The following is a 60,948-nucleotide window of genomic DNA, read 5'->3' on the forward strand; positions in this document are numbered from 1 at the left end:
ACTGTGGGATGGCATTCACCTGGCAAACAAATACTTCAGGTTTTCATTTTAGGTTTTTTAATGTCTGTCCAAGAAAATTGGGTGAAGAGGAATGGCCAGATTCAACACACACACACACAGAGAGAGAGAGAGAGAGAGAGAGAGAGAGAGAGAGAGAGAGAGAGAGAGAGAGAGAGAGAGAGAGAGAGAGAGAGAGAGAGAGAGAGAGAGAAAGAGAGAGAGAGAGAGAGAGAGAGAGAGAGAGAGAGAACTGGTTTGCAGTATTTTAAAAATCAATTTTATTAAAAACACAATTACAGTGGTACCTCGGGTTACATATGCTTCAGGTTACATACGCTTCAGGTTACAGACTCTGCTAACCCAGAAATAGTGCTTCAGGTTAAGAACTTTGCTTCAGGATGAGAACAGAATTTGTGCTCCAGCGGCATGGCAGCAGCAGGACGCCCATTAGCTAAAGTGGTGCTTCGGGTTAAGAACAGTTTCAGGTTAAGTACGGACCTCTGGAACGAATTAAGTACTTAACTCGAGGTACCACTGTATCCAAAAGTTACACTTGTTTTCTTGACTGCCATAATACCACAGAACAATGACTCCTATCCTCAATTCATCATCACTGTCATGTGGACTCACCAAATACTCTCAGTAGGAACCCAGCTATGGATCTGGGTTTACTAGACATTTTCAATCAATATATCCCCTCCACAGACACCTCTGTGATGATGATGGCGTAAAATTATCCTGTTCTTCTTCAATAAAAAAGGAGACTAAATTGTGTCAAAGACTTCTTTTTGCCTCTCACTATTTGACGATGACATGAAAGGCAGTGTTCCAGATATTATTAACTCAAGCCTCTATTGGTATATAAGAGTTTTCTAATCATTGGGCAATAACTAGTCTAGCTGCTGTTAACAGGAAGAAAATTAATTCTTTTGATTTAAGGGTAGAATTTGTGGTCAAATCTAATGATAGTAAGGCAAGCGCCTGATAGTGATTTTGGAGGTCAGATAAAAGTATTTTCCCTAAAAGGCACGGACCAGGGTATACTCCCACCAAACATGAAAATAGTAACCTCATTCTCCACAGCTTTTCCAACATAATGGTGAGCTTGAAGAATTTATTTTTGGTTTGCAGTATTAAATCAAAGAAGTTCATCCATTTATTTAGCACAGCACTATTGGACCCACTATTGGACTGTTTATAGTGCCCTAGCTGTTGAATTCACAATTGAGAGGCCATCAGATTAGCAATGGAAATCTGCAGCTTTCACAGCATCACAACCTGGCTTCTATGTTTCTGATCTCCTGCTCAGATTACATGAAAAGGGAGGATGTGGTCAAGGGCTTCTTGAACAGCCAGTAGGCTGCAGAGGAAAGGCATAAATGAGTAGATCTCCTTTCAAATCATGACTGAGTCAAGAGCCCAAACCAAACAATTTGCAGAAGGGAGACATTTTGCCACTTTCTATCCTGTTGGATAGGGACGCGGGTGGCGCTGTGGGTTAAACCACAGAGCCTAGGACTTGCCGATCAGAAGGTCAGCAGTTTGAATCTCCCCAAGGGGGTGAGCTCCCATTACTTGGTCCCAGCTCCTTACAACCTAGCAGTTTGAAAGCACATCAAAGTGCAAGTAGATAAATAGGTACTACTCCGGTGGGAAGGTAAACGGCGTTTCCGTGCGCTGCTCTGGTTTGCCAGAAGCGGCTTAGTTATGCTTGCCACATGACCTGGAAGCTGTACACCGGCTCCCTTGGCCAATCAAGCGAGATGAGCGCCGCAACCCCAGAGTCGGTCACGATTGGACCTAATGATCAGGGGTCCCTTTACCTTTTTTATCCTGTTGGAGTGGGATGTGAGTGGCACTATGGTCTAAACAACTGAGCCTGAACTAGAGAACATTTCCTGGATAAGCTTGCCAAGACATGCTGCTACCACTATCTAAAGGTCATGACTCAAGAGACTCCTAGAATATGTGTGTGTGAAACATGTGTGTCAGGGGCTCAGGAGCAGAGGCACAGGAGAGGGAGGAAATGGAGAGCGAAGGGGAGGAATCCGAAGGGAACGTAAGCGATGACAGTGGTCCGAGGTCTCTGAGTCTTTCCAGCGAATCGGAAGACTCACAGAAAGGGGCTCCCATGGTCAGAGCAAGGGGGTTGCCTAGGGGAACACCCCAGGAAGAAGGGACCAGAGGGGACTCAGAGAGCAGCAGTTGGAAATCAGGACCACCAGAGAGCAGTAGGGGGGAGGAGTCCCAGGTATCGGGATCAGGCTGCTCACCGCCAGCGGGAGGAGATGAGTCAGGATTGGCCACGCCTTCATCCAAGAGAGAGGAAACGGTTGAGAGGAAGGTTGGAAACTGGGCGCGCGCGCCAAGTTCAAATGTACAGGCGAGCGGCACAGTGGGTAGCCCGGGTAGGGAGCCAGGTCCTAAAGCCCGCCGAAAGGAGGGACAGGAGTCCGGGGGATCAGCGTCAGAAGAGTCCAGGAAGGATGAGACACAGGTGGGCAGAAGGACCCAGAGGAGAAAGGAGAGACGGAAAAGGTGGAGTAAAGCGAGAGTCTTAAACTGGTGTACAGGGGGTGGAGACTCAGACGGGGCTTCGCCGATCTAGCGTCTAGACGTAGGGCTGCACGCTGCGGCTTGTAAATGGAAACTGAACCTCAATAAAGACTTTTGTACATTACTACCGGCTAGCGTTGGTCCTCTGTGAGCTGGGACCTGGAGGCAGCTCTGACAATGTGTCTACCAAAAAGTATCGCCAACAGGGGAATGACAGCATGGATGGACTATTGTGCTCATGCCCTGTTTGTGGGCTTCTCACAGGCATCTGATTGGCCATGGGAAGAACAGGATGTTGGGTTAGGTAGGCATTTACTTAGGATGTTGAGTTAGGTAGGCATCCAACCAAGATGCATCTAGACTCTTCATAAAGTACAGAAAGTAGGTCCTACATGTTCAGACTGTTAATGGATAAATCTGAGAGCTCCCTTGGACAAAAAACAAGGACACCAGCCAGGAATACCAGAGCAAAACAGCAGCCAGTAGTCTTGGTCTTTATTGAAGACTGTCGCGACAGGACTCCCACCTGCCACCAGGGGGAACAAGATGGAAGCCCCAAACAAAAGAGCACCCAAACTTTTATTAGCTGTTACATCCCCCCCCAAAAAACTGCATCACTAATACATCATGGTTACATCATGAAAGGGGAGGTCTGGTGGCACTAATCTGAGCATCCTGGACCCTGCTCCATAGTTCCCCTTGCCCTCCACCAAACACCCATCAAGTGTAACAAAAGGGATATTTACATTTCCCTGTTTCCCAGCCAAGTTAATCACACCCTTTTGTCTTCATCTGGGTTTGTTATTTCTGGAATGGCTACCTGTCCGGCGCTCGGGTATCAGGATGCCAGGAATTATCACTCAGGCAGAGGGGCTGCTGAGTAGCTGAGCTCCCATGTCTATATGGATTTCTGAAGTTTTCCCAGTGAGCCAGTACACAGATACATTTATCAGTGAATTGTTGCATTTGGTATTGTGCAGCAGAAGCCCTTTGAATAGATAGGAAGAAACTGTGATGAAGTGTTTTGTGGGGACAAATCACAAAAGTCACAAAAGTGATTGTGCTGATTTTGGTAGTGGGATGCATGTGCATGATATCTGCTGGAGGGGCAACCCCCCACCTGTCAATAAATTCCTGCAACAAGGCAACTCCACGTCTGGGGGAAAAAACAAGTTAGAAGAAAGGAGATTCTAAGTAAACATCAGGGAGAACTTTCTGACAGTAGTTTGACAGTGGAACAGACTCCCTTGGGAAGTGGTGGACTCTCCTTCACTGGAGGTTTTGAAGCAGAGGTTAGATGGTAACTGTCAGTTGAGACCCCTGCATTGCAGCGGGTTGGACTAGATGACACTGGGTTCTTTCCAAATCTACTATTCTATTATTCTATACAGTGATACCTCGGTTTAAGTACTTAATTCATTCCGGAGGTCCGTTCTTAACCCGAAACTGTTCTTAACCTGAAGCACCACTTTAGCTAATGGGGCCTCCTGCTGCCGCCGCCAGAGCATGATTTCTGTTCTCATCCTGAAGCAAAGTTCTTAACCTGAAGCACTATTTCTGGGTTAGTGGAGTCTGTAACCTGAAGCTTATGTAACCTGAAGCGTATGTAACCCGAGGTACCACTGTATCCTCCACCAGCTGGAAGAAACAGAAAATCCTCTTTTCGTTTGCAAGCTCTGGGTTCACAAAGAGTTAAATCTTCCGCCATGCAAAGTTTCCTGTGCGCAGGAGATCTAAATCTTCACCAGAAAGACTGCTGGATCACTTTGCAAAGTCTCCGTGGCCTGTCTCTGGCACATCAGCACCACAGATAACCAGCTCCTTCTGCAAATTGTACTTTCCTCTTTAACTGAGAGTAGCATTCCAGCCTCTTTTAAAAAATGCAGTCTGTGTAGTTCCCTCCCAGGCTCACCATGCACACTCTGTACATGTGCTCTCAGATCAGTCAGCAGCGAGAGCCAGGGGGAAAGCAGTTCGTGCTCTCTCTTCTTCAGAAACAGCAGTACTTGCTCTGGACTGGGGATTTCCTAGGCCGAATGAACACCCGAAGATTCTCAGGAATCTGTGAAGTCTGGGAGGGGGTGGGGTGCGTGGGAAGAAGGCGGATCTGGCTAGAAGGGGTGGAGGAGGAGGGAAAGAGCTGCTGGAGAGACTCCAGTCGAGAAAAAGCAGCGAAGAAGAGCAAGAGAGCGAGAATCAGAAGGGCGTGTGAATAACAGGAAAGCAAGCACGGAGAAAACATTCTCCCGCTGAAGGAGGAAGGAAGGACTGTTACCAGCCAGCCAGATCGCGCGTTTTGCTGGAAGCTTTAGGTCCCCCAGGAGGGACTGGACAAAGAAAGGATCTGTAAGTTATGTCTGTAACTTTTATATCTGTAAATTTTGATTCTTCTGTTTGTTTGTTTTTTTAAAGAGTTTTGTGTTCCCATCTCCTCACTTTGTCCTCCTTTGAAAGTTCCAGGTTTTGGTGGGGATCTGTGATGTTCCTGGGGACCTCTTCTCTGGTTTCTCAATCTCTCCATACCCAGGCACTCCAGAGGGCACCGGCAACCATGGGTGTGGCCAGGGGGGTAGTTAACTGCGCCCCCTCACATAAAGCCTGCCCCCCAACATAAATCCAGGCTATGCCTTGCATTTAGGTGGGGGTCAAGTCACTCCCGCTTGCATCCTGCATTGCCCTCTGTGAACACGGAATTGTGAAATGAGAAGGAGCCTGGAAACTCATCCAGCCCTCTGTTGAGGCTGGGGTCCCACCAGGACATCACCGCTGATAGGTGGCCATCCAGCCTCTTCTTTCAACCTCTAATTCAGGAAGGTGTCTCTTTGAAGAGACAGGAATAAATAAAGTCTGATCCGAAGGAGGCTCCTACTGTTGAGAGCATGGAGAAGTTTCTTTAGTACTGTTCTCAATATTTTTCATGGCCAGGTCAAGATATTTCTCTCCCCCACACTCACTCCTTTTCATTTTTTAAGTAGTATTCAAAATTGCAAAAGTTTTTAGTGGTTTCTAGCTGACCACAATGAGGCTCCAAGATTTGTTAAATGTCGGAGTGTGATGTAAAAGCAGTTTCTCTCCCACCACTTCCTCTGTGGGCTGATTCAGCTTCTGCTTCCATTCATTTTTGTCATCCTTCTGCCTTAACCTCCCAACCCCCATATTTTAGTAACGTAAGTGTTACTCTTACGTATCAGTTGCCTGGATGCATAATAACAGTAGTATTAATAACAGTAATCTTTAAAACAATTTTACGGAAGGTTTTTAACATTTTGAGCATTAAAACCCAAATGCATTTATAAAAAGGAGTGTATAAAAAAAGAATAACAACAACAACAAAAATACCCATGATCCTTACAAAACACAATTAAATAAAAAAGAGGAAGAGAAGGAACAAATTAAAAATAACTAAAAGAATAGAAAAGACTAGGAAAAAATGATTAAAAAAAAGAACTCCTGCCTCCCTATTTGACAATTATCTGTTACAACAGTTATTCAAAGTATTTATCATATGTACTCCATAATAGTTTTGTCCCCTCTGTAGGCTGTAACTCTGCCCAAATTTCTCTCTAGAGTCCAGCCTTTAATGTTCAGTTACTCAGACAGCACAAAACGACTCTTCTAACAGTAATCCAAATTGATATCTCTCCTGTTTCTATATAAAATCTCTTATAAAGTCATTTTAAACAGTTACAATAATAGTAATGGTAATGCTGGAATTCAGCTGGAAAATCTACTATTTTGGATTATTGTTAACTCTGTGTTTGGGCACCTACTGAGATATTGCATTCTTATTTTGCATGATGGTTCCTGAGATCAAGGGACAGGGTTTGTCTATGTTTTAATACAGCTGGATGTCATTGTGAATCAAGATGGCAGACTGAAACTTGCAAAACTTCACTGCTTTTAATCACTGATTTCAAAACTTCGCTGATTTTAATCACTGATTTCAAAACTTTGCTGATTGTTTAGGTTTTTTTGGAATTCTCATGCAAAGCCATAACTGAAACTTCTAATGTCACCCGTTCATGCCAGCTTTCGGTTGCCTCGCCTTATAAAACAGCAAAAGTGTTGATATGAAATGTTCAGATACTTCTGTAGTCCAGCTCAACCAGAGTGACTAATTCCCTTCTGTTTCCACCCTCCAACAGAACAGAAAACGGTGTGGAGTATTATGAACAGCAGTGAGTGGGGCAGCAACATTTTCACCATGGACACTGAAAACACATATGAAATGTACGGAGAGCAACTTCGCACAACATGTTTCGAAGAAGAAATCTACAGATATGCATTTTCTGAATTGGGTTATTATACTAAACCCATTGCCATCCTTATCTGCATATTTGGGTTGCTGGGGAATGGATATGTTTTGTGGCTCCTTGATTCCTATATTAAGAGAAATCCTTTCACCACCTACATCCTGAATTTGACTGCAGCTGACTTTGGCCTGCTCATGTTTTTGTCTCTGTCCCTTATCTTTTTGTTCGCTGATGACCTCTGTGGATTACCACTCCCTGTCCGCATTTCTACAATACCCCTGTTGCACTTATGCCAATTTTGCTATACTGCCAGTCTCTGTTTCCATACAATCATCAGTATAGAAAGATGCCTCTTTGTCTCTTTTCTGAGCTGCTACCAACATCGGCGGCCACAATCCCTTTCGTCTGGGCTATCTGTGCTAGTCTGGATCCTGTGTGTCATGTTCTGCGGAATGGAAATTTCATTTTACCTGGTCTATAATATGATATTATACCCAGTTGTCGAGAACATGTTCATTGTGGTCATATGGGTTTTGCCTCCAATTTTAGCTGTCTTCACTTTGCTCCTGCTGGTCAAAATGTGTTGCAACTCTCAGCGCCGACTGCCAGGAAGCCTAACTACTGCCATTCTTCTCTCCCTCCTGTTTCTCCTCCTCTGCCATGGCCCATGGAGCATCACATTTCTGCTACCCTCCCCTAAGCATTCACGAACTCTTATTGCACTTTCACAGCTCCTCTACTCTGTCAATGGCAGCATTAAGCCAGTGCTTTATTACTTGGTGGGGAAAGGGGGCAAATGTTCCTCTACAGAACCCCTGAAGGTCATTTTCAGGAGGGTCTTCCAGGATGAACACTATCCTCTGCAAGAGAACATGTTGACTGATGCAGAGAAACTTAGTGCCGTAACTTGTTCAACCCAAGCCATCAACTGACTAAGCCAGCATTGTTCTTGAATAGAAATGCTTTGATCCTGGAACATGTAAGAATAATTGCTCATAGTGGACTATACCATGAAGCTCAATCTCCTTACCCAGGAATGAAGATGCAAGATGTAATCAATAGGCACAGCAAAAAGCCACAGCTTCGTTAACTCAAAGGAATGCTTTTCTCTTGCCATACTGATTTAACTGCCACTTCTCTCTAGCTCAGTATTGATAAAGTTGCTGCAGCATAGTCCATTGCCGTCAGGAACCTCAGGGTACCTCCCTGTGTGGAGTAAAGTCAGCCATGTTGATGACTATCACTTCCTCTTGTGGGAGCATAGTCCCATAGTAAACTGCTCAAGACCTCAAGGATGACCTCTCTCCGTGTGAACCTACCTGGACCCTGAGATCCTCATCTGAGGTCCTCCTTCATGTGCCTCCTCCACAAAGAGGTCTCAAGGGTGGCAACACAAGAACGGACCTTTTCTGCAGTGGTCCCCCATTTGTGGAATGCTCTCCCCAGGGAGGTTTGCCTGGCACAATCCTTATACACCTTTAGGCACCAGGCAAATACTTTCCTGTTTAACCAGGCCTTTGGCTGATTCACATCCAATACCCTTTTAAAATGTGTTTGGGGGCGTTGTCAACTGTTATTGAATTGCTTTTGTTTGTATTCTGTATTTTGTGCTTTTATATTGTGATTGTATCTTGTGAACCACCCTGAGACCTGCGGGTATAGGGAAGTGTACAAATTTAATATATAATAATAATAGTTTAACTATGCATTGTGTGGATTGATTTGTCTGTGTGAAGAAATACTTTCTTTGGCCCCAGATGCTGTAACCTTTCCTCAGGGGGTAGTTTGCTGTGAGATTGCTGGGTTTTTACTGCCTATGTGTTTGTCAGGAGTCAGGGAATCTGCTCCCTCCCAGGGTGGCAGCCAATAAGCAGATAAAAAAGAAGAGTTCTTACCAAGTCTTTTATTCAAGATTCACAGTAGAAGACATAGCAATGCCACCTCTTTTAGATAATGGCATTGCTCTGTGTAAAGTTCCACCGCCTCCGTCTCTCCTATCATACATCATCCCTGCTCCGGCTGATCTGGGCTTTCTGGGTTTAATCCTTCTGTTCTACTACTCTCAATGCTCTCCTGGGATAAGGGGAGGGATAAGGGGAGGGGTCTGGCATGCTTTCCAAAGACGCTGAGTCTGTCAGCTGTCTCTACCCTGGTGCTTCTTCTTCCTCCTGCTCCTCTCCCAATATTTCCCAGCTTCTGCCCTCTGCAGCCCCTGAACCTTGACCTTCTGCAAACCACTGTTCTAAATCTATACTGTCTCCCTCTTCTCTGGGAAGTGCAGCAGGAGGAGTGGGGTGGTGGTCTTCACCATTCCTCCTCAGACCAGTCCCTGACAGTGTTTCATATATAGTCCTTTTAGGCAATGCCATGGGTTCTTTGAAACGTTTGATTAGGAGGAATTCAGTGATGTACTAAAGCAGGGGTCAGAAACCTAAGGCCCATGGGCTGGAAGCGGCCCATGGAGGCCACTTAACCGGCCCCCGGGCCGCCCCCGAACTGAGATGCCCGCTCATCAAGTCCCTGAGTGCTGCACTAAACCGGCGCAGCGCAGCATGGGGACTCTCTTCCGTGGCTCCGGAAATCACTTCTGTGCATGGCCAGACGCCAGAAATCGTGTCTGCGCATGTCCGCGGTGCCGGAAATTGCTTCTTCTCAAGCATAATTTCCAGGGTCTGGGCATGCGCAGAAGCAACTTCCGGCACCGCGGACATGCGCAGACGTAATTTTCGGCGTTGTGCTGCACCGGCCTGGCCCACGAAGGGTCTCTGCAGGAGTGATCTGGCCCATGCCCAGTAAGCCTTGCCGACCCCTGTACTAAGGCATCCATTCTGTCTAATTAAGCATCTTTGCTTGCTAGTCAGAATGATCACCCTCTTCTGCCGCACTTCATATTGCAAGGTTTATCCCAATCCCTGCAAGCCAATTTTGGTGAGCACATAGGGGTGGAATATTTGCTCAGGGCTTCTGCTGGTGTGGTTTGCTAGCTGAATTAGCAATGGAAATCTACAGCTTTCACAGCATCACAACCTGGCTTCTATGTGGCTGGTCAAAAAACCATCTTGTGGAGGCTGCAGAGGAAAGGCATAAATGAGTAGATCTCCTTTCAAATCATGACTGAGTCAAGAGCCAAAACCAAACCATTTGCAGAATCCCTCCTGCTTTATTTGCAATTCTCTATAGTCACCTTGGGGCCTTGAATAAGACAATGAATGAATAAGGTTATTCAGAAGAATAACAATAGCATATGCAGCTGCTGTCCCTTGCTATGAACTTGCATGTTGCCTTCTAAAGTGGGAAGCAGGTGGCCAAGGAGGTTGGAGGAGGTGGATTTAGAGCAGTGTGGCCTTGGTTCAGTATACCTGAAGGAGCGTCTCCACCTCCATTGTTCTGCCCAGACACTGAGGTCCAGCTCCAAGGGCCTTCTGGCAGTTCCCTCACTGCAAGAAACCAAGTTACAGGGAACCAGATAGAGGGCCTTCTCTGTAGTGGCACCCACTCTGTGGAACGCCCTCCCACCAGATGTCAAAGAGAAAAACAACTACCAGACCTTTAGAAGACATCTGAAGGCAGCCCTGTTTAGGGAAGCTTTTAATGCTTAATAGATTATTGTATTTTAATATTCTGTTGGAAGCCGCCCAGAGTGCCTGAGGAAACCCAGCCAGATGGGCGGGGTATATATAATATATTATTATTATTATTATTATTATTATTATTATTATTATTATTATTATTCCACTGCACTGGGGTCAATGGAAGGCATCACCACTCTGACATAGTGCATGTACCGAATGGAAGGCAAGAGGTGCAGTGCGCCAAATTTTTGCCTTGCAGAGGGTGCCAGTGAAATTTGAAAGGCCAAAGACTAGGAGGAGGACTGACCTGATGATGTATCATATCCAGATCCACAGTTTCTTCTGCTCCTGTCCAGGTGAGCCAACAACCATTAGCTCCCTTGCCACTGATTTGCCTGTCATAGCATCAGTTTATTATTGGATGTGAAAGGTTTGCCTTTTATATTCTTTGGTGTACTACTGAATATCATGTTGCTTTTTATGATCCCAGAGCTGCCCCACCCCATTCATGGTTAGCAGCTTTTAAGCCTTTTGACAGTGTCAATAAATAGGTAATGAAATGAAAGACTAAATCTAGTCAATATTGATTGCTTTCTCTGTTCCCACTGTTTCTTTCTCTTTGAAAATGTCCCCATGTGTACAGGAAGCAGTGATGCTTAGTTCTCATGTTCAGTGTGTGTGCCTTTGACAGTGCAAGTAGCCATGTTGGTCTGACGCACTGAAAATATATAATAAAAATAATAAAAATGTCCAGTGGCACCTTAGAGACCAACTACATTTGTTCTTGGTATAAGCTTTTGTGTCTATGCATGCAAGAACAAACTTAGTTGGTCTCTAAGGTGCTACTGGACAGTTTTTTTAAAATATATATATATTTTAAAAGATTGTTTAGGTAGAGGTTTAACAACAACCACAATCACCACCACAACAGTAATAATTTTATTTATATCCTGCTTTTGCCCTGACAGGGACTCAAGATAGCATACAGATAAAAACAAGAATGGCTAAAAACATAAAAAGAAACAATAATTAAAAACAAACAAACAAGTAAACATTGATGGAACAACTTCACTCTTAAACTGTAAGATTTGATGCAATATATTAGTTAACTTGAGAAGAAATGAGATATTCCAGCATATTGTGTGCACCATAATATTTAACCTTGAGTTGCATCACATTGGCCAATGACCCAAAGCAAGGTCGTGACTCATGTTTTCCCCAGTCAGGATAGCTCTCTGAAGAAAGTTAATAGCCTCCATTCTGCCCTTTTTCCACTGCCCACAAAGCACATCACTCTATATATCTAGCAAGGTAAACAGTGGCCTACTTTAGGAGAACAAGAGGAAGGAAAATGAAAGACAGGATACATGACAACAGAGAGGAAACCAAGGCAATTCTCCAAGTGGCTACCAAGGTGCTTACTTTATGTTGTCCACAATGATTGCCAATCTGAGCCTACAATTCAGCAATTTCCATTATTGCTATTATTCATTTCATCGCTATGCCTCTGTATATTTTAAAGAAAAAACCTCAGTGTGGTTTAAAACACATGAGAGCATCAAATCCAGGATAAAACAATACTGGAGAAAGTTAAATATACATTCAAAGCAAAATAGTTACCAAGAAACTAAAATATTGTCTTAAACATTTCGAAAGAAAACATTACTAGAAGAAGCCAAATTAAAAAAAATGCACATTTAAAACAGCACAATTGACAAGGTAATAAAATGTTATTGTAAGCATAGAACATGTCTGCTCCTGTTGTTGCCAATCCTGTGGAGTCTGCAGTGTCATTAAGAAGTATGGCTTATTTACACATATTTAAACCTGAGTTTTGATTGAGGGAGTGCAGAACCTCCCTCCCCAAGAGTGTCTCTTGCTGCTTCTCTCATAGCTTCAGTCAGCTTGAGTCCAGAGCAGTCAGCTATGCCCACCAGTCTCTAGGTTGCAGCCTGCACTCATGGAGGTCTCACTTTTGTTCTCTTTCCTCTTCCTAGAACACATCCAGGAATATATAGGGGGGGATCTGACAGACAGGGATCTGGGGATACCTTGTAACAATATTATTTGTGGTGGAACCAGGTTGGACTGGAGATGCAGGAGGTTCTGCCAGGGGACCAGGTGGCTTTTACAGCAGCTGAAGCTTCACACATAATGACCAGGTGTGTTTTATTCACACTTTCACACCAGGGGTGTGCAGAGCTTCCAAAGGAATGGAATTGGGAAGAATCCTGCTTATGCCTTTGAAGTCTTGGAGTCCTTGGTATTTGAACACATCCCACTTCGTGAATGATTAATTTTTCTTTATTAATTTGTATGCTACCTCATGTTCATGTTAGCTACTAAGCAAATAACAAGTATAAAAACTAAAGGAGCAAACATAACAAGATAAACACCCATGATTATAAGTTGTAGAAAAGAAGCAGAAAAACACGAATCTACAGACTTTTTTTTTTAGAATAAACCTATGCTGTTGGTCATCTCTAATGCCATTCCAACAGCTTAGCTTACAAGGAGAGACTTAAGGAGTCATCAAAATTGAATCTGTTGCAGCTGGAAGACTCCGATCTTCTCTGCAATCATCTTTGTCTCTAAAAACTCTTTCCAGCACCACCTTCAAGGGTTCTCTGGATTGATGTGTCGTTTTCCTTCCAATTAAGAAGTAAATGAATGGATTAACACTGCTGTTGATAACAGCAGATACTACTCCAAATAATGCCGTTATTATATTAATATCACCAAGAAGATATTGAACAGTTATTATGACACTGAGTGGAACACCAAAAATGAGGAAGAAAAGAAGAGCAAGCAAGAGCGCTGTGTAGAACTTTCCTCGTTGGCGTTGATGTAAACTGCAGCAGACCTTGATGAAAAGGATCACAGTACAGATAACCACAACAAGTGTGCAAAATACAGAGGTGATCATATGAATGACACAAATCATTATTTCAAAGTCTGCATATTGGGTTAAAATGAAAAAGTGATAGATTCCAAAGACCAGAATGGACATTGCCCATATTAATGCGCAAACAATTTCAGACAGGTGTTCTAGACGGTGGCATCGATACCAGATTGGGAAGACAACAGAGAGACATTTCTCGACACTGATGGCTGTCAGTAGATATAAGCTTATGGCATGTGCGGAAATAAACAGTTCAAAACTCAGCCGAGAGGAAATTCCTCCTACATCCCAAAATCTAGCTGAAATTGAAAATGCTAAAAATACAAGGACACAAGAATCAGCTACAGCCAAGTTCAAGATGTAGGTGGTGATGGGATTCTTCTTCACGATGAAGCAGAGAAACCAGATGACAATTGCATTCCCCACCAGGCCACCTATAAATATTGTAAGGATGAAAAGAAAGAAAAAGAGCAGCAGGTAATATGTGAAGGAAGAAAGTTCAGATTCAGAATCTTCCTCTGGGAATGCTGAAGGGCTGTAGTCTCCAGAAAACCCACTAATGGTTAAACCAAGTGATGCTGCTGTGCTCTGGTCAGCCATAATGAAATCTTTTCTTTTGGATTCTTCCTTCTTCCCTGTTCTCTGCACTATGTCTGCAAGCAGAAGGGATGAGGATCAAAAGGGATAATCACTAAAAGTAAGTGCCTACACAATTCCAATATGGAAAGCTTCTAACTCATTTGTTATAGGTAGCCCAGGAAAGAGATTAACACTACTCACCTGCTACAGCTTCAAGAAGAAGAATAGAAATATAAAATTGTTGAGTTTGAAGGGACCTTAAGGATCATTCACTCCAACCCCCTGCAATGCAGGAAAACATTTTGGGCAAAATAAAGAAGAGCTTCATATAAGAAGCACAAGACTCCCAGTGCATCTAAGAAATAACTCTGGTTACACAGTCTTCTCTGCCCCTTCCTCTGTGATGGTATCTCAGCCAACTGTTGTAATTGTTTATCAGGCTAAAATTATCAGGGTCGAGAGAGGAAGATAAATTGTACAAAAGTTCTGAGATCGCATGACTTTAAACAAGCCTCCTCCAGTCTGATGTCATCCAGATTTTTTGGACTACAACTCCCACCATGTTGTGCTGGATGGGAGTGGGAGATGTAGTTCCAAACATCTGGAGGGCACCAGGTTGGGGAAAGTTGCCTTAAACAAAGGAATGGAGTTGATCCTAAAGCAAGGGTGCAATGTTCTTAGATGCCAACTCAGATATGTCTGGGGATAGCCTCTAGCAGCAAAATGTCTCAGGACCAGTCTTGAAAAGGCCTTAAGGTATCATTGTAACAATGTTTTTTTTTTCTTGACTACCCTTGTATTTAAGGTTGCCAGCAAATTTGGAAAAGATAAGAAGAGATGGCCCTGTAGTTTTTTGAGCACAAGTTGTTCAGTGTGGACACATCAGCTAGTGAAAGTTTTCATAGCACAAAGATAATGGATTACAGCCAAAGGATACAGTGGAACTTCTTCTTCTCCTGCAGTGGAGTCTGCAGAGTCTTTAAGAAATGTGGTTTCTTTACTCATATTTACACCTGAGCTTAGTTGGAGGGACTGCAGAACCTCCCTCCCCAAGAGTGTCTCTTGCTGCTTCTCTCATAGCTTCAGTCAGCTTGAGTCCAGAGCAGTCAGCTATGCCCACCAGTCTCTAGGTTGCAGCCTGCACTCATGAAGTTCTCACCTTTGTTCTCTTTCCTCTTCCCAGAACATATCCAAGAATATATAGGAGGGAATCTGATACACAGGGATCCGGGGATACCTTGTTCCCCCACAAACCTGTAACAATATTATTTGTGGTGGAACCAGGTTGGATTGGAGATGCAGGAGGTTCTGCCAGGGGACCAGATGGCTTTTACAGCAGCTCAAGCTTCACACGTAATGACCAGGTGTGTTAAATTCACACTTTCACACCAGGGGTGTGCAGAGCTTCCAAAGGGATGGAATTGGGAAGAATCCTGCTTATGCCTTTGAAGTCTTGGAGTCCTTGGTATTTGAACACATCCCACTTTGTGAATGATTAATTTTTCTTTATTAATTTGTATGCTACCTCATGTTCATGTTAGCTACTAAGCAAATAACAAGTATAAAAACTAAAGGAGCAAACATAACAAGATAAACACCCATGATTATAAGTTGTAGAAAAGAAGCAGAAAAACACGAATCTACAGACTATTTTTTTTTAGAATAAACCTATGTTGTTGGTCATCTCTAATGCCATCCCCACAGCTTAGCTTACAAGGAGAGACTTAAGGAGTTATCAACATTGAATCTGTTGCGGCTGGAAGACTCCGATCTTCTCTGCAATCATCTTTGTCAGTAAAAACTCTTTCCAGCACCACCTTCAAGGGTTCTCTGGATCGATGTGTCTTTTTCCTTCCAATTAAGAAGTAAATGAATGGATTAACACTGCTGTTGATAACAGCAGATACTACTCCAAATAATGCCATTATTATATTAATATCACCAAGAAGATATTGAACAGTTATTATGACACTGAGTGGAACACCCAAAATGAGGAAGAAAAGAAGAGCAAGCAAGAGTGCTGTGTAGAACTTTCCTCGTTGGCATCGATGTAAACTGCAGCAGACCTTGATGAAAAGGGTCACAGTACAGATGACCACAACAAGTGTGCAAAATACAGAGTTGATCATATGAATGACACAAATCATTATGTCAAAGTCTGCATTTTCGGTTGGAATGACAAAGTGATAGGTTCCAAACACCAGAATGGACATTGCCCATATTAATGCACAAACAATTTCAGACAGGTGTTCTAGACGGTGGCATCGATACCAGATTGGGAAGACAACAGAGAGACATTTCTCGACACTGATGGCTGTCAGTAGATATAAGCTTATGGCATGTGTGGAAATAAACAGTTCAATACAAAGCCCAGAGGAAATTCCTCCTACATCCCAAAAGTAAGCTGAAATTGCAAGTGCTAAAGTAACAAGGACACAAGAATCAGCTACAGCCAAGGTCAAGATGTAGGTGGTGATGGGATTCTTCTTCACGATGAAGCAGAGAAACCAGATGACAATTGCATTCCCCACCAGGCCACATATGAATATTGCAAGGGTAATAATGAAAAGACAGGCAAAGAGAAACAGGTAATGTGTGAAGGAAGCAAGTTCAGATTCATCATCTTCCTCTGGGAAAGCTGAAGGGCTGTAGTCTCCAGAAAACCCATCAATGGTTAAACCAAGTGATGCAGCTGTGTTCTGCTCAGCCATAATGAAATCTTTTCCTTTGGATTCTTCCTTCTTCCCTGCTCTCTGCACTATGTCTGCAAGCAGAAGGGATGAGGAACAGAAGGGATAATCACTAAAAGTAAGTGCCTACACCATTCCAATATGGAAAGCTTCTAACTCATTTGTTATAGGTAGCCCAGGAAAGAGATTAACACTACTCACCTGCTACAGCTTCAAGAAGAAGAATAGAAATATAAAATTGTCGAGTCTGAAGGGACCCTAAGGATCATTCACTCCAACCCCCTGCAATGCAGGAAAACATTTTGGGCAAAAGAAAGAAGAGCTTCATATAAGAGGCACAAGACTCCCAGTGCATCTAAGAAATAACTCTGGTTACACAGTCTTCTCTGCCCCTTCCTCTGTGATGGTATCTCAGCCAACTGTTGTAATTGTTTATCAGGCTAAAATTATCAGGGTCGAGAGAGGAAGATAAATTGTACAAAAGTTCTGAGATCGCATGACTTTAAACAAGCCTCCTCCAGTCTGATGTCATCCAGATTTTTTGGACTACAACTCCCACCATGTTGTGCTGGATGGGAGTGGGAGATGTAGTTCCAAACATCTGGAGGGCACCAGGTTGGGGAAAGTTGCCTTAAACAAAGGAATGGAGTTGATCCTAAAGCAAGGGTGCAATGTTCTTAGATGCCAACTCAGATATGTCTGGGGATAGCCTCTAGCAGCAAAATGTCTCAGGACCAGTCTTGAAAAGGCCTTAAGGTATCATTGTAACAATGTTCTTTTTTTCTTGACAACCCTTGTATTTAAGGTTGCCAGCAAATTTGGAAAAGATAAGAAAAGATGGCCCTGTAGTTGTGTGAGCACAAGTTGTTCAATGTGGACACATCAGCTAGTGAAAGTTTTCATAGCACAAAGATAATGGATTGCAGCCAAAGGATACAGTGGAACTTCTTCTCCTGCAGTGGAGTCTGCAAAATCTTTAAGAAATGTGGTTTCTTTACTCATATTTACACCTGACCTTAGTTGGAGGGACTGCAGAACCTCCCTCCCCAAGAGTGTCTCTTGCTGCTTCTCTCATAGCTTCAGTCAGCTTGAGTCCAGAGCAGTCAGGTATGCCCACCAGTCTCTAGGTTGCAACCTGCACTCATGAAGTTCTCACCTTTGTTCTCTTTCCTCTTCCCAGAACATATCCAGGAATATATAGGAGGGAATCTGATACACAGGGATCTGGGGATACCTTGTTCCCCCACAAACCTGGAACAATATCATTTGTGGTGGAACCAGGTTGGACTGGAGATGCAGGAGGTTCTGCCAGGGGACCAGGTGGCTTTTACAGCAGCTCAAACTTCACACGTAATGACCAGGTGTGTTAAATTCACACTTTCACACCAAGGGTGTGCAGAGCTTCCAAAGGGATGGAGTTGAAAAGAATCCTGCTTATGCCTTTGAAATCTTCGAGCCCTTGGTATTTGAACAAATTCCACTTTGTGAATGATTACTTTTTCTTTATTAATTTGTATGCCACCTGACGTTCATGTTAGCTACTAAGCAAATAACAAGTATAAAAACTAAAGGAGCAAACATTACAAGATAAATACCCATGATTATAAGTTGTAGAAAAGAAGAAGAAAAACACGAATCTACAGACTTTTTTAAAAGAATAAATCTATGTTGTTGGTCATCTCTAACCCCATCCCCACAGCTTAGCTTACAAGGAGAGACTTAAGGAGTCATCAACATTGATTCTGTTGCGGCTGGAAGACTCCGATCTTCTCTGCAATAATCTTTGTCACTAAAAACTCTTTCCAGCACCACCTTCAAGGGTTCTCTGGATTGATGTGTCTTTTTCCTTCCAATTAAGAAGTAAATGAATGGATTAACACTGCTGTTGATAACAGCAGATACTGCTCCAAATAATGCAGTTATTATATTAAAATGAGGAAAAAGATATTGAACAGTTATTATGACACTGAGTGGAACACCCAAAATGAGGAAGAAAAGAAGAGCAAGCAAGAGCACTGTGTAGAACTTTCCTCGTTGGCGTCGATGTAAACTGCAGCAGACCTTGATGAAAAGGGTCACAGTACAGATGACCACAACAAGTGTGCAAAATACAGAGTTGATCATATGAATGACACAAATCATTATGTCAAAGTCTGCATTTTCGGTTGGAATGACAAAGTGATAGATTCCAAAAACCAGAATGGACATTGCCCATATTAATGCACAAACAATTTCAGACAGGTGTTCTAGACGGTGGCATCGATACCAGATTGGGAAGACAACAGAGAGACATTTCTCGACACTGATGGCTGTCAGTAGATATAAGCTTATGGCATGTGCAGAAATAAACAGTTCAATACAAAGCCCAGAGGAAATTCCTCCTACATCCCAAAAGCTAGCTGAAATTGCAAGTGCTAAAGTAACAAGGACACAAGAATCAGCTACAGCCAAGTTCAAGATGTAGGTGGTGATGGGATTCTTCTTCACGATGAAGCAGAGAAACCAGATGACAATTGCATTCCCCACCAGGCCACATATGAATATTGCAAGGGTAATAATGAAAAGACAGGCAAAGAGAAACAGGTAATGTGTGAAGGAAGCAAGTTCAGATTCATAATCTTCCTCTGGGAATGCTGAAGGGCTGTAGTCTCCAGAAAACCCATCAATGGTTAAACCAAGTGATGCTGCTGTGCTCTGTTCAGCCATAATGAAATCTTTTCCTTTGGATTCTTCCTTCTTCCCTGCTCTGTGCACTATGTCTGCAAGCAGAAGGGATGAGGATCAAAAGGGATAATCACTAAAAGTAAATGCCTACACAATTCCAATATGGAAAGCTTCTAACTCATTTGTTATAGGAGCCCAGGAAAGAGATTAGCACTACTCACCTGCTACAGCTTCAAGAAGAATAGAAATATAAAATTGTTGAGTTTGCAGGGACCCTAAGGATCATTCACTCCAACCCCCTGCAATGCAGGAAAACATTTTGGGCAAAATAAAGAAGAGCTTCATATAAGAGGCACAAGACTCCCAATGCATATAAGAAATAACTCTGGTTACACAGTCTTCTCTGCCCCTTCCTCTATGATGGTATCTCAGCCAACTGTTGTAATTGTTTATCAGGCTAAAATTATCAGGGTCGAGAGAGGAAGATAAATTGTACAAATGTTCTGAGATCGCATGACTTTAAACAAGCCTCCTCCAGTCTGATGTCATCCAGATTTTTTGGACTACAACTCCCACCATGTTGTGCTGGATGGGAGTGGGAGATGTAGTTCCAAACATCTGGAGGGCACCAGGTTGGGGAAAGTTGCCTTAAACAAAAGAATGGAGTTGATCCTAAAGCAAGGGTGCAATGTTCTTAGATGCCAACTCAGATGTTTCTGGGGATAGCCTCTAGCAGCAAAATGTCAAGACCAGTCCTGAAAAGGCCTTCAGGTATCATTGTAATGAATTACAAACAGTAATGAAATACCAGCAATTTCGTGAAGACCATAATGTAGAGAAGCCACTTTCCCTTTATGTGCAAGGGAGGAGGATGTTGGTTTCTGCTTTCTTCACTGTGCAGCGAAGTGCTTGTCACGGGACAATGTTTACATTCCACAGTCAGAGTTGCTGTTGGGTTTCCCACAGGAAGAGGAGACTGGATGTAACGTACACTGGCCCAGGACCATAAATGTTCAGTGAGTTTTGTGTGCCAACCCCGTGCACTTTGTTTGAGACCATAAAGGGACTTCTTCAGAGCACAAACAAATCCCTGTTTTACCTGTACGCTATCAGGTGGAAGCATATAAAGTGATTCACCTAGAGATCCGTACAAAAACACTGTATTCACATCATGGTGACTAATGTGTAGATTTTCCTCTGCAGCTAGCTTGAGCATAAGCCTAATGCTCTCATACCTCACTGTGGGTGAGTAGGTCTCGTGATAGTCTTCACCTGGTACCTGTGCAAAACCTCTGGCTACCAATCTGGCTTTGTGTCTGACTACCTTGCCATTTTGATCAGTCTTCGCTTTGAAGACCCATTTGCTTCCAAGCAGTTTCATTCCTGGAACTACTGGAACTAGCTCCCATGTTTTGTTCCTTTCTAAGGAATCAAGCTCAGCCTTCATGGCATTTAACCATGGCTCAGCTTCCTTTGAATCCAAATCCTGGATTTCTTGGAAACTTGAAGGTTCAAAAACCTTCTTGGAGCTTTTAACAGCTGTTACTGCTATCTTGGCAAACTCATCAGCAAATCTCTTTGGAGGTCTGCCTTTTGTGGCTCTTTGTGACCTGCGAATTAGCCTTAGGTCCTCAACACTCTCCTCTTCCTTCTTAGGAGAAAAGTGACCTATTGTGAACAATGGTTCTTCCAATTCTTGATCAGAGCATTCAGAGGGTCCCATAGAGGCTTTTGCACTCTTGAAATCCTCTGAATCATCCGATTCAGTTTCAGACTCAGAATCAGAACCTTCATCAGTGGGTGTGGGTTGTTGCGGCTGCTTTTGCTGTTGCCTATCCTCAGTCTCATCACTGTCATCAGGATAACATTGGAAAATTCCCACATTCTCCCCCCACTTGGCATTGTACTCAACACTTCTTGTGAGCTTAATTGCCTTAGAGTCAGACATCATTATTCTGTAAGAACCTTTCTGATAACCTAGAAAGATACCATGCAATCAACGCTTGCCTAACTTGGAGCTTTGTGGTGAGTGAACCCACATATCAGAACCAAAAATTTTCATGTGTTTGATGTATGGTTTCTTGCCAAACATCTTCTCATAGGGGGTACAACCAATCGCTGAAGATAACCTGTGATTGTAACTGTAAACAAAACATGAGAGAGATTCGGCCCAATAACTCTCTGGAAGATTTGCATCATGCAGCAAGGTTTTTAACCCTTGAAGCAATGTCTGATTTGCCCTCTCCATTCTGCCATGGCGAGCGAGGACTAGACAAATCGTGTTGAATTCCTTTCTCAGTCAGAAAAGCCTCAAACTGCTGAGAAGTGAATTCCCCCCCGCGATCAGTGAAAAAAGTCTTTATCTTCTTACCATGCACATTTTCCAACCAAGCACAGAATTCCTTGAACCTTGGAAAAGCCTCTGATTTCTGCTTGAGATTGTACACATAAATATACCTGGAAAATGCATCAATGAGAACCATGAAGTACCTATTTCCACCCAAAGAGGGCGATAGTGGTCCAACCAAATCAGCATGAACAACCTGGTATGGTTCTGTAGCTTGCCTACTAGACACCTTACCTTTCGCAGCCATTTTCACCTTGTTTGCTGCGCATGCCTTGCACTTCATGTGGTACCTGCAGGGTGTAATAGTCATACCTTCAACCAAGGCAGGCATTTTTGATACTGCCTCAAAATGCAAATGACCAAATTTCCGGTGAAATCGTGAATACATTCTGCATGCAAACTTTTATTAGAACCTGCAATGCAACAAGTTTCATCCTGCACAACATCATCATAATACAAAACAAACAAACAATCAACATATTCAGCATGCAATACATAATCGTTTTTCTTTGTGATGGTGCACTTCTTGTTCTTGAAGGAAACGTCAATGTTCCATTCATTCAGCTGCGCAACACTGAGTAGATTATGTTTGGCATCCGGTACGTAAAGCACATCCTGTATCGATAAGTCCAAACTGTGAAGAACAACAGTTCCGTAGCCTTGACTGGGGATCGTGTGGTCATCCGCCTGGTGAATCGCACCTTCCTGCGGTGTAAAAGACACGAACAGTCGCACATGTGGTGGGTCGCTGCTGAATCAACAACGAAGAAAGATCTAGACGTCTTCTGGACCTTTGCAACCTTTGGAGTGAAGCGTGAGACCATTGCCTTGTGCTGCGTTGTCCTGGACACCGGACCTTTGCCTTTGCTTTGGCCTTTTCCACGCGATGAGCTTTCGCTGCGCTGCTCTGTCTTGGCCCTGGGATATCTGCATTCCCTCTTCATATGGCCTAGACGTCCACACGAGTAGCAATTCACTGCCTTCAAAGCTTTGGCGCCATCTGGTGGTTCCACTGCACTCTGGGATGATGTCTGTGAAGACTCCCCCTTACCCATGCAGCTAGCACCCCGGCGGTCTGCTTCATTCAGAATGACGGCAGTATCACAGGCTACTCTGAGCTGAGCATGTGGCTGATTGGGATCAGATTCCCCACTTGCATCAGCCAGCCTTCTGCAGCTAGCCATCATGACCCTGGCATTAGCCTTCTGCGTCATCTCTGCTGCTTTAAATCAAGCTGCATCACTGCTGCTTTATTCCAAAAGCACTTTTAAAAGGTACTTTCGGTTTCCCCCATCCAAGCCTCTACGCTTGTGCCGTGGCAAACGGCTTTAAAAGTTCAAAGTCCAGCCTTAAAGCCATTAATTAGGAGCTGGCAGGCTGCCCGGAGCATGAGCACATACCTCTCATCAATCAACTTGACGCAGAGAAGATAACATCCGATCCGTTTCTCTGTTCCTCCGCATTCCGACTCGACCTCCGGAGTCCATCCGTCAGACTGATCGCGTTTTTCTGGGCCCAGAAACCGTACACCGGTTTCCTGTTTTTCACTGCTCTCTCAGTGTTTCCGAGGAGAGAGGAGTTGCTTCTCTGCTCTCGCAGAAGCAAGATGCCTGCATGTAATCTCTCAGCATTGAAGTGTAAATAAAGTAAAGCAAAGCATGTGGCATGTACTGCTCATTCTTCTGCTGTGTACGGGACTCTGCAAAAACAACAGAGGAAACAATGGAGAGCATGGTACTATGACAATACTTGTGGTTATTTACCAATCCTCCACAGCACCAGCATTTTTATGTGCATGTTTGGAGCAGTGGTGGACTTTGGGGTCTAAAATTTCAGTGGCCCCCTGTGCAATTCTCAAAACTTTTCGCTCCCTCTGCCTCTCACCTTCTGTTCCAAGTCATCCTTGCCCCAGTGTGGTGTAGTGGTTAAGAGTTGTAGACTCGTAATCTGGTGAACCAGGTTCGCGTCTCCGCTCCTCCACATGCAGCTGCTGGGTGACCTTGGGCTAGTCACGCTTCTTTGAAGTCTCTCACCCTCTCTCACCTTACAGAGTGTTTGTTGTGGGGGAGGAAGGGAAAGGAGAATGTTAGCCGCTTTGAGTTTCCTTCCGGTAGTGATAAAGCGGGATATCAAATCCAAACTACTACTACTACTACTATTCTTCTTCTTCTTCTTCTTCTTCTTCTTCTTCTTCTTCTTCTTCTTCTTCTTCTTCTTCTTCTTCTTCTTCTTCTTCCAGTGCCCTCTTGGCTTGGTGCCCAGTGCTGGCAAACTGGTTGTGCTTTCCTAAATCCACTTCTGTTTCCATTGGTGAAGACTGGAATTGCCATCTGGTTTCTGAACATATGTTTTATGCATCTGCACCAAGAAAAGTACTCCCTCGATCACCTAACTTGCTGAACTTGCCTGTTGTTGACTTCAACTTCTTCCCTTTTGTGCTTCTGTCACTCCCTTTTTTGGCACCGAGCACTCTCAAAAATGACCAACAAGATCATTGTCACTAAAGAGGCCAGTAATTTACCTCCTTTGGTTTGCTTATACTGGACAGCCCAGTGTGGCTTGCTTTCTAATCTAGGATTGTTTTGCCCAGTCAGAATACATTTCTGCTTTGCCTTCATGGCTGCTCTGGCCCACTTCTGGCTTGTTGCCTGGAAGAGCAAAGCTATTTTGCCATCTTTTGTCATACGAATGTTTTCTCCACAATTATCAGGATAATCTGTACCAAGAATGCCCTTATCATCGCTCTTCTTGTCTCTACATTGATTAGGTTCACCATGATGTGCTGCAGCTCACAAGATCAGCCAAGAATGTTTTATGTGACCGTTACTGCTCACTCTCACTTCCTTCATTTCCTTTGCTATTCCATTTAGAATATTGTACTTCATAGACTGTTTAGGTTATACATCCATTATTCTTCTTATGTTGCTTTGATTTCGCCTTAATGCTTTCAGAATCACCATTCATCCTTTGCTTTGCTTTGTCATTGAGGGAAACGGGAAACATGGAATTGAAGGAATCTGAGATATGTGTTCCCGGAACATAGTAAAGCACTAAGAAACTTCTGGAGAGCAATGATTTCCAAATAAGGATGAACAAAATCAATCAGCCTGTTTCTGTTCTGTGTTAGTTTCATAAGATAGCTCAGTCCTAACTCTGTTTCTGTCCCCTTAAGAACAAGAGAAACAAACATTTCACATTTAAATTGTCTGCACTTTTGTACTCAGTTTCCCTAAAATACACGTTGTGTACAGATTTCCTGCCTAAAATACGCATAGCTGTATGTTTTTCTATGCATTTCAACTAAAAATGCTTATAAATGCATGATTTCTCATAGAATATATTTTTGTGTACATTATGTAATGTGTTTTGAACTATACCTGCACTGCAAAATTCAGAGAAGTGCGTGATTTTTCTCCTTTGTTGCTTTGATGGGAGTGTTTCCCCCCTTGCTAGGGGCACCCCTTGCAAGGGTGAAAAGCATGGTGTTACCTGGCATCTATGGTATTGTGTGTGTGCGTGTGTGTGTGTCAGTCTCATGTGGTCAGAATGGACCAATGGGAGTAGGGCAGGCATAGCCCTATTTAGGCTAATGGCTTCATCAGTTAAATGCAGCAGCCTGCCCACCCTACTCATATGGTAGTATTGGATTAGCTGGTTGCCTATTAGGAATGTTAATAGGAATGCTTCTGGTGTTTCATGACCGGCTATGGGCGTACCTTTTCCACCTTTCATTTGCTACTCATGCCATCTACCAGCCTATTCTGCTGTTGTATCATCCTTGTTCTGGGTTTTGTCTGACCTACTTTCAGGAATGACGCTTCTACTTCATCAGGGTCCAATGATCATTAGCATTGTGAACTTTCTGGGTCCCCCCTCCCTTTATGTTTGGCTCCATGCTGACCCCCTTCATCAAGATCTGCTGTAGCTCACACAGATGTCAGCCACCAAAGGTGCACACAGAATTCTTGAGCTCTCTCCTCTTCTTCATTATATTTGCCATTCAACAGCATCATTGACCCAAGAATATATTACTTGGTTGGGAGAGACAATCCAGGGAGCTCTTGAAGGATGTGCTTGGAAGGATGAAGCAGGTGCTATTGAAGGCAACCAGCTAGATGTTGCAAAAATGGTGGTGAAGCCCAGGCAAATACAGTCACAAATTCTACCTAATGAACTGAATAAGGGAGAGGCAATGATTAGACAATGACATCTGATGACTTTGTCCGTTTGTGGTAGGCATGTGATAAACTAATCAGTGAACACATGTGTAGCTACTCTATTCAAGATAATAGTATAACAGTTGATGACAAGTATTTGATGTGGTCTTTTTGTGTTTTGATTCAGCGAGCATGCCTTATGGTCAGAAAGCTGATCAGAGGAGGGCGTTGAGGTTCCTTTAATTGCTGTAATAATAATAATAATAATAATAATAATAATAATAATAATAATAATAATAATATTTATACCCTGCCCATCTGGTGCACATGCTTCCCTTATCTTTCACCTGCAGGTCTTGTGATTAGTGTCTGAAGGACACTGACCTGGCAACCAGCCAAGTAGGTCACTGTGACCAGGTAACTGGCCAAGGATGTGGTCATTCTTAGGTCTATTAAGAGGGGGCTTACGTTGCCTGCTTGCTTCACAAATTAATACTGAATTCTGTGCTGTATGTATGCTGTGAGTTGTACTCGCTTTGCATTTGAAGCCTGTACCTTCTACTAGGGAATTAGGGGAAGTCTGTATATAGTGAATTTGCCTTAATGTTTTGGAGCTGTCAGTAAAGGACTGAACTGACTGAAGAGTTGGAGTCTGACTGAATGTCTGCCAGCACAAAACTGCACTGCCACTGCACATGTTTGGTACATGCCATACGCCAGGGAACAGCAACCTTTTTCAGCCTTGGGCCGGTCCACTGTCTCTCAGACCATGTGGTGGGCCAGACTATATTTTGAAAGAATACTAATGAAGGAATTCCTATGCCCCACAAATAAGCCAGAGATGCATTTTAAATAAAAGCACACAGTGTACTCATGTAAAAACACCAGGCAGGCCCCACAAATAACCAAGAGATGCATTTTAAATATAATAATAATAATAATAATAATAATAATAATAATAATAATAATAATAAATTTATTTATATCCCGCCCTCCCCAGCCAAAGCCGGGCTCAGAGCGGCTAACATCAAAAGGACACATTATACTCATGTAAAAACTCACTGATTCCTGGACCGTCCACAGGCCAGATTTAGAAGGCAATTGGGCCACATCTGGCCCCTGGGCGTTAGGTTGCCTACCCCTGCCATACGCCAAGAGATGAAAGGAATGTTTAGCATGCTGATAGCTTGTACAGTGCCTCCTCTCATCCAACTGATACTATTCAGTGGCGTAGCGTGGGTTGTCAGCACCCGGGGCAAGGCAAGTAATTTGCACCCCCTAACCCGTGGATTTGCGCCCCCTAACCTGTGGATTTGCGCCCCTAACTCTAACCCCCAGATGTTGCGCCCGGTGTGGCCGGCCCCCCTGCACCCCCCACGCTACGCCACTGTACCTATTAAGCTAATGTGAAGTCATTTTGCATATGTAAATTATATGCCTGGCCAGAGACAACCATGAGGTCCTTGCCAGAAATGAGATGAAGTTGGCATATTCTGGGACATTACTGTGATTTGAACTTCAATGTGTGTCTTTTCCCAATAAAAAGGTGAACACAGCAATTTTTCACATGAACAGACTCTCCAGGTTAGAGAACAAAACTCTCCAGTGGAGCATAGCTGTCAATGTTTCCCTTTTTTAAAGGGAAATTCCCTTATTCCGAATAGGATTCCTTGCAAGAAAAGGGAAAAGTTGACAGCTATGCAGCGGAGTTAACTGTAACCTGCAATTCTAAGCACACTCGTAAAGGAGTCTCCCCATGAAATGTGATTAGGGTCGCATTGCATGAGAGCACTGTAACAAATATCCCCACTTCTGCTGGTTCCAGTGTTAGAACAGGCCCTATACCTGATTTTCCCCACTCCAATGCAACACCAATTGAGCTTGTTGAAATGGGAATAAATGGTATTTTTGTAGCATCCTTTGGAGACAGGCCAGGCCTGCATACCAGACTTGTACATCACTACTCCTCATTCACAATCTTGAAACATAATGCCTGTGGAAAGAAAACATTGTATTGGCTTGATTTAATCAATCCAGCTTTATGGATTAATTTAAAAGCATCTATATACATTGAATACTGTTTTTGACATAGATACTTTTAGTATGCACAGATACAAATTATTGTATCATTTAGGTTTTGATAATACTTTTCTTTTGAAGAAAAAGCTGCCACAGAGTCCCAATCCATAGCATGCTTCCTATATCACCAGGTCCCTATTCTGCCGCATTCTGGATTAGTTGTAGTTTCCAGGTTTCCAAAGGCATTGTTTCCTGAGTAGTTTGACCATCAAATCAAATACCATGGCACATGAAGTTAGATAGAGGTAAAGGTAAAGGGACCCCTGACCATTAGGTCCAGTTGTGACCGACTCCGGGGTTGCGGCGCTCATCTCGCTTTATTGGCTGAGGGAGCCGGTGTACAGCTTCCGGGTCATGTGGCCAGCATGACTAACCCACTTCTGGCGAACCAGAGCAGCGCATGGAAACGCCGTTTACCTTCCCGCCGGAGCGGTACCTATTTATCTACTTGCACTTCGTGCTTTCGAACTGCTAGGTGGGCAGGAGCAGGGACCGAGCAACGGGAGCTCACCCTGTCGCGGGGATTCGAACTGCCGACCTTCCAATCAGCAAGTTCTGGGCTCTGTGGTTTAACCCACAGCACCACCTGCGTCCCATCAAATCAAAAACCATGGCTGATGAAGTTAGATAATTTTTGTTAAAAGAACACCCCCCAACCTATAATTAAGATCCTTACTTTATAATCTTTTCTACTACTTTGTTTTCCCAACTTGGTGACCACCATGTTTTGTACTACAACTTCCAACAGTCCCATCCAGCACAGCCAGATGGGAGTTGTAGCCTAAAACATTTGGAGGGCACCAGATTGGGGAAGGCTTGTTTCAAATCGTACTGTCTCAAAACATGTGCACAAGTTCTCTTCTGTCCTACATGCTTTCCTTGGGTTGCAGTCTGATAAGCAGCCTCAACAGTTGGCCTAGATAGCATCTTAGAGGAGGGGTAAGCAAAGATTGTGTAACCAGAAGTCAAATTCATATGCATTTGGAAAGTTGTGCCTCTTCTTTGCTTCACCCAAACCCTTTTAATTTTTCTTGAAGCTGCAGCAGGTGAGTATTGCCAAAAACTTAATCTCTTTCCAGTGCTACTTTTTTTTAAAAAAAAAGTTATAAGCTTTGCAATTTGCTACTTACTTGCAAATTATGTCCTGTTTAGTTCAACGAGATTTCCATGAGTAGACTGGGATATTATGCTATAGTGTCCTAAGTGCACTTACTATGCAAAGTAAGTTCCCACCAAGTTAAGTAGAACTTGTTAATTGAAACTTACTTCTGAGTAGATGTGCTTAGGAAGCCATCTATAGATATTATTCAGAAGGCATTCGGGAGCGTTATTTTTAATATTTTTAAAAACAAATGTTTATCTTTTTATGTGACTGCTCAAGGCAGTGTATGCAATGAACTTGAAACAGTTTGTAATGTTAAAAACATCATGGAAAACCACCCAAATGTGATTTTCATTTTCACAATAATTTGAGCTTCTTATTTTCCTCAGATTCATAAGCCACAATTCAGGGCTTTGAATATATTTTGTTCTAAATATGTTATGTTCATGTGTAATGTTATTTTGTTATTCCTCCCAAATAGTTCTTAATTAGGTTTGAGTGAGCAGACATAAATGGGGTTATGAGTTGACTGCCTTGGGATAAGCCCTGGAGAGTATGCTTGGAGAAACTTCAGTTAAGGAAAAAGATATATTGCTATGCATTAGGTATGTGTTTTAACTGGTCTTTAGTGATGATTTCTTCTGATCTTCATCCTTTCTGCTTGCAGCAGTCGTGCAGGTAAAGGAAAAATCAGGTAGAATCCAAAGGAAGAGATTTCATCATGACAGAGCTGAGCACAGCAGTATCACTTATTTTAACACACACCACTGATGGGATTTCTGGAGAATTCAGCCCTTCAACATTCCCAGAAGATGATTTTGAATCTGAGCTTTCTTCCTTCATAGACTGCCTACTGCTCTTTGGTACTCTCATCATCCTTATAATATTTATATGTGGTCTGGTGGGGAATGCAGTTGTCATCTATTATCTCTGCTTTATTCTTAAGAAGAACCCCATCACCACCTACATCTTGAACTTGGCTGTTGCTGATGCTTGTGTCCTTGTTTCTGCGGTAGTTTTCGCTTTCTCTTTGACTAAAAGTGATCCTAATTCCCTAGGGTCCATATCGCAAGAGCTACTTTTTTACACATATACCACGAGTGGATATCTCCTGACAGCCATCAGTGTCGAGAAGTGTCTCTCGGTTGTCTTCCCAATCTGGTACAGATGCCACCGTCCAGAACACCTGTCTGCAATTGTTTGTGCATTAATATGGGCAATGTCCAGTCTATTCTTTGCAACGGATTTCTTTGAAATACAATCTACCATAACTTTTAAAGTCATTTCCACAATCAACTCTGTATTTTGTCCAATTGTTGTAGTCATCTGTACTGTGGTCCTTGTCACCAAGGTCTGCTGCAGTTTACATCGACGGCCACGAGGAAAGTTCTACACAGCTCTCTTGTTTGCTCTTCTTTTCTTCCTTCTTTTCGGTGTACCATTCAGTGCGCTGATGACCCTTCTAAGTTTTCGACTTATTGACATTCCAAGCATGTTATGGGAACCACTAATATGTATGACATGTGCTATTATCAACAGCAGTGTTAATCCATTCCTTTACTTCCTAATTGGAAGGGGAAAGAAACATCGACCCAGAGAACCCTTGAAGGTAGTGCTGGAAAGAGTATTTAGTGACAAAGCTGATTGCACAGAGGATCAGAATCCTCCAGCCATGACAGATTCAATGATGATGACTTCTTAAATCTCCCCTTTTAAGCTATGCTGCGGGGGTGACATAAGCGATAACCAAAAGCAATATTCGCTTCTGGAAAAGCTTCCACAGATCCAGTTTTTCTGCAGAACTCAATGCATATTTTAATTATGGATGTTGATTTTCAAAAATGTTTGCCTCATTGGATTTTACACTTACAATCTGCTTAGAAGCTAATACGGGCATTATGGGCCATATAAATCTATTTTTACTTTATTCCATTTAGTTGGATAATGCGTTCTATGGGCTTCCTATTTTGCTTTTAAAATGCAAAACTAATCTGGGCATTGGGTGGCATATAAATTAATAAATGACAACAATTCCTGTCTGTTCCCTGCAAGAAGTGAAGCTACAGGGAACTAGGCAGAGGACCTTCTTGGTAGTAGTGTAAACTGTTTAATTATTATTTGCTGATATTTAATTTTGAAGTTTACTATTATATGCAAATAGATTATTGAATATTGCTATATTTGGTGTAGGTTGTCTATTTTAAAGTTATGTTTTTATTATGACTTTGGATCAGATTATTATTAGGTGTGTGATAGATTTGCTGTCTATTTTGTTGTTTCTTCAGCTTGTAAACCATCCTGTGTATAGCAATATAGAAAAGTGGTATACAAATTAAAAGTGAAATGAAATGAAATGAAATGAAAACTCATACCAGCTCCCTAGGCCTGGCATCTTCTCCACTCATCATCCTCTGCCCAGCATACCTGAAGGAACATCTCCACGTCCATCGTTCAGCCCGTACACTGAGGTCCAGCTCCGAGGGCCTTCTGCTGGTTCCCTCCCTGAGAGAAGTGAGGTTACAGGGAACCAGGCAGAGGGCCTTCTCGGAAGTGGTGCCCGCCCTGTGGAACACCCTCCCATCAGATATCAAGGAAATAAACAACTATCTGACTTTTAGAAGACATCTGAAGGCAACCCTGTTTAGGGAAGTTTTTCATTGTTGATGTTTTATTGTGTTTTTAATATTCTGTTGGGAGCCTCCCAGAGTGGCGGGGTAGAAATAAATTATTATTATTATTATTATTATTATTATTATTATTATTATTATTATTAGCAGCAGTAGTAGTATCCTTGTCACTCATGTGCCATTTGCTTTCTCAGTATCCTTCCTATTGTTTCTTTTTTCTTTTTTTTAAAAAAGTTTTTATTGTTAAAATAATTCAGCATATTGCAACACACATATTGCAAATATACAAGCATACAAACATACATTTTATACAATCCTTAAAAATGTTCAAACATACTGTCAGAGCTGCCCGAGGTCCCAGCTCACAAAGGACCAACGCCAGTTCGTTACTATTTACAAAGGTCTTTATTGAAGTTCAGTTTCGATTTCAAAGCCGCGGCGCGCAGCCCTACGTCGCAAACTCTAGACCGCTGAAGCTCCATCTGAATCTCCTCCCCCCAAACACCAGTTTAAGACTCTAGCCTTGCTCCACCTCTTCCTTTGCTCTTTTCTCCTCTGGGTCCGCCTGTCCGCTGGGGTCTCGCCCCTTCTACACTCTTCTGACGCTGATTCCCCTGAGTCTTCCCCCTCCCTCCGGCGGGCTTTAGGACCTGGTTCCCAATCCTGGTTTCCTGCTGTGCCGCGTGCCTGCACATTCGAACTTGGCGCGCGCGCTCAGCCGGCAACCTTCCTCCTGACCCTTACACTGCTCCTGTCACTGCTTTCCCCTTCGGGGAGGCTAGCTGAACCTGACTTCCCCTCCGTTCCCTCACTCTGCGATGGAGGCTTGGCCAGCTCTGACTCATCTTCTCTCCCTGCTGGGGGAGACGCTGGCCCTGATCTATAGGACTCTTCCCCCTCACTACGCTCTGGTGGGGAAGCTGGTCCTGATCTCCAGCTGCTGCTTTGGGAGTCCCCGCTGGCCTCTTGTTTCTGGTGCGTCCCCCCTGGGACTCCCCTTGCCCTGGCCATCGGCGCCCCCCTCTGGGAATCTTCTGATTCGCTGGAGAAGCTCATGGAATCTCTCGGGTCACTGTCATACTCCCCTACGCTTCCCTCAGATTCTCCCCCTTCACTCTCCATTCCCTCTCTCCCCTGTGCCTCTGCTCCTGAGCCCCTGACACATACCTCCACTCAATCCCACAGATAATTCCTTTTCCCATCAACATCCACCACCCCTCACCCACCACCTTCCTATGGTTTCTAATCTGATCAGGGTTTATGCAGTTTGCCTGTATACTTCTATGGAGGAGGAGGAGGAGCAGAAGTAGTGCTGCTTATTGGGTAATGAAGCAAACCTATGCACAAGATGGCCTGAAGCAAATCGGTGTAATTTAAGCTGATGTCAAGTCACAATAGATTCAAACCCTGTTCAGCAGCAGTAGGTGCAAATCCCCCAAAATGGGGTGGGGGTGGGATTGTGCTATAACTAAAATAAATAATTGATAGGTGGCAGTTGATTTTTAAGTAGCAACCAAGCAGCTATCAATAACACAAATCCTGTGCTCTAAACTGCATCTTCCAATCTAATTAGTTCAAAGCTTACTTAATTCCAAAGTACATAGCAGTTCAACCTAAGGATCAAGGAGGGATCTGCTGAACAGGATCCTGTGGACTCAGGGAGAGAGTTTGGAAAAGTGAACGGAACGCGTGAGGCTCAGAGGGGTCCCAATAGAAAATGAATTCAGGTTAAAAAAAAGAAAGAAAAGATGAATGTGTCTAAAATTGTAGTGAAGTTGAAGCCTTACGCAGGAATAAACAGAAAATAAAAATAAAATGGATTTGGGGAAATATCAAAACATCTGAGGGAAAACCATGCATCAACCCAAAATCCAGGTATCTAGGCCCAAAAGAGTGTCTTAGAACAAACTGACCAGGATGATTTTTTTAAAAAAAAGGAAAAAGAGGGAGATGCTTAAAGCAGGAAAAGTCATATTTGTGTGTCCAAGAAAGACATTCAGGCTATTATTATTATTATTATTATTATTATTATTATTATTATTTTATTTATTTATTTATACCCCACCCATCTTGCTGGGTTTCCCCAGCCACTCTGGGTGGCTCCCAACAGAATATTAAAAATACAATAAAACATCAAAGGTCTTTCATAAGCCACAGTGTCTTTCACCAATGTTTGCTTCCTTTCCACTCCATTCACTTTTTTTGGTCTAACATGCATTGAGACACCCCAGATCTCCATATATATATATATATATATATATATATATATATATATATATATATATATGCAGGTTTTGGTGTCCTCGGGTGTCTTCCCGTGTAAAAGTTGGGGTGTCTAGGCGACGTTTCGACGAGGTCTCACTCGTCATCTTCAGGCTGGTGCTTTCGGCTTCTTGTTACTGGAACAGAGCAGGATCTCAGTGTTTGAGTTCCTATAAATACTGTTGAGGGGGTGTGGTGTATAGCCTCCAATGTTCTGGGCAGAGAGGAAGTTCCCAGGCTAGTGTGCCTTTTCTTCTTTTGTTCCTTAATTACTTGAGGGATATCTTGAGTGATTTCTTGAGTGATATCCTGAGTACCACTTAGGTGGGTCATTAGGTGGTACTTAGGTGGTCACCTAAGTGGTACTCAGGATATCACTCAAGAAATCACTCAAGATATCCCTCAAGTAATTAAGGAACAAAAGAAGAAAAGGCACACTAGCCTGGGAACTTCCTCTCTGCCCAGAACATTGGAGGCTATACACCACACCCCCTCAACAGTATTTATAGGAACTCAAACACTGAGATCCTGCTCTGTTCCAGTAACAAGAAGCCGAAAGCACCAGCCTGAAGATGACGAGTGAGACCTCGTCGAAACGTCGCCTAGACACCCCAACTTTTACACGGGAAGACACCCGAGGACACCAAAACCTGCATTCCTGTACCCGTGAAAATCTACGAAAGCAAATATATATATATATATATATATATATATGCTTTCGTAGATTTTCACGGGTACAGGAATGCAGGTTTTGGTGTCCTCGGGTGTCTTCCCGTGTAAAAGTTGGGGTGTCTAGGCGACGTTTCGACGAGGTCTCACTCGTCATCTTCAGGCTGGTGCTTTCGGCTTCTTGTTACTGGAACAGAGCAGGATCTCAGTGTTTGAGTTCCTATAAATACTGTTGAGGGGGTGTGGTGTATAGCCTCCAATGTTCTGCCATATATTTAGTAGAACACATGAACTTTAGTGGCATCTATGTGAGAGGCTGTACCACTCAACCTACCACTGCATAAAAGCTGTTTAAAGCAGACTCCATGCCAAGGCATCATAGATTAGAGCCTCATCCATAAACTTCCTTAGGACCTTCTGTGTGCTGAAGAGGTCTGCCATTGGGGAACTTCTGCTTGCATTTTGATGGCCTTCTGTATTCTTCCTACTGAGTGATTTAATTCAGATTGAGGTTCTTGGAGCACATTCCAAGCCTCTGGTCCACTGGCCTCTGCCCAAGGAGTGACCCTATAGTCCTCCCATTGGCAAAGAGCTTCCTGTTCTGCCTAGCAATATAATAGTAGGTAGAAAGACATCCCAGAGGGCTTCCCAGGCTCCTGGAGACAGAAATGAGCTGAGATACAAAGGGATCTGGTGGATTCTGAACTGACACTATAGTCAACACTAGTTGGGATCGAGCCCGATCACTATATAGCTGCAAGTGGTTTAGCCTAGAGCAAGCTTGTGCCTGCCCCATGGCTGCCACCTCAGGCAGTATGAGCAAGGGGCTGTAGTTATGGTGGTGGCTATGTCATGCCATGATGCCCCACTGCTGTCTATGGGCCAGAACTCCGGTCAACATTATAATGGGGGAGGCATTGAGAAAAGATTTAGCACAACCCTTTAGATTTTATAGGGGTGGAGAAGTTCGTGCTCAAGCATAAATCTGTTTCCTTTGGAAAGGGTTACTCTTTCCAAAGGAAATAATTCAGCTCAGAACTCCTAGTCTAAAACTCATTCTTTGGACAATATGTAGAAGGACCCCTGGATGGTTAAGTCCAGTCAAAGGTGGCTATGGGGTGCAGCGCTCATCTTGCTTTGCATCTTGCTTTGCAAGATGAGGTAACCGCTGTTTGTCCACAGACAAGTTTCTGGGTCACGTGCCCAGCATGACTAAACCTCTTGTGCCATAACAGAACACTGTGATGTGGGCCAGAGCCCACAGAAAAGCTGTTTACCCTTTTGCTGCAGCGGTACCTATTTATTTATTTATTTGCTTTTGAACTGCTAGATTGGCAGACGCTGGAATGGAGCAATAGGAGCATTTAAAAAGGGTAATGTGAATTCCAGATAGAAGGAAACAGAAGGTCCATATCAGGGCACTGATAATGGTAGATAAATGTGTTGGACTGTAGCACTGATGGCAAAGTGGGAAGAGAACAGCCACAGACATGTCAATGCTGATGGCTGTCAGTAGAAGCTGGCCAACAGAATATGTGAAGAAAAATAGTTCAAATAATAATATTTTAATCACATGAACAGAATGGAATTCCCCACAGAGAGTTACAACAGGCAAAATAATACTGAGGAGAGCTGTAAAGACACCAAAGTCAGCTATGGAGAGGTTCAGGATGCAGGTGGTGAAAGGATTCTTCTCAATGTGGAAGCCAAGAAGGTGGATGACTTTTCCATTCCCCAGGAAGCCAAACATGCAGATAATGATAGGGATACTGTTGACAATGCTTAGGGTTAACGTCAAGGAAGCTGGCAACTCAATTTCCATATAAAAAACTCTTCCCTGGAAGAGACCAGAAGAAATAAGTTCCTGATGTGCCCCACGGCTGCCACCACAGTCAGCAAGAGCAAGGAGCTGTATTTATGGTGGTGGCTATCAGTGGTGGATCTACATTTTGGGGGCCCTGAAGCTTGGTTTGCTATAGGGCCCCCTTTACAACTGGCAATAAGGTCTGAGTAACCATTGTTATCTTCTTCAATGGGGTTGTTCCACAACAGATCATCATATCTTTATAACATTCATGCTACAGACTCTCAAACTTTGGGATTGTTGAAATAGATACAACAAAAAATTAATTAATTTGAATCATGAGACTCAAAATAAGTCTACTAGATCCACAGTTTTAAGCAATGTGAATTAAATTGTTTCTGGGTTGGCTGTAACTCCAAAAAACATTATGGCAGTTGTTCATGGATAAAGAAGCCCAACCCACTGGACAATATAGGGTTGAAGAAATCTATGCTCACACATATTTTCCATCTAAGCTCCATCTTCACAGTAGTGCTCTTTCCAAAGCAAACATTAAAATGCAGAACTCCTAAAGTGGAACTCCTGCTTTCGACAATAGAAAGAAAGACATTACAAGAAGACATTCAGAAAACAGATTATTGTCTAGACATCATGTTGATCATGGTACAGTGGTACCTCTGGTTACAAACGCTTCTGGTTATGAATGCTTCAGGTTACGAACTCTGCAAACCCAGAAGTAGCTGCTCCTGGTTGTGAACTTTGCCCCAGGATGCGAACGGAAAGCGCTCGCTGGAGGCGTGCATGCAGCGGGAGGCCCCATTAGCGAAAGAGCGCCTCAGGATAAGAATGGTTTCAGCTTAAGAATGGACCTCCAGATCAAATTAAGTTCGTAACCAGAGGTACCACTGTAATACAGAAGTTGACATTTCTTGTCTTAAGCCTTCAAGGGAGCCATCGTAATTGAGTTTTCAGTTCCAGACTTCGACTCTTCTAAAACTGAGTTTTCAGTTCTGGACTCTGACTGTTCCACAAAGTCTTCCTCATCCTTGAAAATCCTCTGGAGTGCAGCTTTCATGGAGACCCTGGACTGGCCCTTTTTCTGTCTCCTCCCAACTAGGAAATAGATCAGTGGGTTGACACTACTATTCAGAGAGGCACACACAAAACCAACTTCCATTAGAATCATATTCTTCTCATTAAAATAGATGGCAGTGTAAATGGCATTTAGTGGGAAAGCAAAGATGAGGAAGAAAAGAAGTGCAAGCAAAATGGTGGTGAGCAGCTTCCCGCGTTGATTCTGCTCTGATTTGCAGCAGACTTTGAGGGCCAGTATCAGAGTGGAGGTGACCATCAGAGGAGTGCAAATGAGGGCATTTACAATAAGCTGGTACACTAGGTTAGAGTCTGGAAAGCTCTGAGTCAGTAGGAGAGTAAGGTGAATGCCTGAGAGCAGGAAAGAGAGGGTCCATATCAGGGCACAAATAATGGTGGATAAACGTGCTGGTCGGTGGCATCGATGCCAAAGTGGGAAGAGGACAGCCACAGACCTGTCGATGCTGATGGCGGTCAGTAGAAACTGGCCCGCAGAATACGTGAAGAAAAATAGTTCATATAATATTTTTCTAATCCAAACAACAACATGAGATTTCTCATAGAAAGTTACAACGGGCAAAATAATAGTCAGGAGAGCTGCGAGGACACCAAAGTCAGCGATGGAGAGGTTCAGGATGTAGGTGGTGAAAGGATTCCTCTTAATGTGGAAGCCCAGAAGCCGGATGACCATTCCATTTCCCAGGAAGCCAAAGATGCAGATGATGATAAAGGCACTGTTGGCAATGCTTTGGGTTAACTTCAATGAAACAGTTGAGCCATCATCTGAATCTCCAGAAGAGTGATTTGGCTCTTCATTCTCTATCCTGGAAGAGATAACAGGAAATCTTTTTTGGATATACACTAACTATAGCATTAACTATCATCAAAAGTTAGGATTATCCACTTGCAAAGAGATAATTTGATTTTCTTCTTGTCTAGTTCAACACCTGTGTAGCTAAGGCACTGCACAGTTTCCGTGAGTCTTCAAAATAAGCTGGTTGGTAGCTTTTCATTTTTTTAAAAAAAATATTTTTTACTGATTTTCTTTTCTTGTAAGAAATATTCAATGTCATCATTTAACATCCATTTTCTAGTTTCCCCCTCTCTGTTGACTTCCCCCAACTTCCATTTCTGGTTTATTACACCAAATGTTACATTCTGCTGTTTATACATAATGTTCTGTTATCACTAATTATATTTCTTGTTCTCTGTTAATAAAGTTGTAAATGTTTATTTAAATCCTGCCAATAGCTTTTCAATTTTTGAAACAAATAAGTTGATATCTTATCACAAAATAAGGGAACTTTGAGTTTCAAAGCATGGCGATATCATACCCCAACATTATCAGTTAGGAAATGATTCTCATAACAGGGAAAACATTTTTCCTAGAGGTTTTCCTGGAAAACTACAAATTCAAAAACATTTCCAAATAAAAAGAAAGCACCATTTTTTCTTCAATCCAACATTGTTGGATTATGTTAATCCAACTGAATGATCAAATTAATCTGATTTAATGTTGCAATGATGCTTTTCATAATTGCAGAACTAGTCATTGGGGGGGGATTTGAATCTCCTTGCATTTTACTTAGACATTATCTAATTTAAACTTCCTGAGCCAATATGCAAAACAACATTTTCTTTGAAATTCAAATTTACCCACATTTTTGGATGCAGTTCTCCAACCAAAGTGTTTACAAAAAATACATGTTTTATGGGAATATGCTTGTTAAAGTGTGTTCATTCTTCAAAACAGCACAAGCATTACATTTTTAAAAAAAGAAAGTCACACTAACATATTTTTAAATATTACATGAAGTTATTTCTTTTTAATCCAAATTGTTGCAGAAATGTAGAGAATTCAAAATGTGAGAAACTGAGAGAACCCAAAATGGAAATCTCCACCCCCTTATGCAAACTATAAGATGGAGTTATGGTCCTGTATTACGCGGGTGACGCTGTGGGTAAAAGCCTCAGCGCCTAGGGCTTGCCGATCGAAAGGTCGGCGGTTTGAATCCCCACGGCGGGGTGCGCTCCCGTTGCTTGGTCCCAGTGCCTGCCAACCTAGCAGTTTGAAAGCACCCCCGGGTGCAAGTAGATAAATAGGGACCACTTACTAGCGGGAAGGTAAACGGCGTTTCCGTGTGCGGCTCTGGCTCGCCAGAGCAGCGATGTCACGCTGGCCACGTAACCCGGAAGTGTCTCCGGACAGCGCTGGCCCCCGGCCTCTTGAGTGAGATGGGCGCACAATCCTAGAGTCTGTCAAGACTGGCCCGTACGGGCAGGGGTACCTTTACCTTTACCTTTATTAATCACATATGCTGTACCACATCTTCATTCTTAGGTGTGTTGAAGTTAATGTATACAGTGCTAATACTGAACATGATATGACTTTTTTATGTGCACTTACCACAGTCGTCTAGATATATTCTTCTCCTTTTTTTTCGAAAAAGAGGATTTATGTAAGAGAAAATAAAATTACAATTAGAATCCAGTTACAGAGGCTACTTTTTGTTTAACAGATTAGTTGTCTATAGCAACTGAGCAAAGAGGTCAAGGAAAAGAAAGAATGCAAATATAAGGTAGTTTAATTTTAATAAAATGTGTTGCAATTTCACAAACCAAATATACGTATTGAATCAAAGGAGGTAACATTGGTGAACATTATATAATAGCACGGTGCATGAGATACTCTTATGGTGCATTCAATATGACCTTAACAGATTGTAGAACTGGACCCAAAAAAATGAATTTCAATAGGGACCAGTTTCAGGTTCTACACTTAGGTAGGAGAAACCAGTTGCACATATATAAGATGAGAGAAACCTGTCTTTCCACTAGTACATTTAAAAAGGATCTAGGGGTCTTAGTAGACCAAAAGCTTCACACGTCAGCCATGTGGTGTAGCAGGAAAAAGCAACTGCTTTCTAGGCTGCATCAACAGATATACTGTATAGTTCCTAATCAAGGGAAGTCATAGTTCCATTCTGTTCTGCCTTGGTCAAACCACACCTGGAATACTATGTCGAGTTCTGGGTGCCACAATTTAAGAATTATGTTGAAAAGCTGGAATATGTGCAGGGTGTGTGTGTGTGTGTGTGTGAGAGAGAGAGAGAGAGAGAGAGAGAGAGAGAGAGAGAGAGAGAGAACAAGATAATCAGGGGTCTGGAAACCAAGCCTTATGAGGAACAGGTGAGGGAGTTGGGCATGTTTAGCCAGGGGCAGAGGAGACTGAGAGAAGAGAGAGAGGAGAACAGAATCATAGAACTGTAGAGTTGGATGAGACCCCAAGGGTTATCTCGTACAGCGCCCTTGTTATATTAAAGGGCTGTTACATGGATGATGGATCCAACTTGTTTTCTCCTGCTCCAGAGACAGGACATGACCCAATGGATTCAAGTTGCAAGAAAGGAGATTCCAACTAACTATCAGGAAGAACTTTCTGACAAGAAGAGCTGTTATACCTGAAGGAGTGTCTCTACCCACATCGTTCTGTCCGGACACTGAGGTCCAGCGCCGAGGGCCTTCTGGTGGTTCCCTCAATGTGAGAAGCGAGGTTACAGGGAACCAGGTAGTGGCCCCTTCCCTGTGGAACGCCCTCCCATCAGATGTCAAAGAGATAAACAACTACCTGATATTTAGAAGACATCTGAAGGCAGCCCTGATCAGGGAAGTTTTTAATGTGTGACATTTTAATGCTTTGCCTTCCCTCAGGTGGGATACCTGGAGGTCTCTGCCTACCTCAGTCAGCTGTCCAATCCCGCCTGGGGGAAGCGTTGCCAAGGAGACCAGGCCAGGTAGGGGAGGGATTACCTGCCCACACAATAGAGGGAGGATCTTACCTGGGAATCCTCTCTTGGCTCCAGAGCTTCTCCCACCCTACCCACCCTCAGTTAATGTCTTATTTTGCAGGTTAACTTTTCTTCACAGGTTTTGCAGGTTAACTTTTCTTCACAGGTATGCGGGCGCTGCTACGTTAAGGTTGCTGTGAAAGGGCCGGAAAGGAATTTCCCTCCATTGGCAGGTTTCGCCTTTCCTGTAGCAAAACGTCACAACTTTGGTGGTATCAGGCCTTGGGCGGAATCCTTTTGTCCATCTTCCTCTTTGCGGCGGTGATACCAGGGTTCCCCGTTATAGGGGTTTCTGAAGGGAGGCTTTGACCATACGCCGAAAGGTCATCATTGCTCTCCCCTGCGGCGGCGGCATTACGGGGGCGGCTATCTCTGCTTGAACATATGTTCTCCAGAGCCGGCCCATCCCCCCCCACACACTGGATAACCCTGATGCTCCCTAGGTCCCCGGCTGGGGACTGGGGAGGGAGAACGCCCAATGCCTGAGCCAATGTCTACCCACATTTGAAATTTAATAAAGTTGTGGCCAATTTAATCCCATAGCACGTTGTCTTGAGTTGTTATTCCACATGACAGGGGGACCGCTCGGGATCTGGGGACTCCGCCTGTCCACACAATAATAATTTATTATTTGTACCCCGCCCAGCTGGCTGGGTTTCCCCAGCCACTCTGGGCAGCTTCCAACAAAAATTAAAAATACATTAAAATGTCACACATTAAAAACTTCCCTGATCAGGGCTGCCTTCAGATGTCTTCTAAATATCAGGTAGTTGTTTATCTCTTTGACATCTGATGGGAGGTTGGATGAAAATCTACACTGCAGGTGGTTCGACCAGAAGACCTCTGGGGTCCCTTCCAACTCTACAATTCTATGATTCTATGTATCTGGAATATATATATTTGTTTACACATTATCCTTGAATACTTAACCTTCCTTGCTTGTTTGGTTTTAGCGTTTTAGAATGTTTGGGAGTGTAAACGGCTGAATTGGACAGCCAACCTCCCCATTTCTCTTCTACAAGCTGCTATAAGTGTCAGGCCCCACCCTAACTCATGAAAACATGCAGAGAGAAATTGCCACAGTATCAGCAAACAGGCACCTAAATCAGCATCATGTAAAAGCAAATGGGGAAGCAATTAAAAGGGAGCCTTTGTTTAGGAGCGCTTACCTTGTAATCATCCATCATGGGATAGTCCAGAAAATGTACTGGTCCCCCAAGAAACCCAAGCTAGAGTTGTAGCTAGAACAGCCTCCAACACATAATAAGCTAGTTAGCAAAATAATTAAGTGGAAAATGAAAGAGGAAACTGAATCACCAGCTACTTTTGAAACGCATCCTGGTATTGTTCCAGCATCAACACAGGAAGTAGGTGTTAGAGTAAGAAGAGTTGAGCTTTTAATATTTACTGTGCTTGATGCCAGGCTGTGCTGCTGTGGGTCGCCCCTTCCCCACCTCACTCAACCTCCGCAACGATGCGCCAAGTGAGGAGACCCCCGGCGGCAGGCAGGGAAGGACAGGAAGCTGGGGACAGGGCCTGCCAGAACATGCCTGGGCAGAACAGGAATCCCCATGAAAGATGGCACCTGTGCTGGGGCACCTGGTTCACACCCTCTCAAAATTGTGTGCCTGGGGCCATACCACCTCCCCATCTGTCTATAACCCTTTCCTTCCTCATGGATAACAAAGTACAGTAAGTAACTCATGGGATATGAGGTGGTCTATCATCTCTAATCCCCTTGGCTCCAAGTATGACTCTGGCTAACTGGTTTGATTGATTAGCCACTTGCTACGTATGATATATGTTCAGAGGCATGTAGAGGAGTGTTCATGGTGGCAAGTCCAGGTGTAGGAATTCCATCAAATTTTATCTGAAATGAACATTCGAAGAAAATGTTGGGGTAGTCCTTTCATACAAAACATCTAAGCAATATTTTGAGTTTTATACATCAGGTCTTAAAGATGGTGTGGTGTTGTTGATTTTTCTTGTGCAAAGGTTCTTCCTCATTTTGCTGAGAGATTTTCCCTTGAGGAAGCCCCCCCTCTCCGTTTTTACTGAAGATTCAGTTTCTGCAAGAGCTTGTGTTTTTCAAGACATTTCCTTGATATGAAGTTTGTTCCACATGCTTCATTATCAGCTTTCACCCACAGGAAGTATCTCACCAGTTAATCTGCTGATTTCTGTGCATAGTTGCCATGACCAAATGTCTTCAAAAACTAGCATTGTGTTGTCCAGAGCACTTGTCTTGTAACTGCATGTATTTTGGGGTGTGTATCAGAGTGCAAAATCAACAATATGGTTTATCCCCCTCACAAATAGTGGATACAGTGGTACCTCTGGTTACGAACTTAATTAGTTCTAGAGGTCCGTTCTTAACCTGAAACCGTTCTTAAGCTGAAACTGTTCTTAACCTGAGGTACCACTTTAGCTAATGGGGCCTACTGCTGCCACTGTGCTGCTACCGTGTGATTTCTGTTCTCATCCTGAGGTAAAGTTCTTAACCCGAGGTACTACTTCCAGGTTAGTGGAGTCTGTAACCTGAAGTGTTTGTAACCTGAGGTGTTTGTAAACTAAGTTACCACTGTATTACAATCTGAAATCTCTGGCTGAGTCTTTAATCAGGATAATGGCACTTGTGGTTTTTTGTAATATGATAGTGGCCCAGCCACTTGAAATTCTGCTGCTCCCTGCACTGATGTCACTTAGATATACGCTAAAAACAGATTTTTTCCATAGACTTTTGGAGATAGTGGTTAACACTCAGCAACCCTGGGTTTGACATACTTACAGCATCATTCTAATCCAAGGCCTGTTGGAATTAGCAAATTTGGAACAGGTGGACTTTAGGCTACACCAGCATAGCTCAACCTGGCTCTGCTCAGTCAAGAAATAATTCCTGACCAGTCAAGAAATAATTCACTTGACTGAGTGTTACGGCGTATGTGTTTCTTTTCAAAGTGTAGCTTCAATTGTTGACTACTGCTTCCCAGAAACTCTGCTAAATGGATGGAAGCTGCTAACAAGTTGCCTATACATGAGTATAACCACACAGCAAAAATGTGATGGACTGTGACCTTCAATAGTGAGTTGTTGTGTGCTGTTCAGTAAGGACTGGAGTCAGATGCAAAGTACAATAAAATTGAAAGATTTATTTAAATTGCAGCTGAGAAATGATTAAGATAAAACTCTGTGGTATAAGAATGAAAAGAATACATAAATGAAATGCAAGTGAGCAATGGAGAAGCGAAAAAGAACACTATAAGATACCTGTAATTATTATAATTATTTCATTCTGCATTAAATTAGTATACCACCCTATACCTTTTGATATCAAGGCGGTTCACAGCCACTGCAGTCAGCGTGAGCAAGGGACTGTGGTCATGTCCCACTGCTGTCTAGCTTGGAGTTGTGTGCTTTGTTCAGTCTACTTCTGTACTTTCTGAAAGGCTGAAACGCCAATCAACATTATGGTGTAGGGAGGTTTAGGGGAGAGAAGCTTTAGCCCAACCCTTCAAAAAATATATGGGTGAAGAAGTCTACGCTCAAGCTGACCTTCTGTCCAAGGCCCATCTCCACAGTCTTACTCTATCCACAGCAAATGTTACAATACAAAACTCCTAGTTTAAATTTCCTAGATAGAAAAGCATTAAAAGAAGTCTTTCACACCACAGACTACCCTCTGTACATTATTGTGCTTATGATAATAAAGAATTGGCCAGTCGTGCCTTATGGCATTAAGTTGCTATCATAACCGAGTTTTCAGTTTTGGATGCTGATTCTTCCTCATCCTTGAAAATCCTCTGGAGTGCAGCTTTCATGGAGACCCTGGACTGGCCCTTCTTCTGTCTCCTCCCAACTAGGAAATAGATCAGCGGGTTGACACTACTATTCAGAGAGGCACACACAAAACCAACTTCCATTAGAATCATATTCTTCTCATTAAAATAGATGGCAGTGTAAATGGCATTTAGTGGGAAAGCAAAGATGAGGAAGAAAAGAAGTGCAAGCAAAATGGTGGTGAGCAGCTTCCCGCGTTGCTTCTGTTCTGATTTGCAGCAGACTTTGAGGGCCAGTACCAGAGTGGAGGTGACCATCAGAGGAGTGCAAATGAGGGCATTTACAATAAGCTGGTACACTAGGTTAGAGTTTGGAAAGCTCTGAGTCAGTAGGAGAGTAAGGTGAATGCCTGAGAGCAGGAAAGAGAGGGTCCATATCAGGCCACAAACAATGGTGGATAAACGTGCTGGTCGGTGGCATCGATGCCAAAGTGGGAAGAGGACAGCCACAGACCTGTCGATGCTGATGGCGGTCAGTAGAAACTGGCCCACAGAATATGTGAAGAAAAATAGTTCAAATAATACTCTTCTAATCAAAACAGCAACATGGGATTTCTCATAGAAAGTTACAACAGGCAAAATAATAGTCAGGAGAACTGTAAGGACAGCAAAGTCAGCGATGGAGAGGTTCAGGATGTAGGTGGTGAAAGGATTCCTCTTAATGTGGAAGCCCAGAAGCCAGATGACCATTCCATTTCCCAGGAAGCCAAACATACAAATGATGATGATTATGCTGTCAGCAATGCTTTGGGTTATATCTTTATCACCTATTTCCTCAATATATGTTTTCCTGGAAGAGATAAAAAGATCTCAGTACCTGATATGATGTCTAGGTTCACCTTCATTAACTCTAATGTCAGCATGTCCCAATCAGTGATCAATCAAAGCAGCAAAGAGATAATACCACTTTCTTCTTATCTAGATCAATACCTGTGTAGCTATGGCAGTACACATTTTCCTGGAATCTTCAGAGTAAACTGACTGGTAGCTTTTCCATTTTTACAACTATTGAGTAAATATTGACACAAAGTAGGTGAAATGTTGAGGTTCAATAGCAAGTTAGGAAATAGCTAACACTATTCTAGGCTGCATCAATGGAAGTAAAGTGGCCAGATTGAGGGAAGTAATAGCACCACTCTATTCTGTCTTGGTCGGACCACACCTGGAATACAGTGGTACCTCGGGCTAAGTACTTAATTCATTCTGGAGGTCCGTTCTTAACCTGAAACTGTTCTTAACCTGAAGCACCACTTTAGCTAATGGGGCCTCCTGCTGCTGCCGCGCCACCAGAGCACAATTTCTGTTCTCATCCTGAAGCAAAGTTCTTAATCTGAAGTACTATTTCTGGGTTAGGGGAGTCTGTAACCTAAAGCGTATGTAACCTGAGGTACCACTGTATTTTGTCCAATTCTGGGCACCCCAATTTAAGAAGGATTTTGACAGGCTGAAACATGTGCAGAGGAGGGCAACCAAGATGATCAAGGGTCAGGAAACCAAGCCTTATGAGGAGTAGTTGAAGGTATGTTTACCCTGGAAAAGAAGAGACTGAGAGGTGATATGATAGCCATCTCCAAATATCTTAAGGGCTGTGACATGGAAGAGAGTAGGACTCAAACCAATGGCTTCAAGTTCAAGGAGATTCTGACTAAACATTCGAAAAAAAACTTTCTGACAATTAGAGCCATTTGGCAGTGGAACAGACTCCCTCAGGAGATTATGGACTCCCCTTCATTGGAGGCTTTTAGGCAGAGGTTGGATGGTCATCTGTCATGGATGCTTTACCTGAGATTCCTGCATTGCCGGGGGTTGGACTAGATGACCCTTGTGACCCTTCCAACTCTCAAATTCTATGAATCTATGATTATGAGTTAGGAAATGATTCTCAGAAAAGGGGAAGTACTTCCCTGTGGTCTTCCCCTCCATTTTTAGTAACAACGGCCCCAAACATTTTTTTAATACAGGAAATTTTAATTAAAGGGAAGGGGAGCGAGTCTATTAGTGGTATTTATTCCCCTCCACTTGTTGTGACAAAGGGCTAAACCTTTTTCTTTAACACAAGATTGTTTGATTAAGTTGAGATTGTTGCTATGATGGTTTTGCTAGTCACAGAACTGGAGATGGGGGATAGATTTGAATTTCTTTCCATTTTATTTAGAAGCTATCTAATTTGAACTTCCTAACAAAACAACAGCACATTTTTTCTTTGAAATTCACACTTATCTGCATTTTGTGATGCAGTTCTCCAGCCAAGAAATTCCTACAAAAATGCATGTATTATGGGAAATTGCTTGCAAAAGTGTACTCATTATTCAAAATTGCACACAAAATATATTTATTTTAACAAATGTAACTTTCTTCTAAGTTACATTAAAATATTTTAAAAATACATGCAGAAATGTGAAGAACTGGAAACATGAGAAACTGAGAGAATCCAAAATGGAAATCTCTGTCTATTGTTGTGAAAGTTCTATAAGATATTTTTCCATATTAATCACTTGTGCTTTGTCACACCTACATTCTCAGGTTTACAGTGAAGTGAATGGATACAGTGCTTATACTGAAGATGAAATTATTTGAAAAATGCACTTACCCCACGCCAATGTAAGGGATAGAAAAATTTTCTGATGTCTAAGTAAAATCACAAATACAACCCAGTTACAAGGGTACTTGGGGTTTAAGAGAATAGATGTTAATAACAACTGACCAAATGAGCAAAGAGGTCAAGGGGAGGGAGGATAATGCAAAAACAATGTACCGGTAGTTTAATTTAAAAAATACTTTGCAATTTCACAAATCAAATATCATTTTTCAACAAATAACATTGCTGAACATTGTATAACAGCATGGTCTATGTATGATGCATTTAAGATCTTCACAGATTGGAGAACCAACAAATGAATTGGAATAGGTACCAATGTCAGGCAGAAACAACCAACTGCATAAATATAAGACAGATAACACCTGACTTGCCAGTAGTACATGTGAAAAGGAGCTAGGGGTCTTAGTAGACCATGTTTCCTCAACCTCAGCCCTCCAGATGTTTTTGGCATACAACTCCCATGATCCCTAGCTAACAGGACCAGTGGTCAGGGATTATGGGAACTGTAGTCTCAAAACATCTGGGGGGTTGATGTGGAGGAAGCCTGTAGTAGGCCAAAAGCTTCACGAGTCAACCGTGTGATGTAGCAGCAAAAAAAGCTATTCTAGACTACAGAACTATAGTGTCCCAAACAAGGGAAGTAACAGAACCACAATATCTTACCTTGGTCACATCAAACACGAAGTGCTGTGTCCAGTTCTGGGCACCTGCCTGCAGCAGATAAGACTGAGAGGAGAGAGAGAGGAGAACAGATAACCCACAGGGTCCTTTCCAACTCTAAAACTCTTTGATTCTATGTATCTAGAAATACATATTTCTATTACACATTAGCTTTGCACGCTTACCCCCTTAACACCATTTGGTTAATGGTTATGACAAGGTTGTTTGTTTCTTTTTACAATGTTTGGTAGTGGAAATAGCTGAAATGAACAGCCAGCCTATCTGTTTTCTCTTTTACAAGCTGCTATACATCTTAAATTCAGTCTCAAGCCTAACTCATGAAAGCATGCAAAGAGAAATTGCCACAGTATCAGCAAACAGGCACCTAAATCAGCATCATGTAAAAGCAAATCGGGAAGCAATTAAAAGGGAGCTTTTGTTTAAGAGTGCTTACCTCACAATCACCCATCATGGGATGTAAAATGTACTCGTCCCCCAAGAAACCCAAGCTAGAGTTATAGCCGGAACAGCTGCTGATGAGCTAGTCAGCAACAAAAGGAAGCAGAAATCAAAAGAGGAAACTGAAGAACCAGAAGATTTTGAACTAGATCTGGATAACAAACTTCATAGGAAGTAGGCGTTAGAGAAGGGGGGGGGGGAATCAGACACAGAATTCAAACCCATGGAATTGGTAGGTAGATTGTTTTAGTGGCTAATTTGATTAGATAATACTTTGAATTGTGATTGGAAATATACTGGGAGCCAATGTCAATCCTTTAGGACTGGTGTTATATGGTTCTGGAGGTCATTCCGAGTCACCAGTCTATTTGCTTCATTCTGGATTGGTTGTAGTTTCTGAGATATCTTCAAAGGTAGCCCCACATAGAGGACATTGCAATAGTCCAAGTGGGAGATAACCAAAGTATGCACCACTCTGGCAAGACAGTCTGTGGGCAGGTAGAGGCTCAGCCACATAGGGCTGGTAGACAGTTGCTCTGGACACAGAATTGACCTGCGTCTCCATGAACAGGAGGGTGAGCAGGGGGTCCCCGATACCCAGTGCTATTTTTCTAGAAAAAGAGGTACTGGAACACACCATGAACACCTCCCCCATTCTCTTAGAATGGCAATGGCAACCATTTGAGAGGATCGTGTCCTGATGTTGATTTTTCCTTAGGCAAAGGTATTTCCACAGGTGAAACATTTTCCTGACAAGTTTCCTGACCCCTCCTTTACTGAAAATAATAATAATAATAATAATAATAATAATAATAATAATAATAATAATAGTTTAATAATAATTTATTATTTATACCCCGCCTATCTGGCTGGGTTTTCTCAGCCACTCTGGGTGGCTATTACTATATTTAGTTTCTGCAAGAGTTTGTGTTTTTCAACAACTTTCCTTGATATGACATTTGTTGCACATGCTTCATTATCAGCTTTCAACCACAGGAAATATCTCACCAATTACTATGCTCATTTCTGCTCACATAGTTGTGTGATCAAATCTCTTCATTTTGCTGTGAAGGGATTTTTTTTTTTGTATCTGCATGCCTTTTGGGCGTGCATATCAGAGCACAGAATCAACAATATGGTTTGCATGGACAGGCGGAGTCCCCAGATCCCGAGCAGTCCCCCCCGTCATGTGGAATAACGACTCAAGACAACGTGCTATGAGATTAAATTTGCCACAACTTTATTAAATTTCAAATGTGGGTAGACCTTGGCTCAGGCATTGGGCGTTCTCCCTCCCCAGTCCCCAGCCGGAGACCTTGGGAGCATCAGGGTTATCCAGTGTGTGTGTGGGGGGGATGGGCCGGCTGGAGAACATATGTTCAAGCAGAGATAGCCCCCCTCCGTTACACCACCACTGCAGGGGAAAGCAATGACGACCTTTCGGCATACGGTCAAAGCCTCCCTTCAGAAACCCCTTTAACGGGGAACCCTGTTATTACCGCTGCAAAGAGGAAGATGGACAAAAGGATTCCGCCCAAGGCCTGATACCGCCCACATACCTGTAAGAAAAGTTAACCTGCAAAATAAGGCATTAACTGAGGGTGGGTAGGGTGGGAGAAGCTCTGGAACCAAGTGAGGATTCTCAGGTAAGATCCTCCCTCTATTGTGTGGGCAGGTAATTCCTCCCCTACCTGGCCTGATCTCCTTGGCAACGCTTCTCCCAGGTGGGATTGGACAGCTGACTGGGGTAGGTGGAGACCTCCAGGTATCCCACCTGAGGGAAGGCAAAGCCAAGCCTATGCTGATGGAGCCGCTCCAGGTCCAGGGGCTGCGGGTGTCCACACAAAGGTCGCCCCCCGTTTTATGTGGGGAGCAGTTATTATCCCCTCACCCACAAATAGCAGATACTACAATCTGAAATATCTGTCTAGATCTTTAAATTGGATAATGATGCTTATTTTTTGTGATGGTGGCAGTCCAGCTTTCTAATTTCCTCCCACTTGAAATTCTGCTGGTGTTTGTCACTCAGCAGCCATAGGTTTGATATACTTACAGCACAATTCCAATCAGAGGTCTGTTGGAATTAACAAGTTTGGAATAGGTGGACTCCAAACCTCCAGATATCCCCACAGTGGTTTCATGTACATGTTAAATAATGTGGGGGATAGGCTTGAGCCTCATGGAACCCCACATTGTACGGGTCTGAAAAGCATTTCCCAAGCAACACCCTCTGGGAATGACCATCCAAGTAGGAGTGGAACCACCACAAAGAGGTACCACCCACTCCTAATTTGGACAGTCACTTCAGAAAGATAACCTGCTCAATGGTATCAAAAGCCACTGAGAGGTTGAGAAGAATTAACAGGGACATGTTTCCTTTGTCTCTGTCTCAACAGAGGTCATCAAACAAGGCAACCAGAGTAGTTTCTGTGCCAAAACCGGGCCTAAACCCCAATTGAAATGGATCCAGAAAATCAGTTTCTTCCAAAAGTGCCTGGATCTGGTCTGTGACCACTCATTCCAGAACATTGCTCAGAAAAGGGAGATTAGCAACTGGCTGGTAGTCAGTTAGGTTTTCCAAATCCAGGGAAGGTTTCTTAAGGAGTGGTTTTAGCACTGTCTCCTTCAAAATTGTGTGCCTGGGGCCATACCACCTCCCCATCTGGCTATAACCCTTTCCTTCCTCATGGATAAGTAACCCATGGGATATGAGGTGGTCTATCATCTCTAATCCCCTTGGCTCCAAGTATGACTCTGGCTAACTGGTTTGATTGATTAGCCACTTGCTACGTATGATATATGTTCAGAGGCAAGTAGAGGAGTGTTCATAGTGGCAAGTCCAGGTGTAGGAATTCCATCAAATTTTATCTGAAATGAACATTCGAAGAAAATGTTGGGGTAGTTCTTTCATACAAAACATCTAAGCGATATTTTGAGTTTTATACATCAAGTCTTAAAGATGGTGTGATGTTGTTGATTTTTCTTTTGCAAAGGTTCTTCCTCATTTTGCTGAGAGATTTTCCCTTGAGGAAGCCCCCCTCTCCTTTTTTACTGAAGATTCAGTTTCTGCAAGAGCTTGTGTTTTTCAAGAAGTTTCCTTGATATGAAGTTTGTTACATATGTTTCATTATCAGCTTTCACCCACAGGAAGTATCTCACCAGTTAATCTGCTGATTTCTGTGCATAGTTGCCATGACCAAATGTCTTCAAAAACTAGCACTGTGTTGTCCAGAGCACTTGTCTTGTAACTGCATGTGTTTTGGGGTGTGTATCGGAGTGCAGAATCAACAATATGGTTTATCCCCCTCACAAATAGTAGATACAGTGGTACCTCTGGTTACGAACTTAATTCGTTCTGGAGATCCGTTCTTAATCTGAAACCATTCTTAACCTGAAATTGTTCTTAACCTGAGGTACCACTTTAGCTAATGGGGCCTACTGCTGCCACTGTGCTGCTGCCGCGTGATTTCTGTTCTCATCCTGATATAAAGTTCTTAACCCGAGGTACTACTTCCTGGTTAGTGGAGTCTGTAACCTGAAATATTTGTAACCCGAGGTGTTTGTAAACTAAGTTACCACTGTATTACAATCTGAAATCTCTGGCTGGGTCTTTTATCTGGATAATGACACTTGTGGTTTTTTGTGTGATGATGGTGGCCCAGCCACTTGAAATTCTGCTGCTCCCTGCACTGATGTTAGTTAGATATAAGCTAAAACAGATTTTTTCCATTGACTTTTGGAGATAGTGGTTAACACTCAGCAGCCCTGGGTTTGATATACATACAGCATCATTCTAATCCAAGGCCTGTTGGAATTAGCAAATTTGGAATCGATGGACTACAGCAACATTGCTCAACGTGGCTCTGCTCCTGGTTCAGCAAGAGGTCCACTGCACTGTAAGATCTGACAAATCTTGTCATATAGGCTGTTAGTGATATGCGGGATGGGGTGGCCTGAAAACAGCTTGCTGCAGTGAGTGTTAGGGAGTCATTCATCCACAAACAGGGAGAAGATTCCATTACAGTCATATATAAGTGGGAGAGGCACTCTGAGCATACACAGCTTCAGCTGGAAGTGCCAATAAAAGGAGAACTAGACGACTGACCAAACTGCTGCTTCATGACTGCCGATAGATTGTGTCTGCCTCCATCATTGCTTAAAAGAAAGAAGGACTGAAGCTTAAGTATTCCATTACAGGTATTGCTATAATGATTGTAAATAGTGCTACCGTGAAGTGTTTATGACCAGCCAAGAAATAATTCACTTGACTGAGTATTACAGTGTCTGTGTTTCTTCTCAAAGGGTAGCTTCAATTGCTGACTACTGCTTCCCAGAAACTCTGCTAAATGGATGGAAGCTGCTATAACAAGTTGCCTACACATGAGTATACCCATGCAGTGAAAATGTGATGGACTCTGACCTTCAATAGTGAGTTGTTGTGTGCTGTTCAGAAAGAACTGGAGTCAGATGCAAAGTACAATAAAATTGAAAGATTTATTTAAATTGCAGCTGAGAAATGATTAAGATAAAACTCTGTGATATAAGAATGAAAAGAATACAGAAATGAAATGCAAGTGAGCAATGGAGAAATGAAAAAGAACAACAGAGAAACAAAAAAGAACACTATAAGATACATGCAATTATTATAATTATTTCATTCTGCATTAAATTAGTATACCACCCTATACTTTTAGATATCAAGGCGGTTCACAGCCACTGCAGTCAGCGTGAGCAAGGGACTGTGGTCATGTCCCACTGCTGTCTAGCTTGGAGTTGTGTGCTTTGTTCAGTCTACTTCTGTACTTTCTGAAAGGCTGAAACGCCAATCAACATTATGGTGTAGGGAGGTTTAGGGGAGAGAACCTTTAGCCCAACCCTTCAAAAAATATAGGGGTGAAGAAGTCTCCACAGTCCCACAGGCCCATCTCCACAGTCTTACTCTATCCACAGCAAGTATTACAATACAAAACTCCTAGTTTAAATTTCCTAGATAGAAAAGCATTAAAAGAAGTCTTTCACACCACAGACTACCCTCTGTACATTATTGTGCTTATGATAATAAAGAATTGGCCAGTCGTGCCTTATGGCATTAAGTTGCTATCATAACCGAGTTTTCAGTTTTGGATGCTGATTCTTCCTCATCCTTGAAAATCCTCTGGAGTGCAGCTTTCATGGAGACCCTGGACTGGCCCTTCTTCTGTCTCCTCCCAACTAGGAAATAGATCAGCGGGTTGACACTACTATTCAGAGAGGCACACACAAAACCAACTTCCATTAGAATCATATTCTTCTCATTAAAATAGATGGCAGTGTAAATGGCATTTAGTGGGAAAGCAAAGATGAGGAAGAAAAGAAGTGCAAGCAAAATGGTGGTGAGCAGCTTCCCGCGTTGCTTCTGCTCTGATTTGCAGCAGACTTTGAGGGCCAGTACCAGAGTGGAGGTGATCATCAGAGGAGTGCAAATGAGGGCATTTACAATAAGCTGGTACACTAGGTTAGAGTTTGGAAAGCTCTGAGTCAGTAGGAGAGTAAGGTGAATGCCTGAGAGCAGGAAAGAGAGGGTCCATATCAGGGCACAGATAATGGTGGATAAACGTGCCGGTCGGTGGCATCGATGCCAAAGTGGGAAGAGGACAGCCACAGACCTGTCGATGCTGATGGCGGTCAGTAGAAACTGGCCCACAGAATACGTGAAGAAAAATAGTTCAAATAATACTTTTCTAATCAAAACAGCAACATGAGATTTCTCATAGAAAGTTACAACAGGCAAAATAACAGTCAGGAGAACTGTAAGGACACCAAAGTCAGCGATGGAGAGGTTCAGAATGTAGGTGGTGAAAGGATTCCTCTTAATGTGGAAGCCCAGAAGCCGGATGACCATTCCATTCCCCAGGAAGCCAAACATGCAGATGATGATAATTATGCTGTTGGCAATGCTTTGGATTACATTTCTATCACGTATTTCCTCAAAATATAATTCCCTGAAAGAGATAAAAGGATTTCAGTACCTGATATGATGTCTAGGTTCACCTTCATTAACTCTAAAGTGATCAATCTAAGCAGCAAAGAGATAATACCACTTTCTTCTTGTCTAGATCAATACCTGTGCAGCTATGGCATTACACATTTTCCTGGAATCTTCAAAGTAAACTGTCTGGTAGCTTTTCCATTTGTACAACTATTGAGTAAATATTGACACAAAGTAGGTGAAATGTTGCGGTTCAATAGCAAGTTAGGAAATAGCTAACACTATTCTAGGCTGCATCAATGGAAGTATAGTGTCCAAATTGAGGGAAGTAATAGCACCACTCTATTCTGTCTTGGTCGGACCACAACTGGAATACAGTGGTATCTCGGGTTAAGTACTTAATTCATTCTGGAGGTCCATTCTTAACCTGAAACTGTTCTTAACCTGAAGCACCACATTAGCTAATGGGGCCTCCTGCTGCTGCTGCGCCACCAGAGCACAATTTCTGTTCTAATCCTGAAGCAAAGTTCTTAATCTGAAGTACTATTTCTGGGTTAGCGGAGTCTGTAACCTGAAGCGTATGTAACCAGAGGTACCACTGTATTTTGTCCAGTTCTGGGCACCCCAATTTAAGAAGGATTTTGACAGGCTTGAACATGTGCAGAGGAGGGCAACCAAGATGATCAAGGATTGGGAAACCAATTCTTATGAAGAGAAGTTGAAGGTATGTTTAGCCTGTAAAAGAGGAGACTGAGAGGTGATATGATAGCCATCTTTAAATATCTTAAGGGCTGTGACATGGAAGAGAGTAGGACTCAAACCAATGGCTTCAAGTTCAAGGAGATTCTGACTAAACATTCGAAAAAAAACTTTCTGACAATTAGAGCCATTTGGCAGTGGAACAGACTCCCTCAGGAGATTATGAACTCCCCTTCATTGGAGGCTTTTAGGCAGAGGTTGGATGGCCATCTGTCATGGATGCTTTACCTGAGATTCCTGCATTCCCGGGGGTTGGACTAGATGACCCTTGTGACCCTTCCAACTCTAAAATTCTATGAATCTATGATTATGAGTTAGGAAATGATTCTCAGAAAAGGGGAAGTACTTCCCTGTGGTGCTCCCCTCCATTTTTAGTAACAACGGCCCCAATCATTTTCTTTAATCCAGGAAATTTTAAATAAAGGGAAGGGGAGCGAGTCTATCAGTGGTATTTATTTCCCTCCACTTTTTGTGACAAAGGGCTAAACCTTTTTCTTTAACAAGGGATTGTTGGATCAAGCTGAGATTGTTGCTATGATGGTTTTGCTAATCGAAGAACTAGAGATGGCGGATAGATTTGAATGTCTTTGCATTTTAATTAGAAACTATCTAATTTGAACTTCCTGAACCAACAGCACATTTTTTATTTGAAATTCACACTTATCTGCATTTTGTGACGCAGTTCTCCAGCCAAGAAATTCCTACAAAAATGCATGTATTATGGGAAATTGCTTGCAAAAGTGTACTTATTATTCAAAACTGCACAAAAAATATATTAATAGATTTCTTTTCACAAATGTAACTTTCTTCTAAGTTACATTAAAATATTTTTTAAAATACACGAGGAAGTCATTTTTTTTAAAAAAAAATCAAAATTCTGCAGAACTGGAAACATGAGAAATTGAGAGAATCCAAAATGGAAATCTCTGGCTATTGTTATGAAAACTCTATAAGATATTGTTCCGCATTAATCACTTATGCTTTGTCACACCTACATTCTCTTATGTAGGTGTGACACACATAAGATGCTTTGTCACACCTACATTCACTGTATCCATTCACTTCACTTTAAGTGAAGTGAATGGATACAGTGCTTTAACTGAACATGAAATTATTTTAAAAATGCACTTACCCAAGTAAAAATACACCTTCTTTATATTGAATGCTAGAAAAATTTCCTGATATCTAAATAAAATCACAATTACAACCCAGTTAAGGAGAGTATAACATTGTTGAACATTGTATAACAGCATGGTGTATGTATGATGAATTTAAGATGAACTTCACAGATTGGAGAACCAACAAATGAATTGGAATAGGTACAATGTCAGGCAGAAACAATCAACTGCATAAATATAAGTTGGAGAACACCTGACTTGCCAGTAGTACATGCGAAAAGGATCTAGGGGTCTTAGTAGACCAGGCTTCCTCAACCTCGGCCCTCCAGATGTTTTTGGCCTACAACTCCCATGATCCCTAGCTAGCAGGACCAGTGGTCAGGGATGGTGGGAATTGTAGTCTCAAAACATCTGGAGGGTTGAGATTGAGGAAGCCTGTAGTAGACCAAAGGCTTTACGAGTCAACCGTGTGATGTAGCAGCAAAAAAAGTTATTCTAGACTACAGAACTGTAGTGTCCCAAACAAGGGAAGTAATAGAACCGCAATATCTTACCTTGGTCTGATCAAACATGGAGTCCTGTGTCCAGTTCTGGGCACCTGAAGACTGAGAGGAGAGAGAGAAGAGAACAGATTGCCCCAGGGTCCTTTCCAACTCTAAAACTCTTTGATTCTATGTATCTAGAAATATATATTTCTATTACACATTAGCTTTGCATGCCAGTGTGGTGTAGTGGTTAAGAGCGGTAGTCTTGTAATCGGGGGAACCGGGTTCGCATCTCTGCTCCTCCACATGCATCTGCTGGGTGACCTTGGGCTAGTCACACTTCTTTGAAGTCTCTCAGCCCCACTCACCTCACAGAGTGTTTGTTGTGGGGGAGGAAGGGAAAGGAGAATGTTAGCCGCTTTGAGACTCCTGAAGGGGAGTGAAAGGCGGGATATCAAATCCAAACTACTACTCTTCTTCTTCTTCTTCTTCTTCTTCTTCTTCTTCTTCTTCTTCTTCTTCTTCTTCTTCTTCTTCTTCTTCTTCTTCTTCCCCCTTTAACCTCATTTGGTTAATGGTTATGACAAGGTTGTTTGTTTTTACAATGTTTGGTAGTGGAAATAGCTGAAATGAACAGCCAGCCTATCTGTTTTCTCTTTTACAAGCTGCTATACATCTTAAATTCAATCTCAAGCCTAACTCATGAAAGCATGCAGAGAGAAATTGCCACAGTATCAGCAAACAGGCACCTAAATCAGCATCATGTAAAAGCAAATGGGGAAGCAATTAAAAGGGAGCTTTTGTTTAAGAGTACTTACCTCGTAATCATCCATCATGGAATAGCCCATGAAATGTACTGGTCCCCCAAGAAACCCAAGCTAGAGTTATAGCCGGAACAGCTGCTGCTGAGCTAGTCAGAAACAAAAGTAAGCAGAAATCAACAGAGGAAACTGAAGCACCAGAAGATTTTGAAATAGTTCTAGATAACAAACTACATAGGAAGTAGGCGTTAGAAAAGGAAGAAAAGAGCAGACACAGAATTCAAACCAATGGAATTGGTAGGTAGATTGTTTTAGTGGCTAATTTGATAATAGTTTGAATTGTGCTTGGAAATATACTGGGAGCCAATGTCAATCCTTTAGGACTGGTGTTATATGGTTCTGGAGGTCACTCCGAGTCACGAGTCTATTTGCTTCATTCTGGATTGGTTGTAGTTTCTGAGTCACCTTCAAAGGTAGCCCCACATTGCAATAGTCCAAGTGCACATTGCAATAGTCCAAGTGCACATTGCAATAGTCCAAGCCCCACATTGCAATAGTCCAAGTGCACATTGCAATAGGGCATTGCAATAGTCCAAATGGGAGATAACCAAAGCATGCACCACTCTGTCAAGACAGTCTGTGGACAGGTAGGGGCTCAGCCACATAGGGCTGGTAGACAGTTGCCCTGGACACAGAATTGACCTGCGTCTCCATGAACAGGAGGGTGAGCAGGGCGTCCCCGATACCCAGTGCTATTTTTCTAGAAAAAGAGGTACTGGAACACACCATGAACACCTCCCCCATTCTCTTAGGATGGCAATGGTGACCATTTGAGAGGATCGTGTCCTGATGTTGGTTTTTCCTTAGGCAAAGGTACTTCCACAGGTGAAACATTTTCCTGACAAGTTTCCTGACCCCTCCTTTACTGAAGATAATAATAATAATAATAATAATAATAATAATAACAATAAAAATGTCCTTCACAGCAAAATGAAGAGATTTGATCACAGCAACTATGTGAGCAGAAATGAGCATAGTAATTGGTGAGATATTTCCTGTGTTTGAAAGCTGATAATGAAGCATGTGCAACAAATGTCATATCAAGGAAAGTTGTTGAAAAACACAAACTCTTAAACCTAAAGTACTCTCTGTAACTGGCATTTTTTTGTATCTGCATGCATTTTGGGTGTGCGTATCAGAGCACAGAATCAACAATATGGTTTATCCCCTCACCCACAAATAGCAGATACTACAATCTGAAATATCTGTCAGGATCTTTAAATTGGATAACGATGCTTATTTTTTGTGATGGTGGCAGCCCAGCTTTCTAATTTCCTCTCACTTGAAATTCTGCTGGCATTTGACACTCAGCAGCCATAGGTTTGATATACTTACAACACAATTCCAATCAGAGGTCTGTTGGAATTAACAAGTCTGAAATAGGTAGACTCCAAACCTCCAGGTATCCCCACAGTGGTTTCACGTAGACGTTAAACAAAGTGGGGGAAAGGCTTGAGCCTCATGGAATCCCAAATTGTACGGGTCTGAAAAGCATTTCTCAAGCAACACCCTCTGGGAATGACCATCCAAGTTGGATTAGAACCACCGCAAAGAGGTACCACCCACTCCTAGTTCGGACAGTCACTTCAGAAAGATAACATGGTCAATGGTATCAAAAGCCACTGAGAGGTCAATAAGAATTAACAGGGACATTTTCCCTTTGTCTCTCTCTCTCAACGGGGGTCATCAAACAGGGCAACCAGAGTAGTTTCTGTGCCAAAACCGGGCCTAAACCCCAATTGAAATGGATCCAGTAAATCAGTTTCTTCCCAAAGTGCCTGGATCTGGTCTGTTGACCACTCATTCCAGAATGTTGCTCAGAAAAGGGAGATTAGCAACTGGCTGGTAGTTATATATAATAAGAATAATAATTTATTATTTATACCCTGCCCATCTGGCTGAGTTTCCCCAGCCATTTTCGGCGGCTCCCAATCAAGTGTTAAAAACAGTACAGCATTAAATATTAAAAACTTCCCTGAACAGGGCTGCCTTCAGATGTCTTTTAAATAATAATAATAATAATAATAATAAATTTTATTTATATCCCGCCCTCCCCAGCCGAAGCCGGGCTCAGGGCGGCTAACAACACCAAAATAGTGTGACGTTATAAAAACATTATAAAAATTAATTAAAATCAAGATTGATGGCAGCCATAAAGTTTTGTAAAGGTTGCCAAAGGAGGGAGTCAGGCTGCGCCCTAACCAAAGGCCTGGCGGAACAGCTCTGTCTTGCAGGCCCTACGGAAAGATGTCAAGTCCTGCAGGGCCCTTGTCTCTTGTGACAGAGCATTCCACCAGGTTGGAGCCGCAGCCGAAAAGGCCCTGGCTCTAGTTGAGGCCAGCCTAACCTCTCTGTGGCCTGGGACCTTCAAGGTGTTTTTGTTTGAAGACCGTAGGTTCCTCTGTGGGGCATACCAGGAGAGGCGGTCCCGTAGGTACGAGGGTCCTAGGCCGTATAGGGCTTTGAAGGTTAAAACCAGCACCTTAAACCTGATCCTGTACTCCACCGGGAGCCAGTGCAGCTGGTATAGCACCGGATGAATGTGATCTCGCAGCGAAGACCCCGTAAGGAGTCTCGCTGCGGCATTCTGCACCCGCTGGAGTTTTTGGGTCAGTCTCAAGGGCAGCCCCACGTAGAGCGAGTTACAATAATCCAGTCTGGAGGTGACCGTCGCGTGGATCACAGTAGCTAGGTCAGGGTGAGAGAGGTAAGGAGCCAACTGCTTAGCTTGGCGGAGATGAAAAAATGCCGCCTTTGTAATAGCTGCAATCTGCGCCTCCATGGAGAGGGAGGTATCGAAGATTACACCCAAACTCTTAACGGACAGCGCTGGCACTAATTGCACCCCCGCAAGAGATGGGAGCTGCCCCCTCAGTCCCATATCATCCCGTCCCAGCCAGAGGACCTCTGTCTTCGAAGGATTTAACTTCAACCGGCTCCCACGTAACCATCCAGCCACAGCTTCCAAGCATCTGATCAGTGTGTCTGGGGCCGAGTCAGGATGGCCATCCATCAACAGATAGAGTTGGGTGTCATCAGC

General features: G+C 42.8%; 7 protein-coding genes across 11 annotated transcripts; 2 read left to right on the forward strand and 5 right to left on the reverse strand.

Annotated features, from left to right (window-relative positions):
- Positions 1–4,660: 4,660 nt before the first annotated feature.
- LOC309373893 (mas-related G-protein coupled receptor member H-like) lies at positions 4,661–8,515 on the forward strand. The gene is made up of 2 exons (XM_081918385.1): positions 4,661–4,902; positions 6,702–8,515. Exon 2 carries the CDS (start codon positions 6,725–6,727, stop codon positions 7,739–7,741), a length of 1,017 nt encoding a protein of 338 aa, XP_081774511.1. The 5' UTR covers positions 4,661–4,902; positions 6,702–6,724; the 3' UTR covers positions 7,742–8,515.
- A 2,792-nt stretch (positions 8,516–11,307) lies between these two features.
- Positions 11,308–14,266, reverse strand: LOC309374339 (mas-related G-protein coupled receptor member H-like). Its single transcript, XM_081919149.1, has 2 exons — positions 14,064–14,266; positions 11,308–13,936 (listed from the first exon to the last, which is right to left on the reverse strand). Exon 2 carries the CDS (start codon positions 13,881–13,883, stop codon positions 12,903–12,905), a length of 981 nt encoding a protein of 326 aa, XP_081775275.1. The 5' UTR covers positions 13,884–13,936; positions 14,064–14,266; the 3' UTR covers positions 11,308–12,902.
- Positions 14,267–14,331: 65 nt separating this feature from the next.
- LOC309374337 (mas-related G-protein coupled receptor member H-like) lies at positions 14,332–16,901 on the reverse strand. The gene is made up of 2 exons (XM_081919146.1): positions 16,754–16,901; positions 14,332–16,626 (listed from the first exon to the last, which is right to left on the reverse strand). The coding sequence occupies exon 2, from the start codon at positions 16,571–16,573 to the stop codon at positions 15,587–15,589; it is 987 nt and encodes a 328-aa protein (XP_081775272.1). The 5' UTR covers positions 16,574–16,626; positions 16,754–16,901; the 3' UTR covers positions 14,332–15,586.
- On the reverse strand, positions 16,793–19,452 carry LOC309374338 (mas-related G-protein coupled receptor member H-like). Of its 2 annotated transcripts, XM_081919148.1 has the most exons (3): positions 19,438–19,452; positions 18,262–19,311; positions 16,793–16,834 (listed from the first exon to the last, which is right to left on the reverse strand). In XM_081919148.1, exon 2 carries the CDS (start codon positions 19,256–19,258, stop codon positions 18,272–18,274), a length of 987 nt encoding a protein of 328 aa, XP_081775274.1. In that variant the 5' UTR covers positions 19,259–19,311; positions 19,438–19,452; the 3' UTR covers positions 16,793–16,834; positions 18,262–18,271. The 2 variants fall into 2 exon arrangements, with proteins under 2 accessions (XP_081775274.1, XP_081775273.1); XM_081919147.1 differs by lacking the exon at positions 16,793–16,834 and having other exon boundaries at positions 17,675–19,311.
- A 9,357-nt stretch (positions 19,453–28,809) lies between these two features.
- LOC309374326 (mas-related G-protein coupled receptor member H-like) lies at positions 28,810–31,493 on the forward strand. Its single transcript, XM_081919142.1, has 2 exons — positions 28,810–28,845; positions 29,569–31,493. Exon 2 carries the CDS (start codon positions 29,623–29,625, stop codon positions 30,601–30,603), a length of 981 nt encoding a protein of 326 aa, XP_081775268.1. The 5' UTR covers positions 28,810–28,845; positions 29,569–29,622; the 3' UTR covers positions 30,604–31,493.
- Positions 31,494–36,008: 4,515 nt separating this feature from the next.
- LOC309374108 (mas-related G-protein coupled receptor member H-like) lies at positions 36,009–58,072 on the reverse strand. Of its 4 annotated transcripts, XM_081918949.1 has the most exons (4): positions 57,906–57,994; positions 57,157–57,207; positions 56,617–56,669; positions 53,233–54,738 (listed from the first exon to the last, which is right to left on the reverse strand). In XM_081918949.1, exons 1-4 carry the CDS (start codon positions 57,933–57,935, stop codon positions 53,847–53,849), a joined length of 1,026 nt encoding a protein of 341 aa, XP_081775075.1. In that variant the 5' UTR covers positions 57,936–57,994; the 3' UTR covers positions 53,233–53,846. The 4 variants fall into 4 exon arrangements, with proteins under 4 accessions (XP_081775074.1, XP_081775076.1, XP_081775075.1 ...); XM_081918948.1 differs by lacking the exons at positions 53,233–54,738; positions 56,617–56,669; positions 57,157–57,207 and adding exons at positions 36,009–38,179; positions 39,763–39,788 and having other exon boundaries at positions 57,906–58,072; XM_081918950.1 differs by lacking the exons at positions 53,233–54,738; positions 56,617–56,669; positions 57,157–57,207; positions 57,906–57,994 and adding exons at positions 36,009–38,179; positions 39,763–39,788; positions 42,373–42,472.
- On the reverse strand, positions 44,429–46,208 carry LOC309374144 (mas-related G-protein coupled receptor member H-like). Its single transcript, XM_081919009.1, has one exon. The coding sequence runs from the start codon at positions 45,751–45,753 to the stop codon at positions 44,938–44,940; it is 816 nt and encodes a 271-aa protein (XP_081775135.1). The 5' UTR covers positions 45,754–46,208; the 3' UTR covers positions 44,429–44,937.
- Positions 58,073–60,948: the final 2,876 nt, after the last annotated feature.

This window comes from Podarcis melisellensis (assembly GCF_964234715.1).
Source record: "Podarcis melisellensis genome assembly, chromosome: 7".
NCBI classification, from domain to species: Eukaryota; Metazoa; Chordata; class Lepidosauria; order Squamata; family Lacertidae; genus Podarcis; species Podarcis melisellensis.

Excerpts from the sequence above, each read along its gene's own strand:
- LOC309374337 (XM_081919146.1), bottom strand. The coding sequence starts at position 16,573 with ATGGCTGAGCAGAACACAGCTGCATCACTTGGTTTAACCATTGATGGG.
- LOC309374108 (XM_081918948.1), bottom strand. The coding sequence starts at position 57,935 with ATGGGCTATTCCATGATGGATGATTACGAG. Across the intron at positions 39,789-57,905 it reads CCATGATGGATGATTACGAG|GAGAAGAATATATCTAGACG; the intron begins GTAAGTACTCTT and ends TCGAAAAAAAAG. Across the intron at positions 38,180-39,762 it reads AATATATCTAGACGACTGTG|GATAGAGAATGAAGAGCCAA; the intron begins GTAAGTGCACAT and ends TATCTCTTCCAG.
- LOC309374338 (XM_081919148.1), bottom strand. The coding sequence starts at position 19,258 with ATGGCTGAACAGAGCACAGCAGCATCACTTGGTTTAACCATTGATGGG.
- LOC309374326 (XM_081919142.1), top strand. The coding sequence starts at position 29,623 with ATGACAGAGCTGAGCACAGCAGTATCACTTATTTTAACACACACCACT.
- LOC309374339 (XM_081919149.1), bottom strand. The coding sequence starts at position 13,883 with ATGGCTGACCAGAGCACAGCAGCATCACTTGGTTTAACCATTAGTGGG.
- LOC309373893 (XM_081918385.1), top strand. The coding sequence starts at position 6,725 with ATGAACAGCAGTGAGTGGGGCAGCAACATTTTCACCATGGACACTGAA.
- LOC309374144 (XM_081919009.1), bottom strand. The coding sequence starts at position 45,753 with ATGTTTGGCTTCCTGGGAAATGGAATGGTCATCTGGCTTCTGGGCTTC.